Here is a 72,089-nt window from a genome sequence, read left to right on the forward strand (position 1 = left end):
CCTTGGTTCTTCGGAACCCACCAAGCTGCTCGGCCTATGCACCCTAACCACTTGGTTGTCTTGACTTCCTCAGAAATGCTTAACTGGTCGGATGCATTCTTAGCCAATCGGGCATCACCTTGGCCCTTCAAAACTCTTGCAAGCTGCTCAGATACCTCTTAGCCACTCGAGTAATTTGGCTACTCGGATGGATTAGTCGCTCGGAACACACGCCTACCTGCTCCTCTGACACGCCCAGCTCCTCGGACATGCTCCCATCTCCTCGGACACACACCCCTGCTTGGACACCACATGTCATTTGAACATAATTTACTTTTCTTCTTTGTGAATCGCTCAAAATTATTATTATTTCCCAAAAAATGTCTTAATATGGGATAAATTGATTTCACTTCTCAAAGAAATTTTTTCACTGAGTGGTGAATATTTTTGCTTTGCACTTATTTTCTGTTTGGTTTACTTACCTCCCCTTATTTTTTGTAGATGAATCGCTTTGACTACAGGGAAGGTGACAACCAAACAAACTTTGATTCCTCATCTTCCGCTTCAAGTGATACCCTTCCGAGCAGTGATTCTTCTTCCAAATCTCCAAGCCAATGAAACCCAGAAGACCGTCTTAGTCGTCTCAAGAAAATCCTTCCGCGATCAGCTTTATACTTCCTTCATGAACATCAGTTCCTTAAGCAGCAATGTCAGCATCAACCAATGAGGGTGAAAAAGTCCAATCGACTTCCTCAGGAACAAGATCCTCAAGTAGCTCAAAGAGCGACAAAAAAGGTAGTGGAACGCGATCCAATAGCTAGAGAACACTTGGTAGAAGAAGCTCAAGCTGAAGCTTCTTCAAGGCCTCCTTGCCAGGTCCGGAAAGCTGGTAAACCCAGGAAAAAGGCTACCCAGACTTTTACAGCTAAGATTCAACAAATAGCTGCTCGAAAATCAAGAAAAGATGAAGATGGCACACCTTCTTGGTTCATAGCTAAAGCCTCCAAACTCATCTCCAAAATGCTCGATAAACACATTCAGGCTTTAAGCCTTGAAGGAATAAATGTGATATGTCCGCAACCTCACTAGAGAGCTAATAATCTTGGTGGAGCCTATTGCGCCTGGTCTAGATACCACGTTTATGTAGGAGCTACTATCCCTCAGCATTCTTTCTTTTGGTCAATAGCAGATTACTTCAATGTCTCTCCCTTCGAGATAGCTCCAAATGGAATCCAAGCATTGTCTGTTCTATATATTCTCTATCACTTCCAGGGCTGGAATCTACCTACTCCTCACGAGGTACACTATTTGTTCAATTTTAGGACTAACCCCAGCCACAAGAATACAAGTTTTTTCTACCTCTTTCATAGGCAAAAATGGGTTAAGTACCTCCATGGTATCGCTCATAAATCAAATCCTGGAAAATATTACACGGAATACTTTCTTACTCCAGACATTAGGGCCAAAAACTTGGCTTTTACGCATGCAGGCCCTTTTCATTAACCTTTACCGACCAGGGAAATGTATTCCTGAGCACAAGAACTTGCTAACATGCCCACAGAAGAGAAATATGTTAAGCAGTTGATCACCTTGGAGAATCTTCGATTGGTGGGGTTGTTACCAAACAATCAAAGCATCATAGAAGGCAGTACTACTGAAGAAGCAAACATAACCGACCAGTCAAATGTTGATACCGAAGTAGTGACTGACCAGTTCTCTCCTGAACCATCTCCTCAGCCATGCCGACCAGGTGATCTTATTATTAGGGAACAAGCTCCTCTAGATCCTTGTAGACATGCCTTTCCTACCAGACCCGGGAAAGGAAAAAACATTGAACTCCTTAGAGAAGACAACTCATCGCCTGACGATGAAGACGACATTCTCGATGAAATTTTGAACTCAGGTTTTTCTTCCATAGTTTTTCTTGTTGTAGATAACTTTTTTGAGACCGATTGTGTAAAATCTGTAAAGTCATGTGGTCATAGTAAAATTTTCATTTACTTATATTTATCTTTCATTTCCATTGACCAGTTTTGCGCTTCACTTTTTTTGCAGATCCAGACATGTTTAAGGAATTCAACACTTCCTCTGCCCAAAAGAGGAAACCTGGTGAAGGTAGTAGCTCAAACCCTCCGAGCAAGGTTGCGAAGACTGTACCGACCAGCCAGGGGAGATCATCTGACCAGCCTATCGCTATCCCATGATTGACTCCTCCATCTATTCCTCATTTTGCTAGCTTAACAACTACTCGACTGGCTGACTTAAGTGAGCCCCTTCGCATTGCTGGTGAGTACGACAGTGAGTTACTAGTCCATACTCTTCACCACTCAATGACTACTCAGACCTTTGAGACTCTACCCCAACAAAGCGTTGAAGTTGTCCTTCACAAAGGCCTTGCTCAAATTATGAGTGTAAGCATCTTATCAAAAACACTCACTTTCTTATTGATTATTCTTATTCTGAATACTTTTCCAGTTATTTACTCCAGGGACTCATCACTGTTAGTCATGCTCAACGCCAAGCAGTCGACTATAAGGAGTTGGTGAAGGTCTTGAATGATCAATTGGCCCAAGTAAAGATTGAAACTCTGACTAAATCTGAGAAAGATCTCTAAGAAAAGACTGAGGAGGCAGAGAAAATAATTGTCGACCGGGACAAATCTCTGAGGGAGTTGGCTGATGAAAATAACAAGCAGATCCAGGCCAATAAGTCATTGACTGACCAGCTAGAGAAACTGACTCATGAGAATGAAGAGTTGAAACAGGACAAGGAAGTTGATCTGGCTCACTATGAAGAGATCTGCTTCAACTGCTTCTATCAGATATGGAAGCTAAACAAGCCTCTCAACCTTGATTTTCTCTCTGAAGAGACAAGGGCAAAAGAGCTTGCCAAATGTGAAGCTAAGGCCGTTGAGGAGGCGACCCTTCCAGCTGGAGCTGTGCCTGCCTCTCCTACTCTATCATTCCGACTAGAGGAGGTTTCGAATGTTGACGATTGTGTTAACCAGCCAGGGACCAGTTTACCCGGCCAGTAAACATGCTATTCAACCAGAGGGGCTTCCTACCCGACCATGGAGTTTCCTACTCAATCAGTGATGCATGCTCAGCCGACCAGGGAAGTTGTATCTACTCTCTCGACCAAGGAAACTTTGCACCTAACCAGCAAAAATTTGTACCTGGCCAGTAGTTTACTCTTTTTTCTTATACTTTTGTGAAGACAATTGCTGCTGTTGACGCCGTTTTTCATCCACAGTGAAATAAGAGCACGAAAACAATAATTGGTTATGGCCAAGAAAAATACGATAAAACAAATGGGATTTTTTATGTGGTTCAGCAGTTAACTCTGCCTAGTCCACGAGTCTTTGTTATTAAAACTTAAGATGATTTCTGGAAATTCTTTAAGAATGAATTCTCCAGAGTTTCTCTCAAGATCACAAAAATTCCGTCCCTTTCAATGGTGCATGACTTCTCTATTTATAGAGAATATTTTAGAATACTATCCCACACATTTCGGGAAGTTATTCTGTATATGTAAATAAAATTAAATGGCATTAAATGCCTGCAATCCTATATACAAGGAAACGTCCCCTGAAGATCAGGGGGCGTATAACTGAATAATAAATACCCATTTATTATAGGGGATTTACAACAATCAATGTAGACCGCGTCTCTCCAAAATGGCTCACTAGGATATTCAAAGTTATCAATCTACATTGTCAGTGCTGTTTCCACCCAGGTCTCTTACTGACTTTCGAGCTATGGCATTTTCTCGAGATCACGTGACTTCGAGCTCATACTTATGTCAGGCTCGGAGCCCCTGATCCGCGGCCATCCGAGAACAGACGTGCTTTGATGTCTGTCTTTCGAGCTTGTAATGGTTTCGAGGCTACCATCTTAGAGGTTGCCCGCTACTTGTAGGTTCGGTGCCTAGGTTGCGGACTCGTGTTCTAGACATTACGAGCCCATTCCTAACAAATCCAGCTTTCGAGATCACAATTCTTAAGGCTCGAAATCTGGGTGTAACATTTTGCCCCCTCAAAAGTATTTGTTCGAATCCTATGAGAAGGAAAATTTTGAACTACTATCCTCGGGAACCGCATCCTCACACATACTTGAGGGTGGACACGTGTCGGTCGGGTATTTCTTATCCAAGGTACTCGAGTACCTTAGAAATCCGCCCACGATCGTTCGCCTGCCACCTTTTCGGTGCCATCATGTCCTTAGTACCTGACCGTCGGATTTTATAAGGATTCTGGCCAATGGCTCAGATTAACCCCTTTTTTACCATCTATATATAAGGCCCTGGTCATCTTCTTCCTCTTATTTTACACTCATCAGAGAAAAAAGAAAAAAGGCGAAACCAAACGCCATCCCAGAGAGCTTTTTGCTTTTGCATGTTCTCCCAGCTGAAGAAACAAAGGACCGCCAGTTTGCTCGAGACCGTAAGGTCATACTTGCAGCCTCTCCTTCAATCAATGATTTCTCTGCAATCGCCGTCATTGTGTAAGTATCTGATGATCTTTTCGTTTTCCTTTATGCTGGTTTCTGTCTGTGTTGTTCTTTTATTTCTGGGAATGCACTGGTTTGTTTTCTTAGTTTGACACGCTAGGAAGCTCTGACCGATAGGCTTTCACGTTTAAGTCTCCATGCTAGGTTTAAGTCACTGGTCCCAAATCCAGTTTTGATGTAGAACAAGGTCTCTTTTTTCTGGGTTTTCAAAATTTAAAAAACATATCTTGCACACCAAGATATCGGGTACAAAATCTTGGTTTTAAAGAACGCACGATACCCAAGATTACCATTTCTGAATAACCGTCACCATTTTTCCCTGATATTTCGAGATTTTCAAAAATTTTATCCACTCCCCTCCTTTTTCTCGTAGAATACACGTTCCGACTCTTAATCGGGTTTTTAGTATCGAGCTCGTTTCGCTCCCAAGCACCCGAGTCAAGTTCGCAATTCTTGAATCCTTGCATGCATGGCCCTCACCATTTTTTCTTTCTTGATAGATGTCACAGAATCTGGAAAGACGGTGGGGGTCGTTGCTGGCAATTCCTTACTCGCCAAAAACCCCGAGCCCAGAGTCGCTGTTTGCTCGGAACCAACGTCTGATTCGTGAATATGATCTCGCGCGCGAACAGGAGGAATCCCGAGCTCACTATCGCCGCCAAATCGTCGAGGTCATAGAAAAGAAAAGGAGAACCCTTCGAGAGGCTCTTTACCCGGAATCTGATTCAGGGCCCAGGCCGATCCCGCTTAACCCTAGGTTAAAAGTGACCATCGCGTACAGTCCGGGAGAGCTTCAATTCTCACTGATGGGGGAGCCTTGTACCTCGCAACCGAGGAGGGACTTCTTCGAGGCCGAGCACTACTGGAGCTCGGTTACCTTGCTAGGCCAGATAACTGATATCCTGGCCTTCCACGGTCTCAGGCTGTCAAGCTCCTTAAGGTGTCGAGCCCCTACTTCCAGCGAGCGAAGCTGTTGTGCCCCAGAAGATGGAAATCCTGATAACAAGCTGAGGTACGCGGCTTGGAGCCAGGAGTATATGAGGGCAGGAGCGTTATTTCCTTTGAAGTCATTATTCAAGGATTTCACGGACTTTGTTGGGTTGGCTCCATTCCAGCTCAACACTAATTCTTACAGGGTTCTGTCTGCCCTGAGGTCGTTATACCACGAGTTGAAGTGGGAAGGACCATCACCAAAGGAGATTCTGTATCTCTTCTGTCTGAAAAGCAATCCCTCCCGAGCTCGGGGAGGAGACGGCTTCTACTATCTCTCGAGCTACCCCAAAGAGAAAAAGGTGTTCGAGGACCTTCCCAACCATCCACCTGACTTTAAGAAGGCCTTCTTCTGGACAGATGGCCTGTCCCCATCTCGATACTACTCTTTCAAACGGATTCGTAAGTACCCCAACCCTCTTTATCTCTGTGCTCGGACTTTTGTCTGTAGGCTCGTACTTAGTTGAAATGTGTTTCATTTTCCAGCCAACTTTCACCGTCCTACTCCCGATGACGTGATGAAGGAGCATAGAGGGGCTTTGCTCCAACTCCCTTATGGCAGGAGGTCTCTCTCGTATCTTTTGCATGAGAGTAAGCTTCGAGCTTGCGGGCTTTTGGGAGATGGCCAGTCCACCTTGGATTGTTCCAACAAAAAGTACGACCTCTGGGAGCTCGTGCCTTTGCCAACAGGCATCCTCCCTCCAAGGAGAGAGGTGAGGCCCCCGCCTCCGGTTCGTCGACGGAGCCCACAGTCGGGGAACGAGGCCAACGACGAAGCCTCGAGCTCGGGCTCAGATGATCAAGGTACAGTCATCCTAAGCTCAAAAATGTGGTCCCCCACCCTGTTAGAACACAAACCCGATAGGTTAGTATTATGCAAGGATGATAGGGACCATTTCTATATATGGACTTGGGTAGATGACCGGGTTCATAGGTTTGATAGTTGGCTCGGGAAGTATGACACTATGTACAGTCTGAACGAGGTGTGGGACGGAATAGCCATCCAATACGGGACCAATGATTATAGGGACCTTTCGAGGTTGACATCCACATATAGGGAAGGTACTCCCCCCGCCTCCTCTGAAGATGGGGGAATTTCATGGTCTCCGAGCTCAAGCTCAGGGGAGAGTTCCAGTTAGGTCTTTCTCTACTTGGTTTTTTTTTTTTTTTTTTTATCTTCCAAGTTTGTTAGCACTATGTTTAACTTCGATTGGAACTGTGCAGGTGCTACGGATCCCGACCTTGACGCCGTGCTTTTCTTAAGGCTCGAAATCTAGGTGTAACAGCTGCTTAGCAACTTTGATATTTTTCTCGTACGACCGAGCTCTTGGCATTTATATTTACTTTTCTTTGCTAACTTGAAACATTCTAAGTCTTTTTAGACTTAAAACATTATAAGTTTTTTGTGAATACTAAAGTCCCTATGATGTACGCCTTATATTTTCGCATGAGTACTTAGTTTTCTAACTTAGAAATTCTAGATATTTCATAAGTCCCTACTAAGTATACTTTCTCACACTCTTATTGCTCTAACATTTTATGAGCATAATGTTTATTATCACACGAATATTTGCTTCTAACTTGAAATTTTGAAAAATTCCAAGTTACTTAAGCTTTGTCAAACAAGTTAGCTTAATGACCTTTTCTGACTTTGAAAATTTACAAGTCAGTCTAAAGACAAATATCTTAACTCGTGCTCTTATTGCCTGTGTTAAATTATATACCAGTATACCCCATGTGCCCTCCAAGTGATCGAGGGTTGAAAGATCCTTGGTCACTTGCTACTTGACCGAATCTATTTGAGCAATTAATTACTTGTGAAACACATATAATATATGGAAAATATTCGAGCAGTTGAACACTGCTTGAACGTACCGACCAGTTGAATACTGTCCGATTTTACCGACTAGTTGAACATTGTTCGAATAATTAACACACATGCATATTTGTAGCAAGAATCGACCACGTTGCGCGTAGTCTCTTTTATTACTCGTAAATTAAAAAATGACAAAACGTGTCTAATAACGAGTCTTAAACAACAAAAATTGTTCAAAAATAGATGACTGGTCAACAAATAACCAGCTCATAAACCAAACTTAAATAACAAGTTAAACTACTTGAACTTAAGCTACCACTCTGAAAGCGGTATTTAGTGATAATATATCATCAAATGCTCGCCATTCCAGTGGTTCTTGATCAGGCTCCATTCAGCTAATAAAGTTTATCGTAAGTGCCAAGAGGCAAAACTTTCTTGATCTGATAAAGTCTTTCCCAATTGGTCCTAGCACTCCAGTTGCTGGGTCTATGATGAACACCTTTCCCAGGACCAAATCACCGACCTGGAACTTTCGATCTTTCACACTGGAATTGTAGCAAGATAAATTATATACCAGTATACCTATGTGCTCCCAAGTGATCGATGCTTAATTACTCATGAAACACATAGAGTATATGGAGAATTTCTAAGCAGTTGAACACTGCCCAATTCCTGTCAGTTTGTCCGACCAGGTGAATACCGGCCAGTTGAACACTGCCCAGTTTTCACTGACCAGTTGAAAACTTTTCAAATTCACTGACCAGTTGAACACTACCCAGTTTACCGACCAGTTGAACACTGCTTGATCTACTGACTAGTTGAACACTGCTCGATTTGCTCTCTCCCACTACGCTGCTGGCCAGGATGTAGTGACGACTTCTTGGCACGGCCCGGGCAGTCTCTTCCTCCTTGTTGGTCGTTGCCCTCTTTCTCCTTTGACTGATCGGTGTGATGACTATCAGCCTCATCCCGACCATATCCGTCTTTAAATTGTGAAGTTTCCATATCTCGAGAAGTCCTAGTCTGATTATGCCTAGGTGGAGTCTTCTTATCGCTTGACCAGTGACTCCCTGATCTAGAAGTTTCTGACCGGTGGCTCCTGGAAGGGGTTCTATAATTCTCCCTTTGCGTAGAGGCAGTCCTGTAGCGGACCCCATCATTTCTTCGACCAGTGGGATTACTTCTACTTCTGTCTGGCCCCCGAGAATCGGCTTTGCCAGCAGGGGACTTCTGACCAACGTTATTATTTCTTGCTCCTTGGGCAGCTGCTCGTGCCGCGGTTTGGGCATTGGCCTAGGCCAATTGAGTAGCTACTTCTAGAGCAAGTGCTGCCTCGCGATGTTGTCGGTCAGCCTCCTCCTGCCGTCGCCTGATCTCTTCGCTTCTGGCCTCCATATCGCGCCTTTGCTGCTCGAATATAGCTTTTTGCCTGGCCATTTCCTCAGTAAAAGACTCATGTCGAGCATTGAATTGCATCATCTCTTCCTGGAAAGCCCCCATGGCCTCCTGGAGTTGTTCAACCTATGGAGTCGTTTCCTCGAGAAAGACCCTGGGCTCAGTCTCAGGGTTTGAGGTCCAGGACCTTCTGATCTAGTAGTTTCTTTTGATGTACCTGGCTTCCTGAGCGCCATATTGGTAGGATAGTAGTGTGTTTCTTCTATTCAGGCTCTCAATGAAAGCACCAAAAATGTTGATCACGATTTTGGCCAACGACGAGTAGACTTCAAAATGTCAGTAACCCTTGAATAGAAAATAACGACACAAATAATTTTACAGTGGTTCAACCCCAATTTTTTGGTAATAGCCTAATCCACTTGGAGTTGTGATATATGAAGCATACACTTAAGATCAGATGGACCTGAGCTAATTGAGTTTCTCAAGTGTAAGTAGAAAAATACAAAGTTTCTCTCTCTAAGCTCTCTCAGAAAATGCCCTAAGAATGCCCCAAGTAACAGTCCCAAAGTCTCAAAATTAGAGTCTAAAAGTCTCCAAAAGATCAGATCCTCCCAAATGATGCCATTAGCCATTTATTTATAGGCTCATGGATCGTATATGAGAAATATCCCGTTTTGACGGGGTCCTTGGTTGTTTCAACCAACTTTAATTAATAAATAATAAACAAATCTAAATTACAAAAATATAGCTATTACTTCGGGATAGTTGAGAAATTTGCGTAGTAGTTGCGAGCGATTCGGGTTGAAATTGTTACTGAGGTTCTGTAAAGAAGTCACTAGGCAGTTAACTCTTGAGATTCTGACACATCCGGTCGGCTACACTCCTCAATCTGACATAGTTGGTCGGATGAAACCCATTTATGAGAAGTCTAGTCGGCCAAACCGTATGTCTGGTCGGCTATATCACGTTATTGAAGTAACTGGTCGGCCAAAACACATTACTGGTCGGCCATGGTGTATCAATGGTCGGGCATGACACATCACTAGTCGGCCATGGCACATCACTGGTCGGCCATGGCGTATCACTGGTCGGGCATGACACATTGCTAGTCGGCCATGGCACATCACTAGTCGGGCATGGCGTATCACTAGTCGGGGCATATCACTTCTGACCAGCTAAATTTATTTTCGGACCAGTAATATCACAACCCCCAGGTCAACTCTCAACCTTTTCACTTCTTTAGATAACACATTTATTTACTATTAGTGCGCCATTTACTGACTATGGATTGCCACTTGTCTATCCAATCGCCACATCATTGAACAAAATTTTTTGGGATAACAATAATATATTTCTAAATAGTAATGACCTTAAAAAAACAGTAAAACCTCTTTATAGTAATAATGTTGAGACCAATATATTTTATTACTATGGAGATATTATAATTTAATAGAATTATGACTATAAAATGTTGTAAATAGACACATTTAAATCTAAATTAAATAATAATTGATCGAACATATCAAAATCAATGTATAATCATTGATAAACAAAAATGACATAAATGTGTAGCTATAATGTATATATCTATATAATTTTGAAAATATACAAAGTTATTTTAGAAATTTAAATTAATAATTAATTTTATTATGAATTTTTAGTATGTATATGATAGTATGTATATAAATATACTTAACATTAAGGTAATTATTACTTTTTAAAAATAGGATGAAAAAATATTATAATTTATTATAATAAGGAGATTATTCCAATTTATAACTGGTTCAAGCTAATTTTTTTTTTACTTTATTAAAATTATTCAAATTTAGAATAATTGGAAGGTTTTACTGTAACTGTTCCATGTGTTATTGAGGCGGCCCTATGCACAAAATAAAATTAAATAAAAGGTGGGAGTCATAAATAAAGTGCTCAAATTTAGGTGGGAGAGACTGAAACCTGTGGATTCCCATTCAATCACTGCATCCATCAAACTAAATACAGCTACACAAATCATTAACATTTTTTTTTTCATTCGTAGGTCATTCTTGTAAATTTATACAAGTTTATCGATTATAGCTGTAAATTTGCTTTAAATTTTCATATTATGAATACCATAAAAATGTAAGTTGAAGTGTTTGCTCTCTCAATTTATGTTGAAAAAAAAATGTAGAAGTGTATTTTTGCTGTGAACAAATTTTATGTAAAATTTTCAACTATTTCATATTTGAAAATGTTATTGTCCCACTATTTATATTGTGAAAGTAAATGACTTTCCTTGAAATATATTTTAATTATATATTAAAAGAAAAAAAATCAATCTCAATACTGTTGGCATAGTATTGTAAATGTAACTTTTCCAATTAAATAGAAAAAACAACATAAAAATGAAAATATGTATATTTTTTTTCTTTCGAAAAAGACACCCAAAAATCAAAATGGACACAGACACAGACAATACTTTAATGGGTAGGAACCAAGTGTCCAAAAACAATTACTAGCTGCCATTTTAACCAAACAATTAACCACAAATTACTTTTCAATTACTGACCAATAAAGAATCTCTCCAGTCAAAATGCTGTCCGTACAGATAAAAACGAATAACTCAGAAGTCATAATAGAAGAGAAGTGGCTAGTGTTAAACTTAAAATAAATAAAACATTTTTAAGAAGGGTTTTTTTTTAATTTCTTTTTGGTATTATAGGTAGTTTAAGAAAGATTTTTTAAAAAAAAAAAAGAAAAAGAAAAAGGAAAAGAAAGCAAAAGACGCGTAGTCGTAGGAGCGGTACCTTAAAGACAGAGAAAAAGCACCACAGAAAGAGAGAAAGGACTAAGAACTTAATCTACGCCGCGTGAGCAGGTCCTACTTCCTATCCTAGGTATTTTATTAATGTATTTATTTATATATATATATGTATGTATATTACACTCAACAAGTTCCACATATACATATATATACGACCCACTCTTTTATATTCCCACGCTAAAACTGTGAGAGCTAAGTTAGAAAAACGACACAAACTGCCAAAATCCATACATGAAAAAAAGAAAAGAAAAGAAAAGAAAAGCCCACTTGACTATTGTGGGTGTACTGGAGCACATTCATTCACACACTTAAATTTACCTAACAAAAAAAACCATTTATTTATGGAAGTAAAAAGAGAAAATTAAGAAAAGAATAAGTTTTAGTTTTTTTTTATTATTGGAGAAATGGGAAGAATAAAAATAACAGATCTCATTTTCATTTTAATTATTTTCCTGCTAAAAGAGCTTTTGTAATTTTCTTGACTTACCAACTCCGGTGGGGGCACAGCCCAGCGCCACCACCATGTGTACTGGCCCCACCCACCTCCCCTTTTTTACTATTTTTATTTTATTTTTTACATAATAATAATAATACTTTTTTTTCCATATTATTTATTTAAATATTAATTAATATTATTATTATTATTATAATTTTTTATTTCTCGATCTGTCTATCTATCTATCCACCCTCTGTGTCTTTCTCTTTGTTTCTCTCTCTTCTTCATCTCCTTCTCTCTTACGCGTCGTAGTTTTATGACCACATTAAGGACCAGCCAGGTTGCAGATGAGATTTGGCTTGTGAAGGAATCAATTTACTAGCACGCCTTCTACTACTCTTTTCTCTTCTTTTGTTATATGTAATATTTTTTGCTATTTGAAAGTACATTTTTTCCCCATACATTTTGGTTTTTTTTTGCTTCTATGTGGGGTTTGGATGCCCTTCATGGGTATTGAACAGACTCGCCTGAAGCGAAAACATGGATCTTTAGACGGGTTGGGGCCTTCAGACTCGTTAAAGATCGAATTTTGAGTAGGATTTTCTTGATTTGAAGAGTTTGGTTTGTAGATTTGGAGAAAAGTTTATCTTTGGCTAGTTATGGCCACGGGTAGACTTGTTGCTGGGTCTCACAATAGGAACGAGTTTGTGTTGATCAATGCTGATGAAAATGCACGGGTAAGAGGCTCTGAAATCACCTCACTTGGACTAATTTTTTTAATTTGGGGGCATACCCATTTGCTCCTTTATGTTGTATTATGCTTTAGCACTTTTGGAAGTGTTGCAGATTATAAATTTTGATATGGGTTTTGAGTGATGTAGGAATTTTGGGGATTTTAGTTTGTGGGTTTTTGTTTTCTAGCCCAATGGTTATTTGTTGAATCAGTCATTGTTTATTCCAGTGTTTTTGCTCAAAAGGGACCTTTTTTCCTGTAACTAAATGCTTTGTTTCTTTTCAAATGTTGCCTGGTTTTAGTGGTTTGAGTCAGGAATTTCAGAGTTCGATCCTCCTAAGCGTTTCTTCTCCTTCATTCTCCTAACTTTCTGGAAAAAATATTATATTAGAAGTTCAGCAAGTTGTGGTAGTTCTGCATTTGCTGAAAATTGTAAGTGGATTACACAGCAACTTTTACCACAAGACATTTGAGCATGTTATCTCTCAAGATCTACTTGGATCTAGGTGAAAGAGACAAGATTTGAAGACGGTAATGCCGACTTAGTTCTTCACTTGTGCCCACACTAAAGGGTTGAGTGGAAAATGAGTGTCGGCAGATGGTGAAAACACTTGTATGCATAGAGCTTGTTGAGTTAATTGTACCATTTGAGTTAATGATCCCATAGACAGTGATTTTGCATGATAATTAGTTTGGAGGAGAATTATAAGAATGATAGGAGTGATTCTGGTTAACAAAGGTGAAAATTTTGGGGGAGGAAAAGATGGAATTCTCTTCTTATGTGGATGTTTTCCAAGTTTTTGTTTTCTCCAGGGACACTGTCTTTATTTATTTATAACTGAAATTTACTTAAGTTGGTTCTGTGTAAAAAAACAATTGGGATGGAAAAGTTGTTTTTCTTGAGGACTGACCAATATTTTTAATGGTACTCTGTCATTACAGATAAAGTCTGTGCAAGAATTGAGTGGACAAAAATGTCACATTTGTGGAGATGACATTGAGATTACAGTGGATGGAGAGCTATTTGTTGCCTGCAACGAATGTGCATTCCCCGTTTGTAGGCCTTGCTATGAGTATGAAAGAAGAGAAGGAAACCAAGCTTGCCCTCAGTGTAAAACCAGATACAAGCGTCTTAAAGGTAAGATTTTCATTTTTAGTTGCTTCTCGTTGTAATTCCTGTTTGATCTCAAAAACTTTTTTGACTGGTAATATGACTTGCAGGTAGCCCTCGGGTTGAGGGTGATGAAGAAGAAGATGACATTGATGATATCGACAATGAATTTGAGTATGGAAACTATGATGCCTTGGGCCCACATCAAGTCAATGAAGGAATGCTCCCTGCCCGCCATGGTTCACAATATCATTCTTCTGCAATCCCGGAACGTGAATCCTCTCCCCCTGGTTCTGAAATCCCTCTCTTGACCTATGGCGAGGAGGTATTTAGTTGATTCTTAGTGTCACCTTTATTTTTGTATTATTGCCAATACAAGTGAGTTGCATTGCAATTAGCTCCTTACATTGTGCCTCCTTTTTAATTTCAGGATTCTGAGATTTCTTCTGGTCGTCATGCTCTTATTGTACCACCATTTATGGGTCATGGAAACAGAGTCCATCCAATGCCTTATTCTGATTCATCCACACCTTGTAAGTCAGTGTCTGTTTGTTGCATATTGTTATGCTTTAACAATATTTCAAAATATATAATATTTTTTTTTTCAGAATTGATATTAGATTATTAATGTGTGCAATATTGCAGTGCAACCCAGACCAATGGTTCCTAAGAAAGATATTGCAGTATATGGATATGGAAGTGTAGCCTGGAAGGATCGGATGGAAGATTGGAAGAAGAAGCAGAATGATAAACTTCAAGTAGTAAAGCATCAGGGAGGCAATGATGGCGGAGACTTTGGAGATGAGCTAGATGATCCAGAGTTACCAATGTGAGTGCTTCTAAAAAGCTCTGTTTACAACCTATCTCATGGCTTACTTTATTCTTTTGTTAATTTAACAATCTTTTCTTTAATGTAATTAGGATGGATGAAGGCAGACAGCCACTGTCAAGGAAGATGCCAATCTCTTCTAGCAAGATAAGCCCATACAGATTGCTCATAGTACTCCGTCTTGTAATCCTGGGCTTATTTTTTCATTATAGACTTCTACATCCTGTTAACGATGCATATGGCTTATGGTTGACATCAGTTATTTGTGAAATATGGTTTGGTGTATCATGGATTCTTGATCAGTTTCCCAAATGGTATCCTATACATCGAGAAACATACCTTGATCGGTTATCACTGAGGTAAATATGGTAACCTTGTCTATTGTTGTAAATTTACTTGTCATTCTAATTTCTTTTTGGATTAAACAACTTTATCATTTTCCATGAAGTTGGGGGATATCTCCCCCCTTATTTTATTTTGGATATGTCCTGACCATTTACTTTTAATACTTGCAGGTATGAAAAAGAAGGAAAGCCATCTGAACTAGCTAATATAGATGTATTTGTTAGTACAGTGGACCCTCTGAAAGAACCTCCCCTCATCACTGCAAATACAGTTTTATCAATTCTTGCTGTTGATTATCCAGTCGATAAGGTTGCATGCTATGTCTCTGACGATGGTGCTGCCATGCTTACTTTTGAAGCACTCTCCGAGACATCAGAATTTGCTAGAAAATGGGTTCCCTTCTGTAAGAAATATAATATTGAGCCTAGGGCCCCAGAATGGTATTTCTCTCAGAAAATGGACTATCTGAAAAATAAAGTTCAACCAGCATTTGTTAGGGAAAGACGAGCAATGAAGGTTTGTGGCTTATTTCCATGTGTTCTTTAACTGAATTGATTTTACTCCATTAACTTATAATATTACAAACTTATTTTCTGTCTCAACAATTTTCCAGCCAGTTTTTTTCTTTTTGGCTTAGTTGTAAAATACTGTCCAATTCTCATTAAATTGACAGTATTTATTTTTCTTATTTGTTTGGCAGAGAGACTATGAAGAATTTAAAGTCAGAATAAATGCATTAGTAGCCACTGCACAAAAGGTTCCCGAGGACGGGTGGACAATGCAGGATGGGACTCCATGGCCTGGGAACAATGTGCGGGACCATCCTGGCATGATTCAGGTGCGAGAACATTTCTTGTGTTGGATATTGACCACTTTGTCCCCTGTTGTTATAGTTTTCCAAAGTACATTCATTAATCAAATAGGCGAAGTTTAGTTGAATTGTGTAAAATCAACCATCTTTTTATGTTAACTTTTAATAAATTTGATAGTTTGTTTATGTTGAAGAAAGAGAAGTTGCAATATGTGTTCCTAGTTTGTGCTTGCTAATATCAGTTTTGCTGTTTCTTTGCAAATTAATTGCCTATCATAATGTCACATAAACTATAGTTACGTTTAAGCATCAAATTAAGAAAGTGTTCATGTACAGGTCTTCCTTGGTAATAATGGTGTTCGTGATCTTGAAGGAAATGAGTTACCTCGTTTAGTTTATGTGTCTCGTGAGAAGAGACCTGGCTTTGATCACCACAAAAAGGCTGGTGCCATGAATGCTTTGGTAAGCTTATTTTATTTTTATATATATAAATAATCCAGAGACGATCACTTTTTTGCTACTTATGTTGTCTTGCTTCTTTTTGTAAAATTAAAATCTAGAGAAAAAAAAATCCTGAGTGGAAATTTTTTTTGCTTCATATGCTGAGTTGTCTTGAATCTATCTTGTAGATGCGAGTTTCAGCAGTTATTTCAAATGCTCCTTATCTACTCAATGTTGATTGTGATCACTACATCAACAACAGCAAGGCACTTAGAGAAGCAATGTGCTTCATGATGGACCCTACATCAGGAAAGAAAGTCTGCTATGTCCAGTTCCCTCAAAGATTTGATGGGATTGATCGTCATGATCGATACTCAAATCGGAATGTTGTGTTCTTTGATGTATGTGTGCAACTTTTCTGTAATTTGAAATTGGATTCCCCCCCTCTTCTTTATTGTTGTTAAAACCCTTATATTTTCTCTAAACAGATCAACATGAAAGGATTAGATGGTATACAAGGACCAATATACGTCGGAACTGGGTGTGTTTTCAGAAGGCAAGCACTTTATGGATATGATGCACCTACCAAAAAGAAGCGGCCAAGTAGGACCTGCAATTGTTGGCCAAGATGGTGCTGCCTGTGTTTTGGTTCTAGAAAGAAAAAGAACACAAAAACAAAGAAAGAGAAAAAGAAACCAAAACACAGGGAAGCATCCAAGCAGATTCACGCTCTTGAAAATATTGAAGAGGGAATTGGAGGTAAAGATTAGCAAGTTGCTATAATTAAGTATATCTGTATATATATATTATTTAAAATAGAACGCCGGAGCTGATAAGACATTGTATTGTTATTGCAGAATTGAATCCTGAAAAGGCATCCAATATGTCGCAAGTGACATTGGAGAAGAAGTTTGGGCAGTCTCCTGTGTTTATAGCATCCGCAATTCTAGAGAATGGTGGAGTTCCTCACAATGTTAGCCCTGCATCTCTACTAAAAGAAGCCATTCAAGTCATCAGCTGTGGTTACGAGGATAAAACAGAATGGGGAAAAGAAGTAAGTGAAACAGTAATAATGTATTCTGAAGTTATTTTCACTCACTTAAATCTCCTTATTTTGACCCCTAAACTTCTGTATCAAACCAGGTTGGATGGATATATGGTTCAGTTACTGAGGATATTCTGACTGGATTCAAAATGCACTGCCATGGCTGGCGGTCTGTATACTGCATGCCCAAAAGACCCGCATTCAAGGGTTCAGCTCCGATTAACCTCTCAGATCGTCTGCACCAAGTTCTTCGTTGGGCACTTGGATCAGTTGAGATCTTCTTGAGTAAACATTGTCCAATTTGGTATGGCTATGGAGGTGGATTAAAGTGGTTGGAACGCTTCTCTTATATAAACTCGGTTGTATATCCTTGGACCTCCCTTCCGTTGCTTGTCTACTGTTCTTTGCCTGCCATCTGTCTACTCACTGGGAAATTTATTGTCCCCGAGGTAACTCCCTCATTATTTTTTTTCCCTTATCAGCAGTAAATTGGTCAAGATATCTATTTGTATAATAATATGTGATAAGGTTTTGTTATCATGTACAAATTTATATTATTAAAGTCGAAATCAAATTTTTTTTCTTGAAAACTGAAATGCTTGTGCATTTGTGCTTTTGTTCTACATCTTATTAGTTGATCCTTGAAACTGCTTATGGACATAATGAACATTTGTTGATGGAAATACATCTGTTTTGCAACTTTAGCATGACTACCATAGCATACTCTTAATGGTAATAATATGCTACAGTGTGTTCTAATATGTGCTCTTATTACAAATGTGCAGATCAGCAACTATGCAAGCATTCTTTTCATGGCTCTCTTCATATCTATAGCAGCAACTGGTATCCTTGAGATGCAGTGGGGTGGAGTCAGGATTGATGACTGGTGGAGAAATGAGCAGTTCTGGGTGATTGGAGGTGTCTCATCACATCTCTTTGCTCTTTTCCAGGGTCTGCTCAAAGTTTTGGCTGGTGTCAACACAAACTTCACGGTCACCTCAAAGGCTGCCGATGATGGAGAGTTCTCAGAGCTGTACATCTTCAAATGGACATCACTCTTGATCCCTCCCATAACCCTGTTGATAGTAAACCTAGTTGGTGTTGTGGTTGGGATTTCTGATGCCATCAATAATGGTTATGATTCATGGGGTCCACTCTTTGGTAGGCTATTTTTTGCTCTCTGGGTCATCATCCACTTGTACCCCTTCCTCAAAGGTATGCTTGGAAAACAAGACAGAATACCCACAATTATTGTGGTCTGGTCCATTCTTCTGGCCTCAATCTTAACTCTCATGTGGGTGAGAATAAATCCATTTGTTTCAAAAGATGGCCCTGTCTTGGAAATCTGTGGTCTAAACTGTGATTAGGATACACATTAAAATAAAAGAAGCCTAGGTTTGTTCCAGTCTCTGTTCTTCATTCTGTGTTGCAGAAGCGATTCGTTCCTCTAACTTTGAGATGTTTCACTCCATTCCAGATGGGAGGGACTAAGAAATTTTTGTGGGTTTAATTATATATAGTATGGGGGTGTAGATAAAGAGGGGTTGGGGGGATGATACATTGCTATTTGTTTTATTAATTCTTTTATTTTTGTTTCTGTGGGGTCTTTGTAGGGTTTTGCTTTGTTTTGTTGATCTTGTTAGATTCTGTATCTTAGGACAACATTGGATTATTATTTATTCCCTTAGTCTTAAAAAAAATAGGGGCTACATACGGGTGTCTCAAGAAATCAGAATTGGTTCTTGTTCATCAATGTACTGGTATCTGCATACCACTCATTCGAACTTATTTTGCCATAAATGTGTTACTTCTAATTTTAAAAAATAGAACTTATGGGATCTACTTTGTTTCTTTTGTCATCTTGTTGCATCAAATCTTAAAGCGATTAATGTCTTTAAATCATGACTTAGTATTTTTTTTCAATATTTTCATGGGGGTGAGTTCTTATCATGACGATATTATATTGGGAGTTCTCTTGGTCACTGTTTCCACCAACTATAGAGTTTCCATCCCCACTTATCCTGTGCCTCCGTACTAATGCCAAATCAACTGATCCTCGATCCAAAAAAAAAAAAAAAAACTAAACAATATTAAATATTAAGTCATGATCAATGGGCCAAAAATAGTTTAATTACCTTAGATTCCAATATCTATCATCATCTATGAGATCCGCCACTAATGGGAAAGAGATCGATTAATCATGGAAAACCAAATTAGATCCACACCGATAACAAGCACCAAAACCATTAATCATGGCAGGGCTTGGCCTTTTCAGCTTGTTTCTTTTCATCATTATAATAGCATTGTTTGTCCACCAAATGGCCTAGTTTATGGCGGTGGGAGCAAGTAGGTCTAGGCTTATTGTTCCTTACTTGAGGAATGTTAGTTGAAAACTTTTGTTGAACCGCCACCGTGATGGGGGTTGAACTTATGGGAGAGATGCCTATGGAACTTTGCCTTCCTTCTTGACAAACCATACAATTTTTTTTAGATAATGAATTAAGAAGAAGGATTTGAGCTCTTGATTATAGTAGTCAAGTAATTTTTTCATGTCACCACAAGAACAGATAGAGATGGATGAAATTCTTTAAATTCATCCCATTTGGAACATCGTTCCATATATCAAACTGTCAAATAACATTCTGCTTTCAAATATAGTAGAAGAAACCGAATCAAGCAACCATGACATAACCATGCATGTTGTTTCACCTTGTCAAAGAACCAAAAAAAGGATTTGTAGGAAATGGATGTGAAAGAGCCATCTATGAATGACGTTTTCTTCTTTGCAGTGCCACAAAAATGACACGCTTTCAAGATTGATAATTGGAATAGAAGAGGAGGGAGGAAACAAGATCAAACCATACCAGGGTGATCTTTTCTCTTTGGTACTTAAATGGTCGACCAGAGTAGTAAATCGATTTGCAGCAGACTGTCTCGCCATTTTCAGATGTTCCCCAAGTGCTTTGATCATCAGTATGAGCTCGAGCCATAGCTTCAATCTTTAAGATGAAAAGTTATAAACTCTCATACCATATTACTTGTGAAGACAGAATGAGAAAGGAAAAGCTTTATTGAATAAATACTTGTGTGCTCTTACAACAGGAGAGAAATAGGCCTTCGTATAGGCAAGGATACAAATCAAACTCCAAACTTGTTTAGTACTAAAAGTTCGGATAAAAGCAGCTAACTTTCGAAATCCTATACCACTCCCATCTTCTTTTTGTGATACAATTTATCTCAGTTCAGTCAAAGTATTAATATTTTGTTTTGTCTTCTATACATGCCTCATCAAATCCGAGCTTTCATAAGCTTACTGTTCATTTCACAAATAAATAAGGATTTTAAACTCATAGACAATATAGTTTGAACTTATCTATACAAAGATTCTTATCTATACAAAGATTCACAAATAAATAAGGATTTTAAACTCATAGACAATATAGTTTGAACTTATCTATACAAAGATTCTTATCTATACAAAGATTCACAAATAAATAAGGATTTTAAAATCATAGACAATATAGTTTGAACTTATCTATACAAAGATTCTTATGAGAGTACAAAGAGAAAAACAGAGAATATGTGAATCAAAGCCTTTGCAAAAGTTGCAAGACTCAGAAAATGAAATGGTATTTATAGAGGAGAATCGTACAATAGAGTTGAAAAGAAAGCTTAAGAAAAATAACAAACTAATCAGTTACAACAACCAAGATTAGGGCAGTAAACTAACTGATTAGACACTTAAGCTAACTAATAAATGAGCTGTCATTTTCTTTCTTATTATCCCCCCTCAAGCGAAAGGGTGAAGGAGACATTTTCAGCTTGTGTTTCAGGTAATAAAATCTGTCAATGGAGAGACATTTGGTGAGAATATCAGCCACTTGATCAATAGAAGGAACATATCTGACCTCCAATTGTGTAGCCAAAATTTGGTCCCTTACAAAATGTAGATCTACCTCAATATGATTCGATCTCGCATGGAAGACCGAATTGGTTGCAAGAGAAGTTGCCCCGTGGTTGTCGACCCAAATTATGGGAGCTGCTGAAAGAGGAATATGCAGCTCAGAGAGAATAGAAGTCAGCCACTTCACTTTAGCTACTGTATTGGCCAGAGATCTAAACTCACTTTCGGTACTCAGTCGAGCCACAACTTTCTGTTTCTTGGCTGACCATGATATAAGATTTTCTCCCAAAAATATGGCATAACCCTCTGTTGATCTTCAGTCATCAATGCAGCTTGCCCAGTCTGTATCCGAATAGACTTCAAGACTAAGATGTAGAGCTGGTTTCAATAGTAGTCCATCATGAATAGTTCCTTTAAGATACCGTAAGAGCCTCTTACATGCTTCCCAATGTATTGATGTAGGAGCATGTATGAATTGGCTAAGCTTATTAACAATAAAAACAACATCTGGCCGAGTTAATGTAAGATATTGGAGAGCACCAAGAGTACTCCTGTACAAGGTTTGATCACCAAGAGTTTCACCATGTTGTAAGGAAAGAACATGAGAAGAGCTAGTAGGACTTGGGGTTGGTTTTGCACCCTCAATGTGCAACTTTGACAACAAGTCTGCAATGTACTTACTCTGGGAGAGATACATGTCTGTAGCATTACTTAGGACTTCAACACCTAAGAAATAGTGAAGAGAGCCCAAATCCTTTAGTGAAAACACCTTGTTCAAATCTGATATGAGTTTGGTAATTAGAGTTGAGTTTGGTCCTGTGACCAAAATGTCGTCAACATACACCAAAATGATCATAAGGTTTGAGCCCGAGCCATGAATAAACAAGGAAGTATTAGATTTGGAAGCTACAAAACCTTTGCTGGAAAGGGTGTTCTTGAGTTTATCATTCCAAGCTTTGGTGCTTGTTTAAGACCATGCAAAGCCTTATTTAGTCGACAAACATAATGAGGCTTGTGAGGGCCAATAAACCCTTGTGGTTGCTCTATAAAACAATTTCTTGTAGCTGTCCATGAAGAAAAGCATTGCTCACATCTAGTTGAGTAACAGGCCAACCAAAGGAAATCGCCAAAGTAAGAATGATTATGACCGTGACAGGCTTCACAACAGGGGAAAAGGTCTCTGAAAAATCAATCCGTGGAGTCTGTAAGTAGCCCTTAGCTACCAAACGAGACTTGTATTTGTCAAGAGATCCATCAACTTTAAGTTTGACTCTAAAGGCCCATTTATTTCCAACAAGACTCATAGAGGGGTCATAAGGCACAAGGGTCCAGGTACCATTCTGAATGAGAGCATTGTATTCCTGTTGTATAGATTGAAGCCAAGCTGGGTCAGCAAGAGCTTGCTTCACTGTAGTGGGCTCTTTGGGAAGCAAAGATTCAGGTAAAGGGTGTCGTGTTGCTGCATACGCCTTGGGTTTGTAGATGCCAAACTTACTTTTGGTTTGCATTGAATGAGTGTTGGTAGGCTGAGCAACAACTCGTATATCTTTAATAGCAGGAGACACCAACTGATTTGAGGATGCAACAGGTAAATAAACAGAGGAAACAACCTGTCGAGGAGCTGATGTAGCAACAAAAACATCATTAGAGGCAAGAAGAGCTTCTGATACACTAGTGGAACCAGTAGGAGCTGGTTGAACAGGAACAAGAGAAGCAGCTACTTAAGGTTGATCAATAGATGGTGTGGAATTGTCAACAGCTGGTGTAAGTGGGCGTGTCACTTCATGTTGAGTTGTGATTGGAAGTGGCACCTCAGGAGCATCAACATGCATGTTGATTAACACCCAAACGTGACTTCCACAAAGTGGTAGTCGTAGTATAGATGGACGGTCGATTCCACAAGGAGGAAAAGAGACAAAAAGACAAATAAAACGGTTAAAATGTAAGTAATATAAGGACAAACAATATTTTTGTGGATTTGTTTGTTTGAAGGATTAAAATAAAAGACAATAAACAATAAAAAGGCTTGGTGAGGCATCAGGGTTCCACAATATATTTTGGTCACCTATTTACTTTGATAATTTGCAAATGTATTTGAGTAATAAAATTCCATGCTTGAAGTACATGCACATGTTATTGTTATAAGAAACCTAGAATCGACATAATTCCATTGACAATATGCAGTAAAAGACTACTCACAAAATAACAAATTAAGATCGCATGCTAATACTATTGTTATGAGAAATCTAGAAGCGACATTATACCATCTCGAAGATAATGTAGTAAAAGACTACCCACAAAATAATAAAATTAATATAAATTATTTTACTGAATCTATATAAAATTAATAATAAATATTAATTGCTTAAATAATGATAGAAATAATAAACTCAAATATTTGAACATTACAACACTTTTATAAATTCAAAATAAAAAGATTACAAAATACAAAGCTTCACCCCTATCCTCATCAAAAGAAAACTCTAGCCTAAGCTAAAAGTCATTCTCACATTTTCCATTGAAAATGTGAGAAGACAAAGCTAAGAGATAAAATGGAGAAGAGGAAATAGAGAGAAAAGATGGTAGAGAGAGAAGTGTGTAGAAAATATGTGTTTCCAAATGAAAACTACATCCTATTTATAGGTGTAGAATACAAATAAATTATGGTGGAAATAACATGTGGCAAGCTACCATTGGTTGAGAGGGAAACACATGGATTGCTAATTTTTTGTTGAAAAGAAGACAATTCTATTGGTTGAAAATGAAACACATGGATTGCCAATGTTTGGTGGAATGAGTTGTAATTGACATCTCTTATTAGTGGATAAGAAATTACATGGATTGGTGACATGATATCTTCATGAATAGGATTGGGCTTTTTCAAATTGGGGTTGACTTCTTCAAAATGCCAGCTTTCTTCATTTTCTTCCACTTTTACTTCCTTTTCTTTTTTGCTTTATTTTATTAAACCAAAATTGTATCATTTTCCTACAAAATGAAAACAATTAAATCCAAATTAAATATTTTCATTTATAAAATATATCACATTAATTCCATAAAAATATTAATTAAAAATTAATTTAATTTGACAATTAAAATTAATAAATGTGCATTTTTGACCGTTAATCACATGTTGTTAGTATGAGATAATGGTGAAGTAGTTTGAAAACTTGCATATGGAAAAAGATGAGCCACAAAATGAGTTACCTGCTGAGATGAGGATTGAGAGATGACAGCTGGAAGTCTGTCTCATTGAATTGAACATTGCATGCTATATATATGCGGCCAGCAACATTTTGACAAAGATACCCCTTGTGATTGATAGAATAGCCCACAAAGACACATTTCTCTATCTTGAAGTTGAGTTTGTTGCTGAGATAAGGTCTGAGATGTGGGAAGAAGACACAACCAGATGGCTTCACAAAATTGTAATCAAGAACTTTGGAAAATAAACACTCATATGGTGAAATGTTGCCTATAATTGGTGTTGGCATACAAATGACAACAAACACTAAGGTTTGAAAAGCAAGCCACCAGTAGGATAAATCAAGACCGGACTGAGCTAGTAAAGTAAGTCTAGTTTTAGTGATGTGCTTGTATTTTCGCTCTGCTCTACCATTTTGTTCTTGGTCATATGGACAGGGGTGTTGAAAGTGAATACCTTGAGACTCTAAGAACTTAGAGAAATGTCTGAATTCTCCTCCCCAATCAGGCTGAACAGTCTTTATGGATAGCTCAAATTGATTTTCAACAAGTTTCTTAAACTGTAGAAATGTCTCAAATGCTTGAGATTTAAGAGACAAGGGAAAAACCCATGTATACCTACTGTAATCATCCAAGAAATGGATGTAGTTGAAATTTTGTATTTTAATATTACCAAGTGATTTAAAATAAACAACTTAATTAAATGCAAAATATTGATTAAGTTGTTTTGACAGATTTCAATTTTGATAACACTACTTATGGAACTGTTACAACAGAAACATGAAAATAGGTAAAAATCAACACACGAGGATTTTTACGTGGTTCAGAAATCCTTCAAGAGAACCTACATCCACGGGTCCACGCCCAGAGAGTAAATCAATTAGTAAAGAATGAAATTTTACACAAGCATTGACTTAAACAAAGTAAGACCCCCTCTTAAGCTATTGCCACAATCTTGTGGTACTTTTCTTTACGAATCTGATTTTGTTGAAATGCTGATTCTCTTGAACTCCCTTCAAAGAATAGTGAGTGCTTTCTTCCTCCTGAAGTGAGTCTTGAAGAAATTTTCTTTCGAAGATCCTTAGGAACACGTTCACCATAACCATAAACTTGTTACAAAGAACAAACGGTATACATGCAGCAAGGTGCACAGAACATAGTAACAAGGACTAAGGTGAACAACTTAGCCTTTACATAAACAAAGAAAAATTGCTCTCAAGAAATCAAAATATTATCAAACTTTTTCACAATTAGAGAGACAATAATTCAAAAGCCCTAGCTATATATTTATAGTTGCTTGAACGTTCAGAAGAGGATCTCTTGACATCTGAAGCAATAAAGAAATGATTTGCAAATTTCTTATTTAAGGAAACAATCTGCTAGTCTGTCTGATTCTGTCTTGACATGTTATCCATCCGACTAGGCAGTTTCTTTACTTGGGCAAAATTAGGTCCAGATTCATTTGAAAACTAAATCACACAAAGAACAAATAATATCTTGAGGATATGTGATTTAATCTGCACGAAATTATTGTGATGAAATCATATCTTAAATATTTGTAATTTCCATATTGGGAATGCTTTAAGATGTGGATATGAATTAAAACATTTGACAACTCAAAGGTGAGTCTTCCACGATTTTTACACCACATAAAATCTGATTTTAATTCATAGAAAATCCTGATAAATAAAATATAGGGCCTAGAAAAATATTTTCCAAACAAGGTTCTAACAGTAGTATCTAAAACCTTCCTTGGATGCAATATGTGAAGGACCCCATAAATCCGTATAAATAATCTCAAGAGGTTTAGATGCTCGAGAAGAGGAGAGAGAATAACGGAGCTTGTGGCTTTTTCCTTTTTGACTAGCCTCACAAAAGGTAAGATCTTTGATGCTTCATGTGTGTTTAACATACCTGAGAATCTTGCTGAGAGTACGGGGTGCTGGATGGCCAAGTTTGGAATGCCAAACATTTACATCATTGAAAGTATTTACAGAAAAACAATGAGGAGAAGCCAAAGAAATGATATTTTTATTACTGACAGAATTTGTACAAGAATTATCAACTAACACAGAGTGTGTTTTACATGAATGAGAATTAAAATCTAAAGATTTATTACAATCAAAATCTAAAGAAATAGTAAAATAAAAAACTGAAGTAACTGTGGGATTTTGACAGGTGTGCACCAGGAACATGTAGCAGAAGTAGCAGTAGTGGCAAGACTACATTGCAGAGGAACCTCGGGGCATGAGTGAGACCTTTGTGAGAGCATGTACAAGCTATCCTTAATTCTCCCTTTGAGCAACACTTCCATGTATCCTTGTCCTTTATAAAGCAGCAAGTTGAGTGAAACTCAAGAAAAACATTGTTATCCTTAGTCAGTTTTGAAACACTTACTAAGTTTTTGCTAATATGGGGAACTTTCAAGACAACATTCAGTTGTAAAGAATTAGATGAGGATGGTAAAGAAGTGTTACCAACATGAGAGATTTGCAACTTCTTACCATTTCCTACTACAAGAGAATCATAGGGAGTCTTGGATTCAAGGTGCTCCATGCCAAGAGAAACATGATTGGTAGCACCGGTGTCATCATACCACTCATGATCATCACCAAAATCTGGGATTTTAGTTGTGTAAGCATGAGGACGATGATCTTCATCAATCTAGTGAGATAGGCACGATATGGGTTGTATTCAATCTTGGGAGTAATGAAGGACTTCTCAAACCGGTAATGACACACAATTGCAGTATGGCCAGCCTTATGACATACTTGGAGTAGCCAAGAAAAACACCCACATCATTTTTTGCATCAAATTTTCCAATATTTCTCGATCCCTAAGGATGTAACACACACAACCAAACACATGAAAATAACTTACGTTAGGTTTTTTACCTTTCCAAATTTCATATGGAGTTTTGCTAGTACCTGATCGTAAGAATACACGGTTGATTATGTAACAAGCAGTGTTAATTGCCTCAGCCCACAATCTTTTTGAAAGTTTTATGCTATTCATCATTACCCTAGCCGTTTCTTGAAGGGTTCAATTTTTTCTTTCAACAACTCCATTTTGTTCAGGAGTTTTAGGTGCTGAGAACTCGTGAGAAATACCCAGTGATTTACAAAAATCATCATAAACAGTATTCTCAAATTCTTCACCATGATCACTTCTGATTCTTACAATCTTACCTATATTGCAATCCTTTTCAACTCTTAATTTTATGCAAAGAGTTTTAAAGGCATCAAAAGTATCTGATTTTTTTCTCAAGAAATCAACCCAAGTAAAGCGAGAAAAATCATCAACACAAACAAAAATGTACCTTTTTCCATTAATACTTTCAACTTGAATAGGTCCCATAAGATCCATATGCAAAAGTTCAAGAACTTTTCTAGTATTAATTCCTGTGACACTTTTGTGAGAATTTTTCAATTGTTTTCCCAACTAGCAAGGTTCACATTTACCTGTAGATTCTTTACTCAATTTGGGTGTAGTGCACCAATTTTTTTTTTAGTTTATTAAAATTTTTGTGAATTATTTTATTTAAGTGTTAAGTATGATGAATTGTCTTATATAAATGTTGTTTATTTTATTTAGTTGTTGTTTGTTTTATTTGATTGTTTGTTATTTTATTTAGTTGTTAGAATTGTTTGTAGAATATTTTTTGTGAAATTACTTGTTAATTGATATATATTTATTTTTATTTTAAAAATGTGATTACGTGAGATTTGGTTGAATGCACTAAGGTGCATGGTAGATAGTGTTGTACCCTAGTGATTTAGTGTGTGCAAGTGCATGGTAGCATGGTGCACATGTGTAGATTTTCTACACACCTTATATTTCCTTTTATTAGATTTTAATTGATTTAATTAAAAAAAATATAAAATAAGAGAAATGGAAAGATGGTGGACGGCAAGGAGTGAGAAAAGGGAAATGACATTATTCCTTTTATTTTTCTTAATCAATTAAACTCAAATTTTGGAAGATTATAGCTATTATACGGGTAAGGGAATTTTGACATTTTTATTATTTAAAATACTCTTTAGTATAATGGATTTTAGGGTTAATTAGATGAGTAGATTAGGGAACTTACCATTAATTTTGGTGAGGCTTTATGAGAGGATTAGGTTAAGGAAGGGAAGGAAATATTGGAAGAGCATTTTTTGCTCTTGGTTGCCGTGAGTTGAAGAGAGGAAAAGAGAGAGAGAGTGGCGAGCTAGAGAGAGAAGGGAAAGGGCTGCCATTTTTCTAGAGAGGAGGAAGAAGAGAAAAAGAAAAAGGAAGAGAAGAAGAAGAAGAAGGGTTTCGAAACCCTAGGTAAGTTCTAACCTATTGGTGTTTTGAATATTGAATTAGAGTCTTCTCCTCTTCTCTAATCTAAGATTATTTTGTGGTTTCTTTCTTTGGATGTATGGTGTTCGAAAATCCCCTATAGGTGACAAGGTTTTTCTTGCTAGAGTATTCTTGATTCAACAATCAAGAGAGGTAATGGTTTTTCTTAACCTATGTTGGATTGATGAGTCTATCCTTGATGTTGATTTTGGTGGTGTTTAATGGTTTGGTTATTGTAGGTTGGTGATGAGGTGGTTATGTTTGGTTTTATTTCTCATGAAAAGAATAGGGTTTGTTAAAGAGGCTCATGGGAATGTTTGAGAGAATATGTGTTTGATGAGATTTATATGAGGGTTGTATTTTGTGTTTATATTGCTATGATTATTTCAGACCATTGATTTATGTAAAAATATGCAAGAATGATGATAGATGCATGCTAGGTTTCATGTGAAGATAGATGAGGATTTTGTGATATTTTGTGGTGGATCTTGAGTGTTTCGACCTAGGGGTAAAATGTTCAATCATGATTGTTTTCCTTGTATGTTTTGAAATAATGGTGATTTTAGAAACATGATAGGATGTATATGATATTATGTATCAATGAATTATGGTATGCATGAAAAATGATAGATCATGTTAGGTTCAATATAAAGGCATATGTGAATAATGGTGTTTATGTAATAATGCATGTTGTTATTATTGTTTTGTTGGATTGCATGTATGAATTCATTGGAAATAGAATAAGGTTTTATAAGGTTGTATATGAATATGTGTTAGTGATGTTCTTTGATTTATTTGTATAATAAGAGCATGTTAGGATTTGTGATTTATTGTGTTTATTGGACATGCATGATTTTGTATGGAATTTTTGAAAGGTATGAGATAAAAGATGAATTTCATGATTAATTATGCTTGCTGATTTTTGTGAATAATTGGGTAATAAGTTTGGTGATATAGTGATTTTCATACATAAGTAATGTCCTTAATGCTATGCTGATTTTATGGAATTAAAATGGTATTTTAAGTCACAATAAAATGATATTTTACTCAAATAAATACCTACATAATTTTTATTATATTTTTAGAAAAATATGAGGTTTTAAATTCAATATAGTGATTTTTAATGATAAATATGATTACTGGAATTTTTGTAAAAAAAAAATGTAAAGTGTGTTTCAATAAAATGAATTTGATTAGTATTTGAAATAAATTAATACCCTAAATTATGGTAATATTAAAAATGGTATTTTTAATATGGTATGAGTGTATATTTTAATAGTTAAGATTTTTCTTTATTTTTGATCAAGGAAAATATTGAATCTAATTTATTTGTGATTTTAAAGAAATTAAATGGTGGCTGAAAGTTTAGTTTAAAATATTTAAAATGATTATTTAATTGTCACTTATGAATTTATGTTACATAAAACTAAGCCTTAAAATAATTCAAATAAAATATATTTTTCCACACTTAAAATATATATTTTTTCTCATATCATTTATGTAACATAATTAATCAATATTAAATTGATTTTTCTAAGGAAACATGGTAATCATATGTATTTTTCTTTTTAAAATAATTTCCAATGCCTTTGTTATTTCATTGTAATTTGAAAATAATAAATGGTCTTTTATATTTTCTTAATGGCTAAATAAAATTGTTTTTATGAAATAAAAAGAATCTCTTGGGAGATTTAATCAACCTAGTAATTTTAAGAAGATAAACAATGGTAAACAACACATGCTACAAGTCTTTTATTTTTAAAACGATAGAATTAAGACGCATAGAATTATCGTTTTAAACGCCACAATTACGCAACGTTCCCACGTATGCATGTTACATGCAAATTCACTTTTACGTCCAAAATTATGTCTATTATGCAACCATGTAGTTTTTATAGAAAGATCATGCATGCAAAGTAGGTAGAATGAGTATTATTCTTTTTATGACCTTATGTGTAATTAAGTATATTAGTATGTTGTGTGTAACCCATACTATGTGTGCATGGCCCATGCACACATGAATTATATGAAAGGGAAAATTAGTAATTATGTGAAGCTAAGGAATGTCGTTTTGATTATGGCATAGGCTCATTGAGAAGTTGTGGTTTACTTAGCTTGGACCTGAGGTAAGGAAGTTAGATAGAATTTATGATTGTTATATTATGAATGGTAAGACTATTGTGTGAATGAAATGTTATGAATTTTGAATGCCATAATGTGATGATATGTTGGCTTGTATGAATATTGTATGATATGAATGGATGTTAGCGTGATGAACGCGACACATCAAAATGGGTTGCTAAGGATAAAGAAGATGTAACCCGGGTTACTAAGGATATGAAGACGTAACTCCATGGGCGGACGCGCCGAGGTTATTCAAGGACCAGAGACTCTTGTTTACCTCAAAGGGTGGCATGAACAAGTTAGCGGGCCATGTTCACAAGGAATTGTGTATGAATGTGTTATGATGTTTGGTTATGGTTATGATTATGTTATGATGTTTGGTGATGTTGATGATTCTGTTATGATGTTATGATATGATGGTGGTAATATGTTTACGTTTATGATATTGATGCCAATCTTACGATGATGTTATGATGTATAAAGATGAACGATATTGTTTGTAAATTGTTGTATCTTACTTGCTTGTTGTTTGTACTTCCTTACTGGGCTTTTAGCTCACCCTCTTACTTTCCCTTCCAGGTAGCAAATAGGTTTTCTCTGTGGTACGCGTGGTGATGTGGGGAGTTCTGTCGTCCTGGTGTGTATGGTGTAGGGGCATCCTATGGACGAAAAACGATAAATTAAAACGCCATTTTTAATAATGTTATGTTTTATGAGACTTTTTTTTAAACTTATCAGTGAGACTTGAATTATTGGTTGTTTTAGAACTATGCATAAAAACTGATATTTTCTTTTAAAACTATTGGGCCCAACTTGCATGTTTTTAAGCAAGACCCCACTGAAACATTTATAATAAGTGGCTTTTCTTTTATAGACCAATGAAAATGTGAATGTTTTATTAAGTACTAGTGTAGGGCGTTTTTACAAATAGTATCAGAGACGGTCGTCCATGTTTCCAAGGACCCTCCCCATACACGCTAAAGACGGGAAAATCTCACCTCACCACGTCGTAAGTATTTGTTTATGTGCTATTACTTGTTTTTGTTTTGCTTAATTTTATAGTATCGAACCTGCAGTAGTAAGATGCCTCCTGTGTTGAAGACGACTAAGAAAAAATTGCTTAAGGAGATCAGCGCGATTCCTAAAGTCCAGCTTGACGAGGACCCTTATGATCGGCGCATAGCAGCCTTGAAAACGACAAAGGAAGTCTGTGATCGCATCCAAGGGATGATGAATAAAAGGGGAGCCTTACTATGGTCCATTGAGCAACATTGGGTCATGAGGGAAGCATTGTTGATATACCCAGAGGCCTTTCTTTAGTGGGATCAATCATGGAACCTTGTTGAACAACAAGACCTGGAGTTTAGCACCATGGATTACGCAATTCACGAATTTCTGGGGTACTATGAGTTTAGTCTTTTGGAGTTGGTGCTAGTAAAGACGGATGACAGGGAACTGGAGGAGCGTTTAGAGACGGTACATGACGAGGAAGGAGAATTGGCAGTTGAAGAAGTAATTCGAGCCATACCACGTTTGACCACGAGGATGGAGATAATGGCGAGCGCTCCCGGCTATTTCCACATTCCTGAAAATGTCTTTGATTACAATTCAGAGGACGAGTCCATTGTTGAGGACTAGAGTTCTACTGCGTAATCGTCGCATGGGGTGCTAATAAATAAGATGGAATAATAATAATTTTCTAAGACCTTAAAGGATTTATGTTTTGGTTAATTCAACATTTTTTGGGATTGTTTAGTTTTGGAATAATTTAAACGTTTTGAATGCTATGGATATTTTGTTGCAAACTCTAAATGATGTGGTTTGAATATTTGATTTTGCAATATCCATCAAACCAATATGCAATGTTCCTTCCTTATGATTTTCCTTTGATTGCCTTAGAGCTTCATCATGTCGACCAGAGGAAGAGGAGGAAGGGGAAGAGGTAGAGGCAGAGGAAAGGGTGCCTCCACAAGGTCTGAAACTACGGCCACCCCTGACGTTGAAATGCCATCTGTTCAACCTGCAGCTCCAGCAGCACCATCTGTGGACCTGGCTACAGAGGTTGCAAGGTTAAGAGAACAGTTGAGACTAAGAGATGAGGAACTAGCACAAGCTAGACAAGCACCGCAAACATCCCAAACACACAAAATACCTCAAGTACCAGTGGCGCAACCTCAGCCGCTAGTACCACCATCTGCACCACTACCAGTAACCTATGGGTTCGAACCAGTATATGAACGCTTTAGGAAACAAGCCCAACCAACTTTTGAGGGGAAAGCTGATCCATTGGTGGCAGAAGATTGGTTAAGGTCGGTTGAGGCTATTTTTGATCATATGGAGTTAGATGACCGCAAAAGGGTTTCCTGCGCAGTTTATCTACTTAAAATGGATGCACGGATTTGGTGGGACGTGACTAATATTTCGGTAACCCATGAAGATTTAGGGTACCTTTTCCAATAATATTTCCTGCCATACCATCACCAAAAGTTACAGCACCACATTTCAAAGATTTGAAATTAGTGAGTATACTTATATCACCTGTCATGTGTCTGGAGCATCCACTATCAAAATACCAAGAATTAGATACACGAGTTTTATGACAAGTAAATGCAACATGACAATTTATCTTTTTCTCTATCCAAACCTTTTTGGATGGTTTTTTCACAATTTGTTTTGTTCTACTATAATGATTGAGATAATTATTTTTGGAAAAATTCATCATAGTAAAACATCTAGGCCGAATGTGCCATTTCACTCCACAGAAATGACAAATGGGAACAAAATGCCCACTTTTATTGCTTCTGAGAACCTCGGTCTGTGTAATAGCTGTTGGAACAGATTGTACTTTTGTAGCCAGAAAAAATTCTAGATTTTACAAAAATGGTTTTGTCTTTTGATTTGGACCCATCAGATCCTAATCCAGAAAAATTACCTGCTTTGACCTGCAACAATTACATCATCCAAAATCCTAGAATTTGGGTGAGGCATTTTTACACCTTTGACCTTGTGATCAATTTCATTTGATAATCGCTTAATTTCACAGTTTTTAGCAATAACTTTATTCTTAAGATTCTTTACAATATTTTAAAGTTCATCATTCCTTTTTTGTAAAGATTTGTTATTGCTTGCCATTAAGCGATTATCAGAACATACTTTTAACCACTGATCGTACATGTCTTTGTACGACTCTTTCAAAGAATCCTTATCCAGATTGGATTCACATTCAAAATTTTCTTCTTGAACTGTGTTGTTCAGACAAACAAACCTTTTTTTAACCTGCGAATTTAAATTTAATCCAGAAACAACAAAATTTTGAGTTATCTTCTTCATTGCTACTTTCAAAGTCCTGATCACTCCAAGTAGCTGCCATTACCTTTTTGTTCTTCTTCAGTGTATTGGCACATTCAGATTGAATATGACCAAATCCTTCACATTCCCTACATTGCACACCTCTTTTATTACTATTATCAAAATGTTTAGAGAAGTGGTTACCTTTGGAAGATTTGAATGTAGGTTTCTTGTTTCCAATTTTTTTAATGTACTTTTGAAATTTTTTGGTCAACAAGGCCATCTCATCTTCACCATCATTTTCATCTGAGTCTTTCTCCTTTGATGATTTGAGAGCAACTGATTTCTCTTTGAGAGCATTTGGTTTTTCCTTTTGACGAATTTTTTGATTTAGTTCAAAAGTTCGTAGTGAGTCCATAAACTCCTCTACTTTCATTGTGTCAAGATTTGTTGCCTCCTCAATAGCCGTGAGCTTATTCTGAAACCTGTCAGGAAGAACTCTAACAATTTTTCGAACTAACACACTATTTTCCAATTTTTCACCCAAGGAAAAATATTCATTGGCAATATCAGATAATCTTTCATAGAATTCGGTGAGAGACTCAGTTTCAGTCATTCTAAGATTTTCAAGCCTTACAGTTAACATTAAAAGCCTAGAGCACTTGACATCATCAGTTCCTTCAAATTGAGTTTGAAGAATTTTCCAAGCCTCTTTGGCGGACTCACATGAAGATATTAATTTTATATATCCTTCACCAACACCATTAAAGATAGCATGCAAGGCTTTGTTATTATAACTAGACAATTTATCTTCAGCATCAGTCCAATTGATTTCAAATTTTACCTTTGTGAGATCATCAGATTCAGTAGGTGGTGTCCAACCTGTTAAGATTGATCTCCATGCCTTTTCATCCAATGATTTGATGAAAGTTTTCATTCTAACTTTCCAATAATGATAGTTAGAGTCATTCAACAAGGGAGGATGTGTTATTGAACCACCTTATGCAAAGAAAGACATTTCATAAGGCACAAAACAAACGGAAAAAAAATACAAAATCGCACTAAGAGTTTAGTGACCCGCTCTGATACCAAATGAAATTCCGTATTTTAAAAATACCAAGTGATTTAAAATAAACAACTTAATTAAATGTGGAATATTGATTAAGTTGTTTTGACATATTTCAATTTTGTTAACACTACTTATGCAACTGTTACAACAGAAATAGAAAAACAGGTAAAAATCCACACACGAGGATTTTTACGTGGTTCAGAAATTTTTTCAGATAACCTACATACATGGGGCCACGCCCAGAGAATAAATCAATTAGTAAAGAATGAAATTGTACACAGGCATTGACTTAAACAAAGTAAGACTCCCTCTTAAGCTATTGTCGCAATCTCGTGGTACTTTTCTTTACGAATCTGATTTTGTTGAAACGCTGATTCTCTTGAACTCCCTTCAAAGAATAGCGAGTGCTCTCTTCCTCCAGAAGTGAGTCTTGAAGAAATTTTATCCCAAAGATCCTTAGGAATATGTTCACCAGAACCATAAACTTGTTACAAAGAACAAATGGTATACATGCAACAAGGTGCATAGAACACAATACCAAGGACTAAGGTGAAAAACTTAGCCTTTACATAAACAAAGAAAAATTGCTCTCAAGAAATCAAAATATTATCAAACTTTTTCACAATTAGAGAGACAATAATTCAAGAGCCCTAGCTATCTATTTATAGCTGCTTGAACGTTCAGGAGAGGATCTCTTAACATTTGGAGCAATAAAGAAATGATTTGTAAATTTCTTATTTAAGGAAACAATCTGCTAGTCTGTCTGATTCTGTCTTGACATGCTATCCATCCGACTAGGCAATTTCTGTACTTGGGAAAAATTAGGTCCAGATTTATTTGAAAACTAAATCACACAAAGAACAGATAATATCTTGAAGATATGTGATTTAATCTGCACCAAATTATTATGATGAAATTGTTAGAAATTTATTTATTTGGGTCACAATTGTATATATAAAATGTGTGTTGGGTCATCATATAAATGAGTCAAAATTATGTGGTCTATTTTGGAATAAAGTTTATGACTTAGGGGCATGATTGTCATGGTTTTAATATGTGGATACCATAAAGGCAATTTCTGATTTGATGAGGGGCCAAATTAGAAATAGTAAATAAAGATTAGTTACTGATTTGTGAGTTATTAATAAAGAGGTAATGGTCCCCAATTTGCAGAACGTATCTTTTCACTCTTGAATCCCCATCATCAAGAGACTAAGGTTCTCAAAAGTTTTGACTGCAAATTCGGAAGATCATAACCCTGTACAATCGATTCAATGGACTCCGGTACGCTTCCGCTAACCTTTGGCTATTTATTGTTTGATTCTCTTGAATTAATTAGGGCTAAATTCAGATTACAGTATTCTAACATTTGGTACTAGAGCATCCCTGAATTAATTCTTGAGAATATATGGTAGTATTGGTCTTCCATGAAATTAATTTTTGCAATCGTTTATATATATATTTTATTAGTTCATGCGATTCTGTGCTAATTCTAATCCTACTGTTCAAAAGTTATGTAGATATATCTACTGTTATGTAGTTAATGGAAAATTTGTTAACTTTTGTAGTATATACATATATACCAATTGTATATCTACTGTGCTAATTTCGTTAATGTATATAAAAGTTATGTAGATATGAACTTTAATGTATATTGTATAAGAATTAGCATATCTGTTTTCGTTAATGTATATAAGGATTAGGTCTGTTTTAATTTCGTTAATGAATATATATATATATAAAAGTAATCATGTTCCATTGATACCGTAATACAGAATTTGGGATTGCTTATATTTGATCCCTCAAGGGCATGTTTGTAGTAATCATGACTGTTTTTTTTGTTTATATGAGGAATTGCTTATATAGAGAAACTGTATATAAGAAATATCCACACATATAAACTTGGTATCTTAAATGGACGAGCGGGTCATTTGTGTTTATATTTTGGTGTTCGAGCCTAGGAGATAAATATTATATTCTTCAGTAATCGCTTATATTAACTTACCTGTATATATTTCTTATATACAGTTTATTAATTTTGGAATAATACAGTAACAATAAATTTTGATTTTGGTTTTGGATTTAATTAAAGATATCTAATATTTTAGTTAAATTAATTAAAAAAAAATATCACCAAAGTGATCACTTTTGTGTAGATTAATTCAATTAAAATATCAAGATAATAATGTGTATGTAATTGATGCATTTATTAACTAACCCAAAGGTGAGTTAATATTTGGCCAAGTTTCATACATACTTGTGGTGATAAATGTGTGACAATTATAAGGTATTGTGTGAATAATATGTTAGTCCAAAGATTACATATTGTTTGACATAATTTATTGTCAATGGTTGTTCGCTACAACAAGAGTACCGCTTATAGTTAATATTACTGTCCAAAGACTTGATATTAATGATGTGTTTGGTATCTTGAGATGGGATTAACCATTATTTGAATTTTATTATTTTATATGGATTCTTATGTGAGCTTGTTTTTTGTTATTTTGTTATATATTCAGTTAATTCATCTACTCCTGCCACAATAACTGCCAACATTAACTCTATTCCCATGCTTAATGGGACAAATTTCAAGGCTTGGAAAGGAAAATTACTTGTAAACCTTGGTTGCATGGAATTAGACTATGCATTAAGGCAAGAACAACCTTCACCTCTTACTGCAGAAAGCACTCCTGATGAAAAGATGGAGTTTGAGAGATGGGATCGTTCTAATCGCATGAGTCTAATGATCATGCAACAATGCATTCCAGAAGCCTTCGGAGGCACATAATCTGAAGAGATCACTAAGGCCAAGGATTTCCTCGATGCAATTGAAAAACGTTTCGCTAGAAATGATAAGGCTGAAATGACTTCACTTCTGGCTTCCTTGATGTCCATGAAGTATAAGGGTTGAGGAAATGTTAGGGAGTACATTATGGAAATGTACCAAATTGCTTCAAAACTTAAGGCACTTAAGATCGAGCTTTCTGAGGATTTGCTTGTTCTTATGGTTTTGATATCGCTTCCTGCACATTTTAATCAGTTCAAAGTCAGTTATAACTGTCAAAGGGAGAAATGGACTCTAAACGAGCTCATTTCTCATTGTGTGCAAGAGGAAGAAAGGTTGAAGCAAGATAAGACTGAAAGTGCTCACTTGGCCAGTGCCTCTAAGGATAAGGGCAAGAAAAGAAAGCATGAAAATGAAGCTGCTAAGGGTCTAGTGCAAAAGAAACAACATAAGGAACCAACAGGTTGTTTCTTTTGTGGCAAGCCTGGACATGTGAAGAAGGAATGTACAAAATATCACGCATGGCGTGCAAAGAAAGGTATGTTTCTTACTTTGGTCTGTTCTGAGGTTAATTTATCTTTAGTACCTAGAAACACTTGGTGGATAGATTCTGGTACTACTACTCACATAAGTGTTTCTATGCAGGGTTGCCTAAGCTACCGAAAGCCAAGTGATGGTGAAAGACACATCTTTGTGGGCGATGGAAAATCGGTAGAAGTTGAAGCTATTGGGCATTTTAGGTTGTTATTAGGAACTGGTTTTTATTTGGATTTAAAAGACACTTTTATTGTACCGTCTTTTAGACAGAATTTAGTTTCTGTTTCATTATTGGACAAATTTGGATATTGTTGTTCTTTTGGAAACAATCAATTTAGTTTGTCTTTAAATTCAAATGTTGTTGGAACTGGTTACTTGAATGCTTATGACAACCTTTATTTGCTAGAAACAATTGCATCCTATAATGAAACCTTGCATGTGGAATCACGTGGTACTAAACGCAAATTAAATAAGGAAAATTCAGCCTCATTATGGCATAATCGCTTAGGTCATATCTCAAAAGGTAGAGTTGAGCGTCTTGTGGCTGATGGCATTTTAGAGTCTCTTGACTTCACAAACTTTGATGTTTGTGTCTTCACAAACTTTGATGTTTGTGTCAACTGTATCAATGGAAAACAGACCAAAACTAAGAGATTAGGTGCCAACAGATCTACAGATGTCTTAGAATTGATTCATACAGGTATTTGTGGGCCATTCCCTACAACATCATGGAATGGTCAACAATATTTCATATCATTCATAGACGATTACTCACGTTATGGGTACCTATATCTTATTCATGAAAAGTCACAGTCTCTGGATGTGTTCAAAGCTTATAAAGTTGAAGTTGAGAATCAACTCAACAAAAGGATTAAAAACGTCAGATCCGATCGTGGTGGTGAGTACTACGGTAGATATGATGGCTCAAGCGAACAACGTCCAGGACCCTTTGCTAAATTCCTAGAGGAATGCGGTATTGTCCCACAGTACACCATGCCAGGATCACCTAGCATGAATGGTGTAGCTGAAAGACGCAATAGGACTCTTAAGGATATGGTAAGGAGCATGATTGTTCATTCTACCTTACCTGAGTCTCTCTGGGGAGAAGCATTAAAGATAGCAACTTACATTTTGAACAGAGTACCAACTAAAGCAGTTGCAAAAACACCTTATGAGCTTTGGACAAGCCGAAAGCCTAGTTTAAAGCACTTTCACATTTGGGGATGTCCAGCTGAGGCAAGGCCTTATAGGCCACATGAAAAGAAATTGGACTCCAAAACAGTGAGCAGCTACTTTATTGGTTATTCTGAGCGATCTAGGGGCTATAAGTTTTATGATCCAACACTTAAAAATATTTTTGAGACGGGTACTGCAACATTTTTCGAGGATGTTGAGTTTGGGGGGAGAAATAAGGTTAGAGATATTTCTTTTGAAGAGGAATTGGATTCAAACCCAATTTCTGCTATCACTTTTGACAATATTCAGGTTCCTACACCTATCATTGATCAGAAAGTGAATATGGAACCTCAACAAACCCCAAATGAAAATGAGGTAATTGCTCCAGAAGAACAAACTCAACAACCTCAAGAACCAGTGTCATTAAGGAGATCCACGAGAGAAAGGAGAAGTGCTATTTCAGATGATTATATTATATTTCTCCAAGAACATGAGGATGACAATGGAATGATGGAAGATGACCCAATCAACTTTCATCAGGCCGTGAAAAGTTCTAACTCTCAAAATTGGATTGAAGCAATGAATGAAGAGTATAAGTCTATGCAAGACAATAAAGTTTGGGAGCTTGTCCCATTACCAGAAGGAAAGAAACCGATTGGTTGCAAATGGATTTTTAAGACAAAACAGGATTCAAAAGGTAATGTGGAAAGGTATAAAGCTCATCTTGTAGCAAAAGGATATACTCAAAAGGAAGGGATTGACTTTAAGGAGACATTTTCTCCAGTTTCATCAAAGGACTCTTTTAGGACAATCATGGCACTTGTTGCACATTATAATTTAGAGCTTCTTCAAATGGATGTGAAAACAGCATTTCTCAATGGAAATATTGATGAAACAATATATATGATGCAGCCTGAAAACTTTGTGTCGGGAGACCCAAAGACGATGGTTTGCAAATTGACCAAATCAATTTATGGGCTCAAACAAGCTTCCCGTCAATGGTACCACAAATTTCATCAAGTGATTCTCTCGTTTGGTTTTGAGATGAATGTTGTTGATGATTGTGTGTATCACAAGTTCAGTGGGAGTAAACATGTTTTCCTGGTTTTGTATGTTGATGACATACTGCTTGCCACAAATGATATAGGCATGTTGCACGAAACCAAGAGATTTCTGTCAAGAAATTTTGAGATGAAAGATCTTGGTGACGCCTCTTTTGTTTTAGGAATTCAAATACATCGAGATCGTTCTCGGGGTATTCTTGGATTATCACAAAAAAGCTATATCGATAAAGTACTCAAAAGGTTTGGCATGCAAGATTGTAGACCAGGTGATACCCCTGTCGTTAAAGGAGACAAATTTAGTCTTAAGCAATGCCCTAAAGCAAGCCTTGAAATTCAAGAAATGCAAAAGATTCCCTACGCTTCAGCTGTTGGGAGTCTAATGTATGCTCAAGTTTGTACGCGTCCGGATATAGCGTACATTGTTGGAGTGTTAGGCAGATACTTAAGCAATCCAGGAATTAATCACTGGAAAGCAGCCAAAAAGGTTATGAGATATTTGAAGAGAACAAGAGATTACATGCTCACATATAGAAGGTCAGATCACTTTGAGATCATTGGATATTCTGACTCCGACTTTGCGGGATGCAAAGATAGTAGGAGATCCACTTCGGGCTACATATATCTGTTAGGTGGTGGAGCTATATCATGGAGGAGTGCAAAACAAACACTCATAGCTTCATCCACCATGGTAGCAGAGTTTGTTGCATGTTATGAGGCATCCAACCATGGTATATGGCTGAGAAACTTTGTCACCGGGCTACGCATTGTGGATGGAATTGAAAGACCACTTAAGTTGTATTGTGACAATAAGTCAACTGTATTGTATTCCAATAACAACAGGAGCTCGACAAAGTCAAAACATATTGACTTCAAGTTCCTTGTTGTAAAAGAAAGGGTACAGAGTGGACAGATTTGTATAGAACACTTAGGTACAAACTCCATGATTGCAGACCCCCTTACTAAGGGTTTGTCGCCCAAGGTCTTTCATGAGCACACTGCTCGTATGGGTGTTTTAGAGTATGAGGATATCTAGATTCAGTGGGAGTTTGTCTTTATTATCCTTTGTGTTTTTTATGTGTTTCATGAAACTTGTATAATTGGATATTTTTCTGATAAGAAATTATATTATTCAATTTATTTCACTTTTGTACATTAAGCTAAAGTTTTGATCTCTATAAAGTAAAGTAGGACCAATTGAAAATTGACATGAATAGATCACCATGCATGTAATTTTCATACCACATTATCATGATTGATCTATGTCATTTAACTGTATTGATATATGTGACCATTGATGGGTTTAGTTGTGATTGATACAACGAAAATCGCTTTGATCCTATGTTGATATAGTTAATGGACGAGATTGCACATGCCTATGGTTATGATGATAAAGTTATGAGCTCAATACGGTTAACACATTTATATATATACATATGTGGCCCAGTGGGAGATTGTTAGAAATTTATTTATTTGGGTCACAATTGTATATATAAAATGTGTGTTGGGTCATCATATAAATGAGTCGAAATTATGTGGTCTATTTTGGAATAAAGTTTATGACTTAGGGGCATGATTGTCATGGTTTTAATATGTGGATACCATAAAGGCAATTTCTGATTTGATGAGGGGCCAAATTAGAAATAGTAAATAAAGATTAGTTACTGATTTGTCAGTTATTAATAAAGAGGTAATGGTCCCCAATTTGCAGAACGTATCTTTTCACTCTTGAATCCCCATCATCAAGAGACTAAGGTTCTCAAAAGTTTTGACTGCAAATTCGGAAGATCACAACCCTGTACAATCGATTCAATGGACTCCGGTACGCTTCCGCTAACCTTTGGCTATTTATTGTTTGATTCTCTTGAATTAATTAGGGCTAAATTCAGATTACAGTATTCTAACAGAAATCTTATCTTAAAGATTTGTAATTTCCATATTGGGAATGCTTTAAGATGAGGGTATGAATAAAAATATTTGACAACTCAAAGGTGAGTCATCCACGATTTTTACACCACATAAAATCTGATTTTAATTCATAGAAAATCATGATAAATAAAATATATGGTCTAGAAAAATATTTTCCAAACAAGTTTCTAATAGTAGTATCTAAAACCTTCCTTGGATGCAATATGTGAAGGCCCCCATAAATCTGTATAAATAATCTCAAGAGGTTTAGATGCTCGAGAAGAGGAGAGAGAATAAGGGAGCTTGTGGCTTTTTCCTTTTTGACTAGCCTCACAAAAGGTAAGATCTTTGATGCTTCATGTGTGTTTAACATACCTGAGAATCTTGTTGAGAGTACGGGGTGCTGGATGGCCAAGTTTGGAATGCCAAACATTTACATCATTGAAAGTATTTATAGAAAAACATTGATGAAAAGCCAAAGAAATGCTATTTTTATTACTGACAGAATTTGTACAAGAATTATCAACTAACACAGAGTGTGTTTTACATGAATGAGAATTAAAATCTAAAGATTTATTACAATCAAAATCTAAAGAAATAGTAAAATCAGAAACTAAAGTAACTGTGGGATTTTGACAGGTGTGCACCAGGAACATGGAGGAGAAGTAGCAGTAGTAGTGATAGACCCAAAACGGGTATGTTTTAAATATTTATAAATCGCAAGCGCACGAATCGTTCATCTAGAATAGTGATCGTGTAAGCAAGGATGTCGAACCCAAATGAGTTGTCTAAAATCGAAAAGAAAACTATTTTAAACCAAATTAATAAATTCTAACTTAGTTCAAAAGATTGATGGGATTTTCGTATAATAAAAATAAAATAAAAGACAATATATATTACTAAATTAATAATTGTAAACAAGATGGTAAAATAAGATTATTAAGGATTATAATCCACAAAATGTAAGTTTAATAATATTTATTAGTACATTGATTCCCAAATTTTAGTGATAGTTAAAATAAATCAAACTATCATTTTCCAAATAGATTTATAAGTTTAAGCACAAATTACTTCTAAAAAAGATAAGATTTTTCTTCACTTTTCAAAATTATAATTTCAAAGTATTTAATGTAAATCAACCTAATGAAATAACAAATAAATCAATGAACATTATTTATAAAGCAAAATATAATATTTTTGTTCTAAGCAGAATGTGTACAATTTAATGACACATCTTACACAAAGAATATTATGTTTTAGCACTAATGAAGAACAAAGTGTAAATATGTGCTAACAATCCAAAATACATGATATTTAAGATGAAAGAAGATATTTGAACAAGAAAGATCCATAAACTTTGTTGCACAAAATGGGAAATCAATATACAAAATAAACACTATCTAGTTAAATATTGTTTCATCATCACCTTAATAATCTTAAAAAGATTAGAAACACATAACTAGAATAGCAAATACAAACTAAAAATTACAAACATAAATAGGAAAATTTGGAGGATGAACCCCCAAAATTTTCCTCTAAAAATACATAGAAAATAACCAAAAAGAAGAAGAAGATGAAGAGAATAGAGAGGTTTTGAAATGTGTAGAATTTTTGGTATGGTAACCTCCTCCCCTTTTTTTTTGACACCCCTCTATGGTCTTCAAAACTCCCTATGTATAGCCAAAATGAGTATATTAAAATAATAAATTTAAATTAATTAAATTGATTAAATTAATTAACTTACTAATAATATGGAAAATAGAGGTAAATTATAGGGTGTAATAATGATGTTTTGGGGTAAAATGTAAGAAAGTGGAGTAAAAAGTTGGCATTTTTGGGCAAAGAGGACAAATGAACATATATGCTTTTGTTGGTCTCAAAAAATGGGAAAAAGTGGCTGTTGGCAGCTGTGGAAGGGTGTTGGGCCGAAGGTGGAGCTGCTAGGTCTGGGAGGCATGGTGGGCCGTGGGGGGTGCTGGAGGCGTGAGCCTTGTGGCTTCAGTTGGTGGTTTGTTGCTGAGTTGATGGGAGCCTTAGGTTGATTGGATGCTGGCTGGAGGTGCACTTGGTTGAAGGGAGGCTTTGGTGAGGCACGACTGGAGTAAGGGAACTTGGCTGGGCTGGTTGGTGATGTTGGGCCAATTTTGGGCCTTTTCTTTAAAAAAATGTCACTTTGCTTTTCTTGTTATTTTCTTTCAAAGCTACCACTTTTCTTTTCTTTTCTCTTCTTTTCAAGAACAAAAGTGCCATAAATTCCCTACAAAATAAATATAAAATAAATCATAATAAAATATTTTCAACTATAAAATAAATCAATTTAATTCTTTGAAAATATTAATTATAACTTAATTTATATTTAACATTTAATTTCAATAATACAACATTTTTTTACCTCAAATTAAACAACAATAATTCAATTAATTGACTACAATATTTTACAACAAAATAACTATAAAAACACATCAAAATATATAAAATCAAAATAAACCCAATAAATTCAAAATTACTTTAAAACTTAATAAATAAATTAAAATCTCAAGAATTAAGCAACAATTAGCACATAAAAAGTGGTAAAATAACTCTATTTTGTAGAGTTATCAAGTAGCAAGACCACATTGCAGAGGAACCTCGGGGCATGAGTGAGACCTTTGCGAGAGCATGTACAAGCTGTCCTTAATTCTCCCTTTGAGCAACTCTTTCCATGTATCCTTATTCTTTACAAAGCAGCAAGTTGAGTGAAACTCAAGAAAAACATTGTTATCCTTAGTCAGTTTTGAAACACTTACTAAGTTTTTGTTGATATGGGGAACTTTCAAGACAAAATTCAGTTGTAAAGAATTAGATGAGGAGGGTAAAGAAGTGTTACCAACATGAGATATTTGCAACTTCTTACCATTTCCTACTGAAAGAGAATCATATCCAAGATAGGGAGTCTCAGATTCAAGGTTCTTCATGCCAAGAGAAACATCATTGGTAGCACCGGTGTCGGCATACCACTCATGATCATCACCAAAATCTGGGATTTTAGTGGATGTGTAAGCTTGAGGACCATGATCTTCATCAATATCAGTGAGATAGGCACGATATGGGTTGTCTCCAATCTTGGGAGTAACTTATCAAATCGGCAATGACACACGACTGCAGTATGACCAACCTTGTGACATACTTGGCATGAGAGCTTGGGAAGATTGTTTCCTTGACCATAAAATCTGGGTGTTCCTCGACCAAGATTGGGATTGAAATTGCCTCCCCTGCCATAATTGCCATATTGTCTATACCCAATATTGGACTGACCATAACGATTTGGCCCAACAGTTAAATTTGCAGACATTTTAGATGAAAGTTCACCAAGAGAATAATGTCTTTCCAGCCTAGTTTAATGGGATAAAAGTAATGATTGTATAGAATCAAAAGAAAGATCATCTACACGACTAGTAACATCAACAACAACTGGATCAAATTCAGGGCCTAAACCGTTCATTAAATGCATAATAAGATCATGCTCATCCATCAGATAACCAGCAGTAGACAAGGAGTCAGCAAAAATCTTAACTTTATCAAAGTAATAAGAGATGGAAAGATTAACCTTTTGAATCATTGACAACTGGGATTTGATATGAATAATTCTTGCCTTAAATTGTCTGGTAAACCTCTGTTCCAATGCTTTTCAAGCTGAATTTGATTTAGTATACTGAGCAAGAAAGCCAAGCACCGATTCAGACATAGAGGAGCGAAGCCAGCTCAGAAGAAATTGGTCTTTTCGAACCCAAGAAATGTGTTCTTGGTTAACAGAACCATCGACCAACAATCGAGGAGGAGCAACTTTGGTGAGGAGTATATTGTCGAGTCCATGACCAATGATCGTCAGGAGCACCTGAGACTTCCATGCGAGGAAATTCAGGCGATCTAATTTGATGGTTAGAGTGGAATTTAGGGAATTAGCGAAGGATTTGGTGGTTGTGAGAGCAGTAGCAACGGTGGTAGTAGTGGCGGCGGTGGTGGTTTGAGCTGCGGCGGCGGGAGGAGCATTGTTTTTGTTCGCCAATGGCGGAAAATCATTTGCCGGAGGGGGATTTTCGACTAAAGGATCCATTATCGATTGCCGTCAATGGCATCTGATACAAAGTTTGAACTTATCTATACAAAGATTCTTATGAGAGCACAAAGAGAAAAACAGAGAATATGTGAATCAGAGCCTTTGCAAAAGTTGCAAGACTCAGAAAATGAAATGGTATTTATAGAGGAGAATCGTACAATAGAGCTGAAAAGAAAGCTTAAGAAAAATAACAAACTGATTAGTTACAACAACCAGGATTAGGACAGTAAACTAACTGATTAGACACTTAAGCTAACTAACAAATGAGCTGTCATTTTTTTTCTTATTAAGTAAAAGCAGAAATTACATGAACTATTGCCTTAATGAAGACTTCCTCACCATCAATTGATATTTTTTTTAAAATTGTTTTTATTAAAAAAATTACTGACTTTATGAGGAAATATTTGAAAGATAAAAAATCTTTTTTTAAGGAAATTTCATTATTAGAAAAGATAAATTAGTTTAATTTAGTATTTAATTTAATGAGCTGAAAAGATAAATTATATTATTTTAGACATTTTTATGTTATTTTTTATAACTTATTAATTAGTCTAATTTAGTATTTGATAAATTAAAATATATTATTTTTTATTTTGTTTTTTGTTATTACAATTAGTTAGAATGAATACAATATTCTTATAATATATTATTAAATTTAGAGAAATTTACATCATTCACCATTTAAACTAAAAACATTACTTTTATACAATTAAACATAATTTTTTTATATGGTTCCATATTTTTTATTTAAATTTTACGATTTACCCTTCTCCTTGCCTTTTCTCACTGATACAGTCTCCAGAACCTTTGTCTTTGTAATTACAAACATTCCATCAATAGCTTTAGAGCTCCACTCACCCAGACCACTTCTTAAATTATCTGCTACATTTATATATATATATATATATTTATTAACAAAACAAAAATATTTTTCTATAATTAATTATGTTATGTGTATATAGGAATTACTTTTATATGTATATATGTTATGTATATGTTATGAGTCTCAAATATGATTTTTGATGCGGTACAAGACATGATTATCTAAAAATAAGTATATTTGACAAACCATAAAATGAAAAATTAGGGACAATTCTATCTATGTGAATAGTAGCCTAGAAGATATTCTATTTTTTAGGAGTAAAATAGAGTTGTATTTGAAAGAATTGAATCCCGTGGTTATTTTCATTCCATTGATTAGCTAATATACAAGTATTGCCTATGTAACGTCAGGCTACAAATATGGGATTGCAACAATAATTTAGCTATAATTAGGAGAATGCTACAGAGCTAACAAATATAACTAATTATAGTCAAAGATGATATACTTATGATATATATATTCTAACACTCCCCCACAGTCGAAGCGGGAGGTTTACAGACACTTAGGCAATATAATCTATTATATTTGTTAGCTCTGTAGCAATCTCCTAATTATAGCTAAATTATTGTTGTAATCCCATATTTGTAGCCTGACGTTACGTAGGAAATACTTGTATATTAGCTAATCAATGAAAGAATTGAATCCCATGATTATTTTCATTCCATTGATTAGCTACTATACAATATTATTCTAGCACTATATGTTATCTGTAGTGTTGTTACACATAATATCAATGAAGTTGTTGTAGTAGCATTTCTTTATGGAGTATTAGTAGTATGTTGGTATATAATTCTTTATAAAAAAACATGAGTATTTGTTTACTTATGATCAGTAATACTTGTAACGACCCGACTTTTCTTAACTAGACCCGACTAGGACTTTCTGAGGTCCTCAAGTCTATTAAGAAAAGTCTGGTCGTTACACTTGGTATCAGAGCCTACGTTACTTAGGCTCCTGTAGACCCTCATAGTATGCATATAAAGATCAGAAAGGCCCCAACTACTGCACTGTAAGTATATTTCTAAGTTTTGCAAGTACTTTTGAGTCTAACCATAATTGTGGGTTTCATGATGACCAAATAATGGTGGTGATGAAGATAACAGTTAGGTCCGGTCGAGGACAAGGGGCTAAGGAAATCTGAGACCATTGGATCCAAAATACTAGGGAGATAAATATGAGCCCTGAGGGTAGCTATGATGACTTTGAGAGGCTAATTAGGCATATCATTGTTGGTAAACATTCAGAGCACACAACATAAACTTTTTCGTGGTGGGCCATTGTGTTTTTATAAGGAACAACAACAATAAAAGTTTTCATTAATCATATAAACAATTTATATGAACAAGAAAACAATCCATAAATATTATCATACAATACTATTAATCATGCAATATATATATATATATAAATATACAATATATTATATACAACATATAAACACAAAAAAATCAAGAACATAAAATTTTACCTCTTGAAGCCTATCAAGTGTCATTGAGTCTTTTTGTATTATTATCGATCTTCCTATCCAAAGCTTTGGGCACTCAAACCACGATCTTCCAGAGTGTTCTCTACACCTCAAGATGTGTGTGGGCACATAGAGAATATGAGTTTGTATTTTAGGAATCACAAATATTTCTCAACACATGAGAACTTGGATTATGGTCTGAGAATGACTAGAATAAAGAAGAAGAAGAAAAAGAGTTTTGTCTGACAAAAACTCTTAGAACTATTCTGAATTGTGTATTGTATTGTATTGTTCAATCCTTCTTCTTCTTCTATATCATATGTATATAGATATTACTATTACCTTATTATTCCTAATAATAATAGTAATATTATAATGATGATAGGATTTGATTTAGGTAAATATGTAACTTACCAAATTTGAAAAATCATTTTCAAATTATTAAATAATTAAATAAATAAAATAAAAACTATATAGATACAATATCTATATATGTGGTACACGCATGGCACAGTCCTTGGGAACTTAAAATATAACTTGGGATTTATTGAGTAACGAGTAAGTATTTGATAATTATTTGGACATGGCAGGATTAATTGGGAATTGATAGAATGGCTTGAGGAATTAGCTGGAATTTGGGAAAAGACCATTTTACCCCTGGAATAATTAAAGAAGGCTGAGATTTTAGAGGGGCATTATGTCTTTTGGAATTAAGTTTATCCTTAGACACTATAGGATTATACCAGATTTAATAGGAAACTAGAGGAACCTCTCAGCCTTCTCACTCTTTCACTCACTCTTTTAGGCTTGGAGCTAAGGAAATTTGAAGGAAAGAACTGAAGGATTTAGGCTGGTTGGAGCCGGGGAAATCAAAGCTAAGGTTAGACAAGAGTTCTGGGGAGACTAGGTTATCAATTCAGGTAAAAATCTAACCTTTGATTACTGAATTCTGTTGGAATAATGTTAAAACTTAGAGCTTGCATGAACATGGTTATCAAGTCTGATAGTAAGGAATCGTTTATAGGCTAGATATGATGTTTAGGCTATAGGGATGGGAATTCTGGGCTTAAATTTGAGTTTGGCTGCTAATTTGGGGTATGAATTTGAGGTTAGGCTCGTGGGAAACGAAGGAAAAAGGCTGGGTTTTCTGGGTTTGGGGGCTCGGGCTGCGATGCCTCTGATTCGCCAGGCGCACCGCGACCTAATGGGTGCAAGTTGCGGCCAGTGTCCTCCAGCAGGGAGGGCTTGGCCTCTAAGGGGCGAGCTACGGCCCTAAAGGGAAGTCGTGGCCCTAAATGGGAAATTAAAGGAAACCAAGGTTTTAGGCTCGGGGAGGCTCGAGGATTCAAACCTAAGTGCTCGGGATGAGTTCTACTACCCAGTTTTGTAGAATTCGAGGTCTCAGAGGCTAGTATTCTTTTCCAAAATATTTAATTGGATTAGAGTTTGATCGTTATCCATTGTTGATTGTGACTAGGATTATCGTTAAGGCTCAGGACTGAGGATCGTGCTCGGGACCGCTCTTTATTTATTGATCGAGATTTGAGGTAAGAAAATTGCACCCATGTGGTTGTGAATGGGATTGAGTTTCCCTCTAATTGAACGTATGTATTCTGTGATTATATGGTTGTTATGCGTTATATGAAAGTACGACCTAAGGGTTCCAAGGTTGATGATAAGCATACTGAACGCAATTCGGCCTAAGAGAGTTGAGATCAGCTAGATAAACAAAGGGCTCGGCCTAAGGGCGTCGACACCTAAACAGTTGTATAACTGATTGAGATGTATGCTTGAAAATACATGTTTACCGTTGTTTAGCTTAATGCTTGTACTCTACTGAATAATGAATTAATTGGTTTAAAGTTGATTGAAAGCTACTGCTGTTATATGTATTTGTTGTTTATGGTTTTCTCGTTGGGCCATGGCTTACGGGTGCTTCATGGTGCAGGTAAAGGCAAAGGAAATTGGACCAACCATGAGTTGGAGAGCTCTGGGGGCGGAGTGTACATCGTCAGTTGCTCGACCACCACAACCGAGGGAAAGTTACAGGAATAAAGCTCTAAATTGTATTTTGCCGTTAGACAGGCTTTTGTTGTATAAACTTTTGTGAGTTGTATTTACCACATAAACCTTGTTTTTGGGATCCCATGTATCAAACATTTGTTTTAATGAAAACTAACCGTTTATGATCAAAATCTTTTAACCCTAACATGTTAGTTGGCTTTGGAATCACATTTATGCTCAAACGACTTGATTAGCAAGTCTTGCACTATTTTAAAATACATAGTGTAATGGTTTTGGTTATCCAGGGCATTACAACAAGTTTGCAACATGAGCGCTTATAACCTTTTCAGTTCCAAAATCCAACCCAATAGGGAACCATTATTCAATCTATAAGAAGGTATAGATTCCATATCTGTTAAACTACATCCCCAGCCATATACATCATTGAGTCTCCAAAACAAATTTCTTAGCCTAATCATTCTGACAAACCTTAACGCATGAATCAAAGGATCAAATGACATATATAGGAGTTCATAGCAACCTCAGGATTAAGATCATCGTGTATATGATCATCGTTTGATGTGTTTGATTAATACTATGAAACGATGTTTAAAAAAGTATTAACAAATCACATTCGGTCCAGTTCTATATATCACTATATATAAAGTACCTCCACTAAAGTGTCCTACTATACTAGTAACCTGGATCTAGGTCACATGTATTCATAATACTAGTGGACCGTACTAGCAGTAATTAATCTAAAGATTCCATAACATTATTTTACTGTGAACTGTTTCAAGTTTATAATCTTAATTTCAATCTTCTCACAACTATATGAGATTAAAGCCATATATATAAAGTTTAGAATTTTAGGATATTTACTTAATATTATCATATAATATCGGACATAGTCTATATATATATAATAATTCAATTCAATTATTTATTTCATTTTAAACATTTGTCAACTACAATTTCTTTAAGGGCACTATTCCCAACAATCTCTTACTTGCCCTAAAGCAAATTGAGGCAACTATTTTAATATGTCAATCATATTCTCCTGACCGAATTTGTCTAACAAAGTCTTTGTAACAGTTTTGTAAGAAACTTTTTTGAAGTTATCTTCAAGATTATAACATCAATTATGTAAAATTTTCTTGTGTTAAATGACACTTCAATTCATGTGTTGGGTTTTTATGCCCTAATTAAAGCCCAATTTCTTTGTAATCTCATTTTATTATCAATAAAAGAATATAAATCAAGTTTTGTGTTGGTCAATCACTTTGCTCACATGTTTTCTTTTCATGATTATTTGTTTAATATAAACTTCTTTTAAATCCCGACCATATAGCAAATCACATTTATAATGACGTAATCACAGTGGAATATAAATATGATTATATGTTCAAAATAAGTTAGTCCTAAGATTAGTCAGTGCACAAGATTTACACTGACTTGCCAATCTACGATATGATCTACTTACACATCACAGTGTTATGTTCTTTCCAGAACATTAGTAAAGTAGATAAGATCATATGTATTTGTTACATCGTACTGGACCGATATTGACAGTTGATAGGATAAGTAAACATACCGTTATTATCTATTCTAGTCATATCATATAGTTGACCATAGGTCAATTCAATCTCAATTATGAGTGGTTAGTATTCTAACTGATTGTATTATTTGAGTTCTTTGACTTGTTCGTTACCAGCTTAACCTACAGACTAGCCCATACTTACATCTTGGGAACTCGATAGTATATTTGAGTGGGAGTGTTAATCATAGATATGAACATCTATAGCTTCTGATGAAGAAGTGAACCGATGGTTTCCTTTTAGTTTGGTTCAAGGTGCTAAATGGTAGATATCTCATTTTAGTAATTAATATTAATTTACTGAAATATCATTTACAAAGAACTAAGTGTTTTAAAGATAAAATACAATGAGGCGTAAAACAATATTTTAGTCCCATCTCATTGTAGACCGTCTATAGAGGATTGAGTGCCAATTATGGTTGTAACAATGGATATTTAATAACGTATCGATATTGCTCATAGAGAGTTCTATGAATTCAAGAGTGCAATTATGAGCCTTTAGTGGAGTCACGATGAATTAATAAGTTAGTAAATTTATTGTTAAATTTATGATAACTTATTGGTGCTTGATTTCATAGGCCCATGGTCCCCACTGTACCTTAGATAAAATCATCTAGATAGTCTTAATTAATTGATTTAATTATAAATTAGAATTATCAAAGTTGACCAAGTCAATTTATGATAATTTCACAGAGTTATACAATTTAGAGAAGAAAATAGATTTTAGAGCAGATTTATTAATTAAGACAAATTTGTGTATATATTAATAAATAAGTTTAAATCAAGGTTAAAATTATAAATAATTAATTGATAAAGGATTTAAATAATTATTTAATTAATAAATCAATAGAAAATAATACAGGCTTTGATTTTAAGTCCAATGAGCTTATAATTAAATGAGAAATTTCACGGGCCTAAAGCTCATGAGAATTTCGAACTAGGGCTGATAACTGGCTATTATTTTATTGATTTTTTTAATTAAAATAAATGACCTAATTGAGTCTATAAAATGAATGCTAAGAGAGAGTTGAAAAGAGATTGTTTAGATGACAGAAAGACTATCTGACAGAAAATTAGAAGATCTCTTCTTGATGCTCTAGATTTTAGATTCTCTCTACAGCATAAGTCCTTTTCTAAACCTCAATTTTTCTCTTCTATTCTTTTTCTCTTTGTGTCTATCTCATGTGTTGAGAATTTCCCACTCTAGTCTAGGTGATTCTAAGGATACTTTGGAAGGCTGTGAAGAAAATTGAAGATCGGTTCAGTTTCTTGGTGATACCCTGCGACAAAAAGGAAACAAGGGTTAGAGAAACTAAAGGAATGACTCAATCATTTTGCTGCACAATAATGTAAGTGTTCTTATCATTATCTCTGTATGAATTCAATTTTAGAAACATGTTCTAGGTTGTCTCATATTAATTTGTTTAATATAAGATTTACATGAAAATAAATAAGATCCTGTATAAGTTTTCCCAACAATTGGCCTCAGAGCCTTTGGTAATCTTTATTTTCATGCATGAACATGGTAAAATTGAATTATTTGATGTGTTGAGTAATTGGATGGATTTCAAGTTTTTTATGAAGCATATTGAATTTTATGTGATTATAAGCATATTTAGGTTTTTTTGTTGTGTTTTCTTTGCAAATAATTTTTATATAAATGCTTTATTTGATGTAAAACATGGTAAAAAATTATTTAGCAAACAGTTTTGGGTTGAAAAATTACACAAGTTTTATTAATTCTTTTTTTCCTTTCGGGCAGTGGCCGCGGCCACCAGTTTTCACTGGCCATGGCTTGGGTAACAACGGCTAGTGGCAGCGGCCACCAACAACCCTTGGCTGTGGCCAACACGCGTTTTTTTTTACCTAAATGCATAAATGCATATAGTCTGGTTTAAAATCAGTTCATCCTTTGGGATTTTAGGTCTCTGCCTAAATGCATATACATATAATCTTTATTATATTTATGATACTCAAAACTAAGTTCTTATAATTATTTAATGTCTCAATCCATAATAGATTGACAACTGCTGACTATTCCCACCGTTTAGCAAATGTCAATTCGAAAATATAACATTCGATCCATTAAACACTCTTTCATTGAGTTGTAGGAATATTGTCTCATGTACTCTTTTCTAGTAAAAGAATAAATAGACATTTATTATTTAGATAATACATCCTCCTTACCAGGAAGGCAAAACACCTTTCTTGGATTTTGTAAATCAAAGTATTTAATTAATCAAGATAATTTGAAAAATTGTTTTCTTATTATTATTTTGGACCACCAATGACACATATCCTACCGAAAGTAAAGTAAAGAAGCCCGATGAACATCAAGGCGGTTTTATTTTATTTTTTTTAATTTTATAAAGTGGTTGTAAAATTAGAAATACCCAAAAGCACCCGGTTCAACATTTATTGTTTATTTATTTACTTAAATAATTATTTTCATGTGATTGATGTGATTGACATGTTCATGCATTTTCTGCCATACATAAAAATCCACACAGTCATAATCATGCATCTCATTGGTAGAAACATGATTATTAGGATTGTTTTATATGTTTATATGAATTGTTTTGTGAAACCAATTGCATATAAATTACTTAGTTTTATTCTTTGAAAACTTGGTAAAATATCACACTATTTTGTTTAAGTCTTTATGACTTAATTTCTTTAAACCAACTTTATTCTAAAATTGTTTTTTAGTAAAGTTTAGATGAACATAATTGGTTATTTAAAATTGGATATGGACCTAGAAACTCGCTTTCTTTCCAATTTTAATCATGTTCATAAAGTTTAAAGAATCTATAATTAATTTGGAATTAATTAGGTTAAAAAAACTTATTTCAAAATAGTGAGTGGGAGAGGGTTTATATCTCAAACATAACCCATGGTCTCCATTATTAATATAACACCGTGAGATGTGAATAGCGCCTCACGACGACTTTGTTTTCGTCCCCCTAAGGAAGGTGTCTAGACATATCAATAGCAAAGTTATATTTCTTACAAAGATAGGAACTAATGATGAATTTTAGGTTTGACCGACCCTAAGGTGGCATGTCCTAAGTTAAGTTATGAACTTCGAAATAATGGGTTACACTCACAAAGTTATGATTAAGCTTTTGCAGTGGATAATCATAACTTGAACAAACTAAGCGGTACTTTAATGTTTAAAAGAGAAAATAAAGAGCTATTTTAAGTTTTAAATAATAAAGATAAGAATGTCTTATAAATTTTCTAAGATTAAATTGACCGACCCTAAGGCCACACTTTAATTGTTAGAAAGTTTTATCGTGGAAATTAATCTTTTTTTATGTGTTTTAATTGTGCTCATGCATCACGTTTAATTTCCGAAACTTTGATATTTATTCTAAATATAATAATATTTGTATTTATTTATTCCCAGCAAAAATTTCTATTGGTGAATTACACACCGATGCTTTTCTCAAATCCTTGGTTTTTGAACCTGAAAATATGCAACACTGGTTTCGAGGCATGTTGACCATTTTTTCTTATAAAAAGATGATGTCAATAGTCTGTGAAAAACCCCCAACAAAACCACCTTTGGCTACTAGTTATGAAGTAGAAAAAAAAAATGCAAATTGAATGAAATCCGATCGGTTCGCACGTTATTGCATGCTTTCAACCATGCCAAACGAAACAAAAGAAAAATATATACACTATAACTCAGCACATGATATGTGGCGAGCAATGACAGAGGTAGTCTTTGTTGAGTGTCATCGTTTATATCAAACGAAAAAGGTAAATAAGATTTACATATATTTTTCAACTTTGAATAATAGATTCAAATACTATGAATATCATATTCAAAAATTTTGGATAGTAGATTAAAAAATATATGCCACTAATCTATTTTTCTTTACAGAATTAGAACCCTGAAAAGGAGGAAGAGACTGATGAGGATTTGAATAGCGAGTAAAGAGCTGGAGAAGTTGGAGAGTAGTTTTATTGTTAGTTGAACAATTTAAATTTCTTTATTTTGTTTTAGAAATTTTAGATTTCTATAAACAAAGAAAACTACAGTCTAGAAACCTAGTTTATTATGAATAATTTTGATTATTAATGTTTGGAAACTTATTTCTAATTTTCTGCATAACATTTATTTCTTTTATTAATAAAGTAGTTATTATTTAAAGAAATTATCTATTTACTTGTTATGCAAATGCTTTGGGATAAACAAAGTTTACATACTTATAATGAATGACAAATTTTTATAATTCTGAATTATTTAAAAAATGCTAATCCTAAATCTATTAAGCTGATTCCGATAGTGAAACATATCTATATTACTTGAGATTGGGCCATATTGGTCTAGACAGAATAAATAGGCTTGTAAAGGGTAGTCCTTTAAGAGAACTATCTATTGGATCTCTCCCTATTTATGAATCCTGTCTAGAAGACAAAATGACCAAGAGACCTTTCTCTGCTAAAGGTTCAAGAGCCACATAACCACTTCAGCTAGTACATATGGATGTTAGCGATCCACTTAATGTACAAGCAAGAGGAGGTTATGGATATTTCGTCACTTTCATTGACAATTATTCAAGATATGGTTACCTATACTTGATGCAAAGAAAATCTGAAACTTTTGGAAAGTTCAAATAATTTCAAGCATAGGCTAAAAAGCAATTAGGTAAATCACAAAAAGTACTTCGATCTGATTGAGGAGGAGAGTACTTGAATTTTGAATTCGAGGACCATTTACGTGAGCATGACATTCAATTCCAACTCACTGCATCTGAAAAGCCACAGTGAAATAATGTTTCAGAAAGACGGAACAGAACGTTATTAGATATGGTTAGATCAATGATAAGTTTCTCATCATTACCATTGTCATTCTGGGGCTATGCGATTCAATGTGTTCTATACATATTGAATGTTGTTCCATCTAAGTCTATCCAAAAGACACCCATAGAATTATAAAGTGGTTGTAAACCTAGTTTACACTATTTTTGAATTTGGGGGTGTCCTGCACGTGTACTTAAAGGAAAGATTGGGAAGTTGGAATCACGTTTTGAAAGTGTGCATGTTTGTGGGATATTCCAAAGAGACTAGAGGTGGAATTTTCTATAGTCCAAAAGAAAATAAAACATTTGTATCGACAAATGCAACTTTTCTTGAAAATGACTATGTTAATAACCACAAACCTCTCAGTAAGGTTGTTCTAGAGGAGAAGGTCTCAAATGAAGTCGCAAAGTCACCAGCAACAATTAATGATAAAATAACCAAAGAAACCACAATTCCTGAAAAGGAAAAACCAGTGCAACGTCGTAGTAGGAGGATTGTGAGACAGCCTATTCGCTACGAACATGAGGCACGCGTTCTTATATCAGATACTGAAATGGATGATCCATTGACTTTTAAAGAAGCAATGGAAGACCCTAATGTTGATAAGTGGCAAGCTGCCATGAATCAAGAAATGGAATCAATGTATTCCAATTCAATCTGGGAACTTGTAGATCTGCTTGGCAATGTTAATGCCATTGGATGTAAATGGATCCACAAGAAGAAAAAGGGTGCAGATGTGTAGTGCACCAAATTTTTTTTTAGTTATTAAAATTTTGTGTTTTATTTTATTTAAGTGTTAAGTGTAGTGATTAATTTTTATATAAATGTTTGCATATTTTATTTAATTGTTTGTTTTCTTTATTTAGTTGTTTGTTAATCTAAATAAATTGTTAGAATTGTTTGGTATAATATTTTTGAATTTAATTTTGTTAATTGTTTGTTTGAATATTTATTTTAATATGTGAATAATTGTGTAACTTGTTTATTTTACTATTAGTGCTACATTTTAATAAGTGTGCCAATTTATGGGATTAAAATGGGTTACTTTGCTTATTTTTGAGTGTGTGCCGAAATGTGTGTGTGTGTGTGAATGTGTTTTATTTTATTTTATTTAATTTATTTATGTATTTATTTTCATTATAGAAAAGGAAATGATAGTATGAATCTAGACCTAATGTGAGTCTTGAACGTTTTTCCTTTTATTATGAAAAGAAAAGAAAAGAAATATAAGTTGTCATCTTGCAGGAAAAGATGACAAGGTTTATTTTGATTTGGTTCACATTAGGATAAGGGTTTAGGTGAGGTGTAAGGAGAGGAAATGATGGGATTTAGCTTAATTTATGGGATAGGAATTTGGCTTTTCACACTTGAGTTCTTTTATTAAGGTTAGGTCACTAGAGGCTATAAATAGGAGGGTATGGAAGCCTTGGGATTCTTTTGCTTGTGGCTGCCGAAATTAGAAAGAGAAGGAGAGAGAGAGAGAGAGAGAGGCGTGAAAGAGAGAGAAGGAGGAGAAGAAAGGAAGAAGAAGGAGGAGGTCTTAGGTATGGTTTTTCTTATGATTCCTTGTTGTTTTAAGATTTAGGTTTATCTTCCTCATTATCTTAAGTCTTTTTTCTATGTTCTTCTTCATGGGTTTCAAAAACCCTAGGGTATTCAAGGGTGATTATCACTTGGATGTTGATCAAGTTGTGTTCTTGATTTTACAATCAAGAGAGGTATTGAATCTCTACCCCTAATGTTATGGTGTTCTCTTGAGTTCTTGGATTTGTGGATATTTTCAATATATTGATGCATGGGAGATTGATCTAGGTGTGGGTAGGGGTTTATGGTGTTGGTTTGATTTTTATTGTTGTATGTTCATAATATGTGTAATGAGATGATTATTGAAATATGGTGTTGATGATATTTTATGATTTTATGTATGTATGTTTCGGCCTATGGGGTTTGGGCATATTGGGTTGTTTGATTTTCTTGTGTTTCATACATGTTAGAAACATGCTAGGTTTCATGTGTTTATAGATGAGGATGTTGTGTAAATTCTTGATGGGTATCCTAGGTGTTTCGGCCTAGGAGTGATGTTCAAGCATGATTGTTTTTCTTGTATGTTTTAAAATCAATTGTGAATCTAGAAACATGATAGGGTGTATATGAGATTATGTATCAATAAATTATGGTATGCATGAAAAATAATAGGAACATGTTAGGTTTAATATAAAGGCATATATGAAGATTGATGTTTATGTTATTCATGCATGTTGTATTGTTATTTTGTTGGGTTGCATGTATGAACTCAATGGAGATAGAATAAGGTTTTGGAAGGTTGTAATTGAATATGTGTTGGTTATTTTCTTGAATTATTTGTATAATAAGAGCATGTTAGGATTTGTGATTGATTGTGATAATTAGACATGTATGATTTTGTATGAATTTTTGAGAGGCATGAGATAAAAGATAAAATTCATGATGATTTATGCTTGCTGATTTTGTGATTAAATGGTAAAAAGATTGATGAAATAATGATGTGCATGCATAAGGAATGTCTCTAATGATATGTGGTATTTGTGGGAATAAAATGGTGTTTTAATTCACACTTAAAATGATGTTTTTGCACAAATAATTACCCAATGTTGACGGTAAGAACTCGTCAACGATTGATGGTTAGAAAACTTCAATCTCTATACTATAAGAAGCTATGAATTAGATAGAAAGCACTCTAAACAACAGGAGAAAACTCAGGAAAGCATGAGAACCAGAAGCATATATTTCATAAGTCTCATTTTTACATTCAGTTTTCCAACCCCTTAGCCTGAGGGGTTGGAGCCTATTTATAGGGGAGGCTCTATTGGCCCAGGATACAAACAAGTCCCAGACCACTGGGACGTACATAGGTACTCTGATAAAGTAGTGGCTCAGGACGTAGTGGTGTCTACCCTGATGGTGTCAGAGTCGTGGCCTTGGACATAGTACTGTCGGCTCTGGCGCATGGTCGGGGGTGTCCAAGTGGTCTCACCACTCTTCGTACAGGTCCGTACCGCCACTACCCCTCAGACGTAGATCATAGGGTCGTGCCTCTGTTCTCTCCATAACCGTACACCCCGTGTCAGCGCACGTGTTCCGTACTCGGTGGTCCTCATCAATTCCCGTTCAATGCTCCATGTTCGTTTGGCATATCAACAAGATTCCCCTAAGTGATCTCATGCCTGTGCCAAGGAGGCTTCATCCTATGCATGTCCTGAGAAGTCGAGGTGCCGAGGGTCAGGGCCGGCCTATGCGGATCGCATAGACACGAGGCTAGGAGCACGGGTACCTCAACACACCCCTCACCCTCGCATAGCGAGGCTGCCTCTCCTCCTTCCGAGCGCAGCGTCGCGAGGCTAGGAACACGGATACCTCAACACAGCCCTCACCCTCGCATAGCGAGGCTGACGTTCTTCCTCTGAGGTGCAGCGTCGCGAGGCTAGGAGCACGAACACCTCAACACAGCCCTCACCCTCGCATAGCGAGGCTGACGTTCTTCCTCCGAGTGTGGACGAGGCTTGATGCCTGCTGGAATGGGGCGCACGCGGATGGCCTGCTGGGGACCTTCACATAGCGAGGGTGAAGCTTGGCAAGTGGCCGAATTCCCTCGCCTAGTGAGGGTGACTCTCTTACCCCAACTCCCTCACCATCATGCGATGCCCTTTCAAGATGTCTCGTAGTATAGAGCTTCACTTGTGAATAGAATTCACAGGGAAAAAATTCCGCATTTACACCCACAGATTTATTTATTTTTTTATATTTTGATGAAAATATGAGTTTTAAAAAAATGAAAATGGTGATTTTAATGATAAATATGATTGCTGGAATTTTTGTAAAAAAATGTGTAGTGTGTTTTAATAATATGAATTTGATTAGTATTTGAAATAAATAAAACCCTAAACTATGGTAATATTAAAAATGGTATTTTTAATATAGTATGGGTGTTTATTTTAATAGTTACGATTTTTCTTTATTTGATTATGAAAAAAATATTGAACTTAATTTATTTGTGATTTTTTTAAAGAAATTAAATGGTGGCTGAAAGTTTAGTTTAATAAGTTTAAAATAATAATTTAATTGTCACATATGAATTTATGTTACATAGAATTAAGTCTTAAAATAATTCAAGCAAAAATATATTTTTCCTACACTTAAAATATATATTTTTCTCACATCAACTATGTAACACAATTAATTAAATTAAATTAACATTTTCTAAGGAAACATGATAATCATAGGTATTTTAAATATATTTCAAGCATTTGTTATTTCTTTGTAATTTGAATATAATAAATGGATTTATCACATATTTTTTTTAATGGTTAAATAAAATTATTTTTATGACATACAAATAATGTCTTGAGAGATTTAATCAACCTAGTAATTTTTAAGAATATAATGAATAGTAAACAAAGCATGTTACAAGTTTATTATTTTTAAAACGATAGAAGTAAGATGCATAGAATTATCGTTTTAAACGCCACAATTACGCAACGTTCCCACATATGCATATTGCATGCAAATTCACTTTTATGTCCAGAATTATGTCTGTTATGCAACCATGTAGTTTTTATAGAAGGATCATGCATGCAATATAGGTAGAATGAACATTATTCTTTTTATGACCTTATGTGTAACTAAGCATATTTGTATGTTATGCGTAACTCTCACCATGCGTGCATGGCCCATGCACACATGAGTTATATGAAAGGGAAAAATAGTAATTATGTGAAGCTAAGGAATGTCGTTTTGATTATGGCATAGGCTCGTTGAGAAGTTGTGGTTTTACTTAGCTTGGACCTGAGGTAAGGAAGTTAGATAGAATTTATGATTATTATACTATGAATGGTTAGACTGTTGTGTGAATGAAAATGTTATAAATTATGAATGCTATAATGTGATGATATGTTGGCTTGTATGAATGCTGTATGATATGAATGGATGTTAGCGTGATGAACGCGACGCATCAAAATGGGTTGCTAAGGATATGAAGACGTAACCCGAGTTACTAAGGATAAGAAGACGTAACTCCCACTACAAAAAATCTGATCTTTACCTACCAATATATATTGGTAGGTAAAGGGAACCTTTACCCACCAATATTTATTCGTAAGATTTATTGGTAGGTAAATATTGCCAATATTATAATATTTTAGAAGGATGATTATCTACTAATAATATGGGTAAGTAAAGAGTGTTACCCTACACATATACTGGAGGGAAATTTTTTTGCATTTGGCGCCAATATTTCCCTCTTATTATTTTAATTTTTAATAAAAATGATGCTGAGTTGTGTGATGATGTGTTAAAAATATCCTACATGTCATCTTACTTATTTTTAACATGTCATATTATTTTTAACAAATGGTACAAATCTTAAAAACAAATAAACATTACAAAAACAAAAATTAAAATTAAATTAATTCTAACTATCAGTAAAAACAAAATCATAATAATATATATTTTATCATTTAACCTTTCAAACATAAAAAAATACTTTGGTTGTCTGCCCTCTCTCCCTCTTAGAAAACCAGTCGAAGAAGAAGCGCCCATCCTCAGCGAGAGTACCCCGGAGGCCCCGACGCTGACCATCGCCTGAGAAGAAGCGCCCATCCTCAGCGAGAGTACCCCCGAGGCCCCGACGCTGACCATCGCCTGAGAAGAAGCGCCCATCCTCGCCTGAGAGAAGAACCCATACTCGCCGACCGCCACCTGAGAAGAAGTACCCAAATGTGCACGAGCAGGGTGCCCCTTCCGTCCTCCCCTGAAGCCCAGATTCTTCATAGCGTATCATATTCTTCATGAATCGAAATCTCGATTCTCAAATCTTGTGGGAGTAAATCATGAACCTGAAAACTTGAGGTAACCCTCCAGCTATATACATATACTTAGATATTATGTGTGTCTTGAAATCTATAAATGGGGGATTTTGTGTTGTTCTTGATAGAGAACAACTTGTTGACATGCTTGGTAGCTGAGAAAATATGGGAAGAAGGAATCATTTTCAGACTCTACACATGGGATATTGTATCTTTCTGTTGGTGTGATGTTCATCCCTTTTCTCACCCCATTTTTCTGGACTTAAAGGTTCATATAAAGCTTTTGAGGCTTTTTATTTTGTTTATTATAATTTTTTTCTTTTAACTTTAAGATGTCAACTTGTATAAAACTCAAGTTTCTGCAACAATTTTTTTTAATTGTTTTCTTTTCTGATTGTATATCACCTTATTGTTCAACATTTCTAATTTTATATCTCATCAAAATCTTATGGCATTTTCCTAGGGGCATTTTGAAGATGTTGAAAAGCCACTGCCTTTACCCTCTAAAGCACCAAGAGAAAAAAAGGAGCTGGTAAGCATATTATTATTTGGTATTGATATTTGGATTCTTCACTTTCTTTTGAGTTCCCATGATGGAAGAAGTAATTTTTTCCAACTTTTTTTTAATGATATGCAGGATGAGAATAAGAGAAAAAGGGTCTGGCTGAAATTTATGAGGTTCGTAATTCTTGGTCTGTTGACATACATAACTGAGTTTGTTGTTTCTCATTTTTTTATATTGTTTCCTTGTGGCATTGATTTTTAGTAGTCCTCCAAAAATAAGAGGTAAATAATATTTAAAATCAAGATAAGAAGAAGAAAATAATTGCGAGGGAATAACAACATTACTGATTAATAGTGTATCTTATCTTGTTCTATGTCACTACTAATAGAGCTTGGGAGAACGGATCGGCCCATAAGAAAATATATTGATTTTAAGCCATGGTTAGCAATTTGGTTTGCAGCAGAATTCTCTCCTGTAAATGTAGGAAAAGATTTCCTGTAATGTTAGAAAAGCTAATAAAGAACATTCCTAGTGTTCCTAATATCCCAACAGACTACAGGGCCCTGCAGAGTCACCATAAGCTAGCATCATCTGAATTCATTGATGCTCCCAATTCTCGACATCTCTTCCAGGCTATAGAAATAGTAGTAATCTCATCATTTATATTTGCATTAGGAGCTATTTTAATAAGAAGATTATACTTAATATCTTTCAAAATGATTCTTGTTATTTAGAAAGACTATTTCTAACAGCCACCTCAGATGTGCAGGATGCACCGTTTGTGTTCTTTTCCTAGGAGGGGAAAGAGGAAAGAAAGCACAAAAAAAAGCTTTGGAGCTTATTTAATCTTTGAATTGGATATGTTTCAGCATATAAGCCAAGTTCATGAGATTGTGGGACGCATTAATGGGAGATTTGGAACTCTTACTGCTGTTCCCATACACCATCTGGTTTGTCTTTTTTATATATCATGTAAATTAGAGACAGTGTTTCAAGTGATCTTCTTTGTTCTGTTTTAATCACTTTCCCAACTTTCTAAAGACATTTTAGTGAAAGAAAAATCAAACAAAAGGAAGAATAAAAGGTCTGAGTTCAGGTCTTTTTAAGCAACAACATTTGATTAATATATGTTTTGAGACTACAATTTAGTCAATATATTATATATGTTATGTTTCTGTCTCTCATTTTCTTTGAACCTAATTTTCTTACAATTTTGTTCAATGATTATGTCAAGACTGCTAAACCATTTTCTCTTCTTTGTACAGGACCAATCTCTTGACTTTCACGCATTGTGCGCTCTGTATGCTGTTACTGGTACTCATTTTTGTTTTGTAACAAAACCGTTAATCAATTTTGTCTTAGATAAGTAAATTGTTCATAGGCTGCCTAGTTTGTAGTGATTCCTATGGTAACTCAATCATGTAATACATTAATATGGTGAAACAACAGAAGGCAATTGTGCCTTCAATTAATTAATTTTGTTTACCATGAGTAACTCAATTGCTATATGATATCTGTTTTTCATTTCTATATTTTCATTTTCCATGTTCAATTATGTACAAATTGGGTAAGTGAAGTAAAACTTATAAAGTGACAGTGTGTTAATTTGTGTAATTTACTTTTTTTTTTTTTTTTTCAGATGGAATAACAAATATACTGGTAGAAATGAATGTTATAGCACCACATGCTTTTGTTTCATAAGTTTGGTTTACCCACATCGTGAAAATATTGTGGGTAATCAACCAACTTATGAAGAGTTAGTTGAACGACTTAATGATACAACTTCCCGCCTTAATGCTACTAACGAACAACTTAGTGTAGTTGTGGATATACTTCGTCATAACAATTTGATGGCACCGCCTCCACCACCTCCAACAGACCAAGCTTCAGATGCAAATTTAAGAGAGTCGCCATCTATTTCAGTTTGGGAGTCACAAGATGATTCTTAGTTTATTTACATTAATTTACTAAGGAATGAACTTTATGAAGTTTTTTTTTTATTTTGGTAGGGGTAACCTTAAAATGATAACTTTATGACTTATTTTAGTATTGAACATTATAAAGAATTTTAGCATTAAACATTTTATTATTGAATTGTTTTTTTCTAGTTTTTTTCTATTATATAACATTTATAAATAACTGTTATTATCTTTTACCTACACATAACCATTAAATTTGAACAAAATATAAATTGTGTAACAAACCAGTAAAATAATGCTATGTGGGCTAATAAAATGACACCACGTAGGATGCCACATATGATGCCATGCAGAATGCCACGTATGATGCCACGCAGGATGCCACATATGATGCCACGTCATCAGACACGTAAAACTACAAAAACCATGTCAGCATACACGTAGGATGCCATGTCATCAAACACGTCATCTGATGACTCATCAATTGATTTATAACTTAGTGGGGTCCACTGATTCTTTTACCTACCAGTGTTAATAAGTGTAGGTAAAGACTCTTTCCCCACTAACTTTTACCTACCAATTCAATATTGGTAGGTAAACCATATTACCCACCATTAGGCTAGTTTTACCTACACTTACAATTGGTAGGTAAAGACCCCATTTTCTTGTAGTGTCCAAGGGCGGATGCGCCGAGGTTATTCAAGGACCAGAGACTCCTGTTTACCTCAAAGGGTGGCATGGACAAGTTAGCGGGCCATGTTCACAAGGAATTGTTTATGATTATGTTATGATGTTCGATGATGTTTATGATTATGTTATGATGTTTGATGGTGTTTATGATTTTGTTTTGATGTTTATGATATGATGGTGGCATTATGTTGACGTCAATATGTTTATGTTTATGATATTGATGCCAATTTTATGATGATGCTATAATGCATAAAGATGAATGATAGTGTTTGTAATTTGTTGTATCTTACTTGCTTGTTGTTTGTACTTCCTTACTGGGCTTTTAGCTCACCCCCCTTACTTTCCCTTCCAGGTATCAAATAGGTTTCTCTATGGCACGCGTGGTGATGTGGGGAGTTCTATCGTCGTGGTGTGTATGGCGTGGGGGCATCCTATGGACGAGAAACGATCAATTCTAAATGCCATTTTTAATAATGTTATGTTTTATGGAATTTTCTTAAAATTGTCAGTGGGACTTAAATTTTTTGTTTGTTTTAGAACTTGGCATGAAAAATGATATTTTATTTTTAAAATTTTGGGCCCAGCTTGCATGTTTTAAGCGAGACCCGACTGAAACCTTTATAATAAGTGGCTTTCTATTATAAACGCCCTTAACTAGTTATTATAACCTTTATTATAATAACTAGTCAAGGGCGTTTTACAAGATGGAAAGGTAGAGATCTATAAAGCAAGGCTTGTGGCTAAAGGCTATACACAGAGAGAGGGTGTAGACTATGAAGAAACATTTTCTCTTGTGGCCATTCTTAAGTCTATTCGCATACTTTTATCCATAGCTGCCATCTATGGTTACGAGATATGGAAAATGGACGTCAAGACAGCCTCTCTAAATGGCCACCTTGATGAAACCATTTATATGGAACAACCATAAGGGTTTATTAAGAAGGATCAAGATCGAATGGTATGCAAGTTGTTGAAATCCATATATGGATTGAAACAAGCATCAAGATCTTGGAACTTAACATTTGATGAAACTATTAAAACATATGGTTTTGAACAAAATATTGACGAAGCATGTGTTTATAAATACATCAAAGGGAAAGTTGTGGTTTTATTAGTTCTTTATGTTGATGATATCCTACTCATTGGGAATGATGCAGAGACATTATCAAATGTAAAGAAATGGTTGGTTGACAAATTCCAAATGAAAGATTTGGGAGAAGCGAGCTATGTTCTAGGCATTAAAATTCTAAGAGATAGAAAGAACAAGCTCCTGGCACTTTCACAAGCAAATTATATTGATAAAGTGCTTGAAAGATTCTCTATGGAAAATTCCAAAAAGGGTCAATTGCTGACCAGACATGGAAGTACTCTTTGCAAAGATTAGTGTCCAAAGACACCACAAGAGCAAGAGGACATGAGAAAGTATCCCTATGCATCGACAGTAGGGAGCCTAATGTATGCAATGTTATGTACTAGACTTGATGTATGTTATGCAGTAGGGATTGTCAGTTGTTATCAGTCAAATCCAGGTTTGGAACACTGGATTGCGGTGAAACATATTCTCAAGTATCTCAGGAGAACGAGGAACTATATGCTAGTATATTCGGGTAGTGACCTTGAAACTACTGGATACATTAACTCAGATTTTCAATCTGACAAAAAGAGTAGAAAGTCTACTCTTGGTGGTGGAGCAGTTGTCTGGAGAAGCATTAAGCAATCCAGTATAACTGAGTCAACCATGGAAGCTGAATACATAGCAGCTAAAGAAGCAGTGTGGCTGAAAAAGTTCTACACAGATCTGGAAGTGGTTCCAGAAGTGGAGAAACCACTTCTTCTTTACTGTGATAACAGTGGAACAATGGCCAATTCTAAAGAACCAAGAAGCAACAAGAGGGGAAAGCATATAGAGCGCAAATACCACTTGGTCAGAGAAATCGTACATAGAGGAGATGTGTCCATTCTGAAAATCGCATCAGAACACAACTTGGCAGACTCGTTCACGAAGACGCTTCCTGTAAAGCAATTCGAGGGTCATGTACGTAATATGGGATTGAGAGAAATGCCTCACTTGCTTTAAGTACAAGTGGGAGATTGTTAGGAGTGTGTCCTAAAAGCATGCAAAAGACATTTGTTATTTCTATGAATAAATAAATACAATGGTCTATTATTGTTATATTTAGATTATTAAATTATTGTTTGAATAATTTTGTAAATATCAGAAAAAATTCCATATTCATTATTGAGGATGTGATCTGGTATTAGTACGAGAAAATTAAGATCACATGAATGAATAAAAAATAGTCAACAACAACAAATTAAAGTTATGGAATTCTTTAATTGGGGTTGTAAGTACAGTTTGCTCAGTATCATGTTGATACAAATAATCTAGATTCAGATTATTGATGTGGTAAGACATCTCGGTAAAGTTGTTTTATATAATATGATTATATATGACATGGACCGATATGAATACAAGTCTTTATCCAAAAACAATTTAACAATAAAGACTTGTAATTCATATCATAACTGATGATCATTTATAGATCAACCTAAATCCTGAGTGTTCATGAACTCCTGTTCATGTTTATTAAATCTTTCGATTCATTCGTTAAGGTCTCTTTATAGAATGAGGCTAATGACTTTTGTTTTGGAGATTTAATATCATGGATGGCTGGGAGCATGTATCAACAATACGTAATCTAATCTTTCCTAACGGATCGTATATTAGTTCCCTTAAGGGTTAATTCTGGAACTACATGATTTTGAGCTCAAATCTATAATTAGATTATAGATTAATTATTCACTAGTGAATTAATGGTACTTAAGGAATAAGAAGTAAATTAGAAAAGTAAAATGGTAATTCTTCCATTCTAATTTATGAACTAATTAATTAGAGGGTTGAACTATTGTAAGATGGTTATATCAATGGACAGCTTAGAATAAGATTTCTGTAAAAGTATATCTATAACATAAAGAGTACAATTCTGAATTTATAGTGGAGAAATATAAGAATTAATTAATAAATTAACTATTATAATTAAAGAGTTTAATTATTTAGTTACAATTTATTGGAGCTTAATGTTATAAGTCCATGGTCCCTGAAATGACTCAAACAAACACTTACAAAGGTAAGTACAAATATGGGCAAAATGACTTATTTGATAAGTAAAATATTTTTTCTATGCACCAAACATAATTATTCTATAATTATGTGTAATTAATTAATTTAACAAAAATATAATTAATTTTGAATTAATTTATTTTTGGGAATTTTAGTATTTAAATAATAATAAAAAGTGGGAAAAATCGCATGCCTTCCCTGGCATGTGGTACACGTGTAGCACAGTGCTCAGTCACTGTGCTACACGCATAAAAAGCTCTTGGTAGTTTCTTGGTTCCAAAATTTTAGTTATTTAAATATTAAATAAATAATGAGATATTGTAATATGATTAAAATATTATTATTTAATCAAAATCTGATAACTGATTAGTTATTTTCAAATTGTTTAAAATAACTAATATTTTATTTTTAATATATTGGATATATTAAATATAGGATATTAGTTTTTCAGAACGATATTTTTTTTCAGGGATAGAAAATATATTGTGAAATCTCTCTGAGAGAAAGAGAACAGTGATACAAGCATAGGTCACTGTTCTTGACAAACTTAGGTCCAAACTTTATCAGATCTCATGTGTTGAGAACATCTGATAAATAGATTTTGCCTATTATTTTGTATAGCGAGCCCACACTCGTTCTTTGTGTGTTGAGAACATTTTGGAAGATCTTGGTGTGAGATCTCAAGGATTTTTTCCATACAAAAAGATAGCAGCAAGGAAGGACTTGAGGTAATTTTCTATTCATATCTTTGATTCAATATAAATATATGTATGTTAAGAAGTAGATCTAGAAATCTTGTGGGATTAAATTAACAATTTTGATTGTTGTTCCGCTGCGTATAATCTCTGATTTGATCTATAAAAACCAACAAATGGTACCAGTGCCATCTTCACACATATATATATATATATATGTTGAATCTGTGTGGGTTTAATTTTATGCATTTATTTATTTTTGATGAATGAATGGATGACTTAATATGATTGAATGCATGGGAATGTTGAATCATTAATTGTATGGTGTTTTTGGGTTAGGATTTGTTTATGATTAGATCATTGTGTAAGCCATTAAAGGGCATAGGATTTATGTAATTTTATTTGGTTTTTGACACCATAAAATTGTAATTCCGATCACACAAAAGTTAGAACGGAGCCCGGGATTCAGAATTCAGCCACCGTTCCTCCGAGGCCGCCCCCCGAGCTGCTACCGGGGACGTCGTATGGACGTCCGTACAGTTCCGTACAAAATAGCCCTGGCAACCCCGTTTGACGCCACGTATCCCCGTCTTGCTGGACCAGAATTTTTTTTATTTTTCTAAGCCAATTCTATGAATAAATAAATACAACTGTCTATTATTGTTATATTTAGATTATTAAATTATTGTTTGAATAATTTTGTAAATATCAGAAAAAATTCCATATTCATTATTGAGGATGTGATCTTGTATTAATACGAGAGAATTAAGATCACATGAATGAATAAAAATAGCCAACAACAACAAATTAAAGTTATGGAATTCTTTAATTGGGGTTGTAAGTACGGTTTGCTGAGTATCATGTTGATAAAAATAATCTAGATTCAGATTATTGATGTGGTAAGACATCTCGTTAAATGTGCTTTATATAATATGATTATATATGGAATTGACCGACATGAATAAAAATCTTTATCCAAAAACAATTTAACAATAAAGACTTGTAATTCATATCATAACTTATGATCATTTATAGATCAACCTAAATCCTGAGTGTTCATGAACTCCTTTTCATGTTTATTAAATCTTTTGATTCATTCATTAAGGTCTCTTCATAGAATGAGGCTAATGACTTTTGTTTTGGAGATTTAATATCATGGATGGCTGGGAACATGTATCAACAATACGGAATCTAATATTTCTTTTTCTGTGAAACAAAGCCAAGCCTAAAGCGGATAAACTACCCACCTCGCAGTGTCCCCCCCCCCCCCCCCCCCCGAATTCTCGGTGCGGCGGTTAGGCATCCTTAGACGAAAGAGTGGTCTTTCAGGATTGGTCGTTGTGTGTCACCACCTCCCACCTATCCTACACATTCGATCAAGAACGGATCGTATGTTAGTTCCCTTAAGGGTTAATTCTGGAACTGAATGATTTTGAGCTCAAATCTATAATTAGATTATAGATTAATTATTCACTAGTGAATTAATGGTACTTAAGGAATAAGAAGTAAATTAGAAATGTAAAATGGTAATTCTTCCATTCTAACTTATGAACTAATTAATTAGAGGGTTGAACTATTGTAAGATAGTTATATCAATGGACATCTTAGAATAAGATTTCTGTAAAAGTATATCTATAACATAAAAAGTGCAATTATGAATTTATAGTGAAGAAATATCAGAATTAATAAATTAACTATTATAATTAAAGATTTTAATTATTTAGTTACAATTTATTGGAGCTTAATATTATAGGTCCATGGTCCTCGAAATGACTCAAACAAACACTAACAAAGGTAAATACAAAAATAGGCAAAATGAATTATTTGATAAGTAA

At 35.1% G+C, this 72,089-nt stretch overlaps 1 protein-coding gene and 1 long non-coding RNA gene across 2 annotated transcripts; both read left to right on the forward strand.

The window, feature by feature from the left end:
• The first annotated feature begins 12,174 nt into the window (after positions 1-12,174).
• On the forward strand, positions 12,175-19,096 carry LOC133803210 (cellulose synthase A catalytic subunit 6 [UDP-forming]). Its single transcript, XM_062241187.1, has 14 exons — positions 12,175-12,664; positions 13,603-13,798; positions 13,882-14,096; positions 14,202-14,304; positions 14,417-14,600; positions 14,693-14,959; positions 15,116-15,461; positions 15,646-15,783; positions 16,093-16,218; positions 16,386-16,598; positions 16,686-16,956; positions 17,055-17,251; positions 17,341-17,691; positions 18,028-19,096. Exons 1-14 carry the CDS (start codon positions 12,587-12,589, stop codon positions 18,607-18,609), a joined length of 3,267 nt encoding a protein of 1,088 aa, XP_062097171.1. The 5' UTR covers positions 12,175-12,586; the 3' UTR covers positions 18,610-19,096.
• Positions 19,097-64,569: 45,473 nt separating this feature from the next.
• LOC133826220 (uncharacterized) lies at positions 64,570-65,915 on the forward strand. The gene is made up of 2 exons (XR_009888955.1): positions 64,570-64,779; positions 65,095-65,915. It is a non-coding gene; the product is annotated as an uncharacterized LOC133826220 (long non-coding RNA).
• The last annotated feature ends 6,174 nt before the right edge of the window (positions 65,916-72,089 follow it).

This window comes from Humulus lupulus, chromosome 1 (assembly GCF_963169125.1).
Source record: "Humulus lupulus chromosome 1, drHumLupu1.1, whole genome shotgun sequence".
Classification (NCBI taxonomy): Eukaryota; Viridiplantae; Streptophyta; class Magnoliopsida; order Rosales; family Cannabaceae; genus Humulus; species Humulus lupulus.

Bases quoted from the DNA above. Each gene is read 5' to 3' on its own strand.
- LOC133803210 (XM_062241187.1), top strand. From the start codon at position 12,587: ATGGCCACGGGTAGACTTGTTGCTGGGTCTCACAATAGGAACGAGTTT. The intron at 14,305-14,416 runs GTAAGTCAGTGT...GCAATATTGCAG, and splicing joins TTCTGATTCATCCACACCTT to TGCAACCCAGACCAATGGTT. The intron at 17,252-17,340 runs GTAAGTGAAACA...GTATCAAACCAG, and splicing joins AAACAGAATGGGGAAAAGAA to GTTGGATGGATATATGGTTC.